Genomic DNA, 72,089 nt, shown 5'->3' with positions numbered 1-72,089 from the left:
CATGTTATATAATTATTCAGAAAGGAACCTATAATGACCTTAGTTAAAAAGCTCTTCATAAATATTACAGGCTTCTCCCATTTTCTCATCCATAAAGTATATTAAATGATCTGATATATAGTAATGGAGGAAAAGAACCCAAGTCTAATTATTTTTCTTTATTATTATGATTCTTTTTGTTCTTTCAAATACAAATTGCATTAAGCAGTTCAGAATTGTATGTTATATTTGAAGTCTGCCCTCAAATCCATTTTCAGGTCTTTTATCTGAAGCTGAGAAGTTGAGAGAGAAAGGCAGACAGAGTAAGAAATATTAGAACAGGGATAAATAGGAGAATAGGTCAAATAGAGAAGTAATATTTAAATCCCTATCAAAGAGAATCATGGGGACATCTGGAGTACAATATGTAGGTGGCCCATTTGTCCAGGAAGTCACATTACCAAAGATTTTCCAAATTCAGAAAAAAATACATTTATGGGAATTCCCTGGTGGTCCAGCAGTTAGGACTCCACTCTCCCTGCTGAGGCCACAAGTTCAAACCTTGGTAGGGGAAATAAGATCCCACAGCCGTGGGTGTAGCCCTCCAAAATACATTTCTATATTTCTTTATATTCTTACATACTATTATACTAATATTATTATATTAGTATACTTATATTACTATATGCATAGTTGCTCTTAATAATACATTTGTACTGTGTGTATGTGTTTACATGTATAATAAAGTATACATATAGTTTGAGAATAACATTCTTAGTTTAAACAACACTGTCAGTTCTGCAGTTTTATATGACTATGAAAAACAATTAGCATAAATATGTAAATGCTACATTAATGGCATCAAAAGTGCATTTATTATGCTTTCTTTAGAAATCAGAGCTCTCACACCACAGAATCAAAATGGCTTACAGACTCATTCTCTGCTTTGCAGTGTAAAGGTCACCTGAAGTACAAGTCAGATTTCCTGGGAAATTTGAATTCATTTGAGACTGATCTCCTAATTACCTTAAATACACATATTCTTATCCTGATTGCTTCTGTAAAAGCACTTGCTTCATAAACTCTCCTGTAAACTTATCAAACACAGATTTTAAAATAAGATGTAATTTTCAAAACTATGTGTAAGCTCATGCGTGCATATGTATATGTTTAATTATTCTCAAATTATTGTTTTTCTGTGAATTTGGGTGGGGGGACATCATTTTTTCCTGTGCAATATCTTTTCCAAATCTTCATCCTATTGTGCCTTATCTATGACTTCTATATGTCCAATTTGGTGCTTTAAAAACTGAAGTCTCACTCTTTCCTAGTTGGGATATTCTAATGTGTCCTTTTGAAACAGGTGATTAAGAGGGCTAGACTATCCATTAGAACTTCTGTTTAGTTTGTCAGATGCCAGTGGCAATGGTGTAAAGCCACAACTTCAAAATAAAGAATATTAACCATGTCGGTCTAGTCAAGGCAAGGGTTTTTCCCGTGGTCATGTATGGATGTGAGAGTTGGACTGTGAAGAAGGCTGATCGCCGAAGTATCGATGCTTTTGAGCTGTGGTGTTGGAGAAGACTCTTGAGAGTCCCTTATACTGCAAGGAGATCCAACCAGTCCATTCTAAAGGAGATCAATCCTGGATGTTCATTGGAGGGACTGATGCTAAAGCTGAAACTGCAATACTTTGGCCACCTCATGCGACGAGTTGACTCACTGGAAAAGACTCTGATGCTGGGAAAGGTTGGGGGCGGGAGGAGAAGGGGACGACGGAGAATGAGATGGCTGGATGGCATCACCGACTCTGTGGACATGAGTTTGAGTGTACTCCGGGAGTTGGTGATGGACAGGGAGGCCTGGCGTGCTGTGATTCATGGGGTCGCGGAGAGTCGGACACGACTGAGTGACTGAACTGAACTGAACTGAACTGAACCATGTTTCTTGCACAGACGGTCATGGAAATTGACATTTTAACATTGTAATAAGTTACCACCTGATGTGTTGCCAACTTCTGCACTTTTTTTCCAAAGTGTATGCTTCTATGTAATGGAGGGCTGTTTAAAATGTGAATAATTCAAAACTGATTAAAATTATATCGTATCCATTCACTCTTTTCTCCTAAAGTTCAACATGGATGGTCACAGGGACACCCTGTATACTGTAGGCATTGTGTTAAGTGTTGAGGAGATAAGTGAAAAACAACCCATTTATGTGGCCCATAGAACACATGGGTCCTAAATTATAATAAAACATAGAAGGTTATAAGCAATAAGAACAATTAAGTAATACATGTCAGGAAACAACATAGAGGAAGGAGTGGCCTGTTATGGCCAAGAGGGGAAGTACTATACATTTATTAAGTTAGAAAAGATTCCTTAATGTTGAATTCAATATAATTGCACATAAAATATCATTGCCCTTCCAGCAATAAGCTCTAATAGTTTGGACAAGCTTGAAACTATAATGTACCTGTCACCTCCCCCTCACCACCACCCAACACACACACGTACCATGAATTCTTCTTATCTTCTCTTTCTCTCCCTTTTCTTCTCTCTCCAAGATCTTTCAATCTAGTCTTGAAGTGAGTTTCTGCCATAGGTTACCTATTTCACACTCTAGATCTTGCTACTTCTAAATTGAACTCACAAAATTAAACAAGGCATGATCTTTAAATCCAAAGAGCTCTTGTCTAAAGAAAAAAAAAGCATACACATGGAAAGAGAAATACAGTAAATGTGAGGAAAGTATCACACACTATTTTGGAAATAGGCATAGAGCTATAGTCTAAAGGACAGATTGGGTGGCTCCATGAGGTCACTGTAGGCTGGAGGAGTAAACATTTAAGATGGGTGTTGAATTGGTAGGACAAACGGAAATTTGTTCTTCATCCATATGCTGTGTTCTAACACAATGGAATAACTTAGCACTGAACATTGTTTGATTCACAGAACAAGTCACTACATTGTACACGGCCCTACCTCCCACCCCTTATACTGGTTGGCCTCTGGGTGCAGGTTCAAACTTCCAATTCCTCAACTCCTGTCCTTTACAGTATATTAGCTGAAGTTACAACCTCATGTCAAGACTGCTAAAATTATGATTGGTACCAATCTCATTTTATTTTCCTAACCCCATCTCTCTCTAGTTAAGTATAGCTACAACATTAAAGGGAGAACAACTATTTCAGTTGAGTTCAGTCGCTCAGACGTGTCCAACTCTTTGCGACCCCATGAAACCCAGGAGCACACCAGGCCTCCCTGTCCATCACCAACTCCCCGAGTTTACCCACTCATGTCAGTGATGATTGAGTTGGTGATGCCATCTAACCATCTCATCCTCTGTCGTCCATTTCTCCTCTTGCCTTCAATCTTTACCAACATCAGGGACTTTTCAAATGAGTCAGAACTTTGCATCAGCTGGCCAAAATATTACAGTTTCAACTTCAACATCAGTCCTTCCAATGAATACTCAGGACTGATCTCCTTTAGGATGGACTGGTTGGATCTCCTTGCAGTCCAAGGGACTCTCAAGAGTCTTTTCCAACACCACAGTTCAAAAGCACCAGTTCTTCGGTGCTCAGCTTCCTTTATAGTCCAACTCTCACATCCATATGTGAATACTGGAAAAATATAGCCTTGACTAGACGAACCTTTGTTGACAAAGTAATGTCTCTACTTTTTAATAAGCTATCTAAGTTGGTCAAAGCTTTCCTTCCAAGGAGTAAGCGTCTATTAATTTCACGGCTGCAGTGATTTCGGAGCCCCCAAAAATAAAGTCAGCCACTGTTTCCACTCTTTCCCCATCAATTTCCCATGAAGTGATGGGACTGGATGCCATGATCTTAGTATTCTGAATGTTGAGCTTTAAGCCAACTTTTTCACTCTCCTCTTTCACTTTCATCAAGAGGCTTTTTAGTTCTTCACTTTCTGCCATAAGGATAGTGTCATCTGCATATCTGAGGTTAGTGATATTTCTCCCAGCTATCTTGATTCCAGCTTGTGCTTCCTCCCCAGCCCAGCATTTCTCATGATGTACTCTGCATATAAGTTGAATAAGTAGGGTGATGATATACAGCCTTGATGTACTCCTTTTCCTATTTGGAACCAATCTGGTGTTTCATGTCCAGTTCTAACTATTGCGTCCTGACCTGTATGTAGGTTTCTCAAGAGGCAGGTCAGGTGGTCTCTTTCAGAATTTTCCACAGTTTATTTTGATCCACACAATCAAAGGCTTTGGCAGAGTCAATAAAGCAGAAATAGATGTTTTTCTGGAACTCTCTTGCTTTTTCGATGAGTCAGGGGATGATGGCAATTTGATCTCTGGTTCCTCTGCCCTTTCTAACACCAGCTTGAATATCTGGGAGTTCATGGTTCAAGTATTGCTGAAGCCTGGCTTGGACATTTTAAGCATTACTGTACTAGCATGTGAGATGAGTGCAATTGTGAGGTAGTTTGAGCATTCTTTGGCATTGCCTTTCTTGGGATTGCAATGAAAACTGAACTTTTCCAGTCCTGTGGCCACTGCTGAGTTTTCCAAGTTTGCTGGCATATTGAGTGCAACACTTTCACAGCATCATCTTTTAAGATTTGAAATAGCTCCACTGGAATTCCATCACCTCTACTAGCTTTGTTCGTAGTGATGCTTCCTAAGGCCCACTTGACTTCACATTCCAGGATGTCTGGCTCTAGGTGAGTGATCACACCATCGTGATTATCTGGGTCATGAAGATCCTTTTTGTACAGTTTTTTTTCTGTGTATTCTTGCGACCTCTTAATATCTTCTGCTTCTGTTAGGTCCATACCATTTATGTCCCTTATCTCTGTTCGTTTCCAAGGCAAACCATTCAATATCATGGTCATCCAAGTCTATGCCCCAACCAGTAATGCGGAAGAAGCTGAAGTTGAACGGTTCTGTGAAGACCTTCAAGACCTTTTAGAACTAACGCCCAAAAATGATGTCTTTTTCTTTATAGGGGACTGGAATGTAAAAGTAGGAAGTCAAAAATACCTATAGTAACAGGCAAATTTGGCCTTGGAATACAGAATGAAGCAGTCAAAGGCTAATAGAGTTTTGCCAAGAGAACGCACTGGTCATAGCAAACACCCTCTTTCAACAACACAAGAGAAGACTCTACACATGGACATCTCCAGATGGTCAACACTGAAATCAGATCGATTATATTCTTTGCAGCCAAAGATGGAGAAGCTCTATACAGTCAGCAAAACCTGGAGGTGACTGTGGCTCAGATCATGAACTCCTTATTGCCAAATTCATACTTAAACTGAAGAGAGTAGGGAAAACCACTAGACCATCCAGGTATGACCTAAATGAAATCCTTTAGGTTTATACAGTGAAAATGAGAAATAGATTTAAGGGACTAGATCTTATAGACAGAATGCCTGATGAACTATGGATGGAGGTTCATGGCATAGTACAGGAGACAGGGATCAAGACCATCCCCAAGAAAAAGAAATGCAAAAAACCAAAATGGCTGTCTGAGGAGGCCTTACAAGCAGCTGTGAAAAGAAGAGAAATGAAAAACAAAGGAGAAAAGATAATATATACTCATTTGAATGCAGAGTTCCAAAGAATAGCAAGGAGAGATAAGAAAGCCTTCCTCAGTGATCAATGCAAACAAATAGAAGAAAACAATAGAATAGGAAAGACTGAAGATCTCTTCAAGAAAAATAGAGATACTAGGGGAACATTTCATGCAAAGATGGACTCAATAAAGGACAGAAATGGTATGGACCTAACGGAAGCAGAAGATATTAAGAAGAGGTGGCTAGAATACACAGAAGAATAATCATTTGGAAAGCAAATAAAAACATGTGCTCATAACTTCAGTGTAAAATAAAATCTTGACAGAACAGATTCTTTTAATGTAGCCATAAAGGTTATTTGAACTCAGAATTTATGTTTACTTTCTCTGGTGTTCTCCCCATTATCACTGTGTCTAAAAGGCCACCGTGTTTGCCAGAGTGCTTCATCTTCAGGTATTGAGATGTGATATCCATTTTCTTTTTTTCCCCCACTGAGCTCTTTTTACACACATTATGAAAGGCCAAAGGGAAACAGAAATCATCAATCTTTTTCCAGTAGTGATAAACAGCCACATGGACTTCTAAGAATCTTTTAAAGACTAGAAATTCCTTTGCAAATTATTTGTCTTGGTGCTGCAGACAACTGCATAGGTGGGATTTCTTGTAGTTCTCAATCTAAGCAGTGACAGTAAATAATATGGCAAAATTAACTTACTGGTGTCCTTAAAACTAGTGATGAGTGGCAAAACTGACAGCTCACAGCACCTTTCTTCCTCTTTTGACTTTAATTCCTCCACCTTATTTTGTAAGCATGTATTTTTCTGATCAGGTATTATCCTGTTTGAAATGCCTAGAAGGGATTTTATTTTCCTTACTGAACCTTGAGTAGATTATTATAATACTGATCTAAGAGTGAATTCCCTCTGTTTTACTTAAATATACACATTAACTCTAATAAAAATATTGATTTCAGAATTTCATTAAAGCAACTTCATAGATGTATGGAATGTAGCATATGAAATGTTTATATTTGGGATAATTGATAAATAGATAAAAATGAGTTGTATTTATTGAGTATCATATACACATTGATCCAATCATTTCTATTATATATCTATATTTTTCAATTATAATCTGGTAACTCCACTGTGATATAATAAAAACCCTGCAGACACATATGGCTTAAACTGAACACAATGATTGGTACCCTATGGACACACTTGTGTAAGCCAAAGCTCTAGGTTTGATTATCATCATTACTGAGAGCCAAGCATTTAGACTCTCAATATCTGTTTAGGATTAAAATACATACACACAATACACATACACTCAGAAACATGCGGAGTTACATATTTAAAAGAGAGTTGCCTCTTTCAAAACCATGCTTGAGATAGACAAAAATTACTGTTGTGTTTCCATCATGCATGAAAAGTAAATATATAAAATGCTAAGAAGAAAAAGATAAATGGTCATCATTGCCTTTCTTTTCTGGTTACCTCTGGAGAAGAGAACAAAAGTTCCATGATTTTTTTTTACAATGCTTAGATCTAGTCAGGAAAAAAAAAAAAAAAAAGACCTTTCACTCAGGACACAATCTCATGGATATTTGGCATAGCCTCTGAGCCATAGTGAAACTCACTGGGTCCATCGCTACTTTCAATAAACTTCGTTATTTCTTAATTCACCATCCTTATTCCTCCTTTCTTGAACTTATACTATGTTGAATGCTAATGATTTTTTAGGTTGTATCTTATTCTCTCTTATCCCTCATTCTGGAGTCTTCCCATCACTTTCTCTTAGGTTTTCTGGTAAGGGATATTGGGGTAGCTGATAAGTGTCCATGCTTTGGAGTGAAACAACTAGCTTCAAATTCCAGCTCTTTTAATTCTTGATTTTGCAGAATTTGCTTAAGCATACCATTATTCTGTTACTTCCCTTGTCAAAGGAGAATTGATAGCACCTATGCATGTAGTTCCTATAAAAACTAAGTAATATAAAGCATTATTGTTTAGTTGCTAAGCTGTGTACAACTCTTTGCAACCCTATGGACCACAGCCCACCAGCCCATGGGATTTTCCAGGCAAGAATACTGGAGTGGGTTGCCATTTCCTTCTCCAGGGGATCTTCATGACTCAGGGATCAAACCCACATCTCCTGCATTGGCAGGAAAATTCTTTATCACTGAGTCACCTGGGAAGCCCAATATAAAACACACAAAATAGTTATCTATTGTTAATACAACTGTATAACATGTAAATTTTTCTTTTCAAATGATAGCTATTTCATTTATCTATTGTTACGTAAAAATGCATGTGAATTAAAATTTTAAATTTTAAAATAGCAAATATTCTCTTATTTTCACAGATTCAGTAGGTCATGAATTAGGCAAGGTTATAACACAGATGAGATTTTTTTCCCTTGAAATATCTGCAGGCTCAACTGGGAATACTCAAAAGTTGGGATTGTCTCATTTGCTAAGAAATGGACTCATCTGGAAGGACTCATTCACTCACATGTTTGGCAGTTGATGCTGGCTGTTGACTGTCAACCAGAAAATGTTGGCTGTGACTGTCAACCAAAAAATTTGCATGTGACTGCCTGGGCTTTCTCACAAAGTAGTAACTGGCTTACAAACATGAGAACTGTGAGAAAAGAAAGCAGAAGTACATGGCATTTTAAAGTATCTTTCCTTGAAAGTGCATACCTTCTTTTAGCTGATGTTGTAGTTATAAAGCTCTGCCCATATTCAAGGGAAGACAATATAAATCCTATCAGTCAGTTGAAGGAACATCAAGGTTACACTGTAGGAAGAGTACGTAATATTGCTGCAACCATCTTTAAAAGGTAAAATCTGCCACATTTACTTTTCCCTTTTTGATTATATTATTTCTGACCTACAAACTATTGGATAATAGTGGAGATAGCAGGCATCTCTTTCTTGTATATCGCTTTTATAAGTTTATTATTTCACCTTCTTGTGATGTCAATAATTTTGTTATGGTGAAGAGTATTCAGCAATGTCAATTATAATTTCTTTCCTATGTCAATGAACACCATTAATTCCTTTTCTGTATCCGGGCACATAGAGTGGTGGACTCTTCCCTTCAATCTTATCTTCTCCTATAACTGGTCACCTAACAAAATGTGGCAGATATGGCATGAGCCCAGGCTGTATGCCAACTGGAAGCTTCCTCTCCCTTCTTCTTAAAATTATATGCAATAATGGAAATAATAATCTCCCTGGGTTTTAGCCCTGGCTGATATTATATAGAGCAGACAAACCACCAACCTGACCTCCTTTAGTCACCTGGCAGAACAATGAGATGTATAAAAATGGCTTTTGTTTTAAGCCACTAAAAATTCGAAGTTGCTGGGCTGGTAAATCTGATATTCACAGGACAGCTTAGCAGGCTGGAGATTAGGATTCAAGTTAGAGTTGATATTGGACACAGACTTGAGTCAGAAATCTGCAGGGCAGTTCAGTAGGCTAGAATTTCAGACAGGATTTATAGGCTACAACCTTTAGGAAGAATTCCTTTCCTTTAGAAAACCTCAGTCTTTTCACTTAAGACCTTCACTTGACTGGGAGAGGCCTTCCTGCATCTTAGAGGATAACATGCTTTACTCAAAATCTACTGACTTTTTTGTTAATCACATATATAAATATAAATAAATCACATATATAAAGAATACTTTATCAGCAGCATTTAGACTGGTACCCTAGTCTAGCCAACTTGACATGCTAAATTAATCATTCTGGTTCAAAAATATATACCTGATGAATTTGATACTTAAGTAATAGATTTGTAGGTCAAATAGTGAAAGAATCAACTGGTTTCATTTCTCTATGTTTGTTATAGATAGGAAAGTTGAACTAGAAAACGGACTATTCTGTTTTCAAGGAAATGTTTTCCACCAAGGATATACTAAGATGGAAAATCAAACTATTTATCATTTACAGTTTCTCCAGTCCACAAGTCTCCAAAAATAAAGTAACTAATGATATCTTTAAAGCCTGGGGCCAAAGATCAAATCCTAATCCGAGGCTTTTCCCATAAACTGTAGCCTCAGATATAAGATCAGATCAAAGATATGTCTGTAAGAACCCTTGTTAAATGTTGGAAATATTTAAGTGTTTATCTCATAGATGCTCCCAGACAGGTAGAAATACTTCTAGGAATCCTATGATTGTTGTCCTAAGGTACTTAGTATCTCAGTCAAAGGAGAGAGAGAGGGTTACTCTCTCAAATATACTTCTAATTGAGACTTTTACCTGAGTAGATTTTTTATGACTTAATATTCATGAAGATCTCAAGATTTTTTAAAGAATTATATCACCTTTTACTAAAAGGAAAATTGGTCAACTTGTAAAGAGATCACTGAATCCCAATCTTCCTACTGGACAGCAAGGAAATCTACTTATCTGCAAACAAGGGTCACTTCTAGTAGAAAATAAAAGTTGAATCAGAGGAAAGAGTCAAAATCCCAGAGGAAAAAGTCAAGAACCATTGGTAACTATTTCTAGGGAGAAGAACTGAGACCCACATAAAGAAAAGTACTGGTTTCTGGAGTGAAGGAAATAGTGCTACGTGCCCAGTTTGATTTTGAAATCTCTAGGTACTACTAGGGCTTCCCTGGAGTCTCAGATGGTAAAGAATTTGCTTGCAATGCAGGAGACCTGGGTTCAATCTCTGGCTTGGGAAGATACCCTGGAGAAGGGAACAGTTACCCACTCTAGTATTCTGGCCTGGAGAATGCCTCAGACAGAGGAGCCTGGCAGGATGGGGGTCGAAGTGTTGGGCACAACTGAGCAACGTTTACTTTCATGTACTGTTAAGTGCAATGTGTATTTGTTTTCCGTCTTTGTGACCTATCACATCTGCTGTGATTATGCTGTCTCTGTTTCACTACTATAAAGTGGATACGCTCAAGGAAAGATAACATCTCTGTAAATGAGAAAATGCACCTGAGAAGTTACTTATGTAATGCTGCATCTGAGAAGTTTCATCTCAAACCATATTGAATAATCACATGACTAATATAGTACATTTCCCATATATTACTTTTTAGAAATGACATGATGAAATAGTCAATATCAAAGTTCTCTACAAATAAAACTATTCTGATTACTGTTTTGCTTCTCTGTCCATTTCAGTAGTGTGATCATTTTGTTTCTGGTGAATGAACCTTACCACTTGGCCCCTGATACTATAAGTTTATATCATTCCCACTGCATTTAGGGATTTCACTTCAATGGTAGCAGTTACTCTAATTTCTAACTTACAAAGTACGGTCAACAGAGACCTTTGGTAATAATGATCCTCCTGTCACAAATTTATTTCTCATAGTCTTGGTTAAAAACTGTGTTCTTGAATTCCCAGGGAATGTGAGCAGGTCTTCCATGGTAAACACTCTAAGAGTTCACTATCATTAAGCTCTGGATATGTTTTTCTACAGTACGCCAATTAATTTCTGACATTTCAACATTATTTTACTGTTAAAATTGATTTGCTATGAACATTGTCCTAAAATAACTTCATAATGTGGGATGCTTTGCATCTTTTCTTCATGATCATGACTATCTGCAAAAGATATAGAATTGTGGTGTCCAATATAAAGGTTAAATAAGCATGGTGACAATATATAGCTTTGATGTACTGCTTTTCCTATTTGGAAGCACTCTGTTGTTTCATGTCCAGTTCTGTTGCTTCCTGACCTGCATATAGATTTCTCAAGAGGCAGATCAGGTGGTCTGGTATTCACGTCTCCACACAATCAAAGGCTTTGGCATAGTCAGTAAAGTATAAATAGATGTTTTTCTGGGACTCTCTTGCTTTTTCAATGATCCAGCAGATGTTGGCAAATTGATCTCTGGTTCCTCTGCCTTTTCTAAAACCAGCTTGAACATCTGGAAGTTCACAGTTCACATATTGTTGAAGCCTGGCCTGGAGAATTATGAGCATTACTTTACTAGCATGTGAGATGAGTACCATTGTGTGGTAGTTTGAGCATTCTTTGACATTGCCTTTGTTAGGGACTGGAATGAAAACTGACCTTTGCTAGTCATGTGACCACTGCCGAGTTTTCCAAATTTGCTGGCATATTGAGTGCAACACTTTCAAAGCATCATCTTTTAAGATTTGAAATAGCTTGACTGGAATTCCATCACCTCCACTAGCTTTGTGTGCAGTGATGCTTCCTAAGGCCCACTTGACTTCACATTCCAAGATGTCTGGCTCTCAGTGAGTGATCACACCATCATGATTATCTGGGTCATGAAGATCTTTTTTGTACAGTTCTTCTGTGTATTCTTGCCATCTTTTCTTAATATCATTTGCTTCTGTTAGATCCATACCATTTCTGTCCTTTATTGAGCCCATCTTTGCATGAAATATTCCCTTGGTCTCTCTAATTTTCTTGAAGAGATCTCTAGTCTTTCACATTCTATTGTTTTCCTCTATTTCTTTGCACTGATCACTGAGGAAGGCTTTCTTATTTCTCCTTGCTATTCTTTGGAACTCTGCGTTTATATGGGTATATCTTTCCTTTTCTCTTTGGCCTTTTACTTCTCTTCTTTTCACAGCTATTTGTAAGGCCTCCTCAGGCAGCCATTTTGTTTTTTTGCATTTCTTTTTCTTGGGGATGGTCTTGATCCCTGTCTCTTGTACTATGCAGTGAATCTCCGTCCATAGTTTATCAGGCACTCTATCAGATCTAGTCCCTTAAATCTATATCTCATTTCCACTGTAAAATCTTTAGTGATTTATGTCATACCTGAATGGTCTAGTGGTTTTCCCTACTTTCTTCAATTAAAATCTGAATTTGGCAATAAGGAGTTCATGATCTGAGCCACAGTCACCTCCCAGTCTTGTGTTTGCTGACTGTATAGAGCTTCTCCACCTTTGACTGCAAAGAATATAATCAATCCGATTTTGGTGTTGACAATCTGGTGATGTCCATGTGTAGAGTCTTCCATTGTGTTGTTGGAAGAGGGTGTTTGCTATGACCACTGCATTCTCTTGGCAGAATTCTATTAGCCTTTGCCCTGCTTCCTTCTGTACTCCAAGGCCAAATTTGTCTGTTACTCCAGATATTTCTTGACTTCCTACTTTTGCTTCCAGACCCCTATAATGACAAGGACATCCCTTTTGCGTTAATAATAGAAAGTCTTGTAGGTCTTCATAGAACTGTTCAAATTCAACTTCTTCAGCATTACTGATCGGGGCATCGACTTGGATTACTGAGAATCTAAATGATTTGCCTTAGAAATGAACAGAAATCATTCTGACGTTTTTGAGACTGCATCCAAGTACTGAATTTTAGACCCTTTTGTAGACTATGATGGCTACTCCATTTCTTCTAAGGGATTCTTGCCTACAGTAGTAGATATAATGGTCATCTGAGTTAAATTCACCCATTTCAGTCCATTTTAGTTTTGTGACTCCTAAAATGTTGACGTTCATGCTTGCCATCTCCTGTTTGACCACTTCCAATTTGCCTTGTTCATGGCCTAACATTCCAGGTTCCTAGCAATATTGCTCTTTACAGCATCGGACCTTGCTTCTACAAGGTCCGCACGGTTGAAGCACAAGTTGGAATCAAGATTGCTGGGAGAAGTATTAATAACCTCAGATATGCAGATGACACTATCGTTAGGGAAGAAAGTGAAGAAGAACTAAAGAGCCTCTTGATGAAAGTGAAAGAGGAGTGTGAAAAAGTTTACTTAAAGCTCAACATTCAGAAAACAAAGATCATGGCATCTGGTCCCATCACTCATGACAAATAGATGGAGAAAGAGTGGAAGACTTTATTTTCTTGGGCTCCAAAATCACTGCTGATGGTGACTGCAGGCATGAAATAAAAAGACGCTTACTCCTTGGAAGAAAAGTTATGACCAACTTAGACAGCACATTTAAAAGCAGAGACATTACTTTGCCAATAAAGATCTGTGTAGTCAAGGCTATGGTTTTTCCAGTAGTCATGTATGGATGTGAGAGTTGGACTATAAGGAAAGGTGAGTGCCGAAGAATTGATGCTTTTGAACTGTGGTGTTGGAGAAGACTCTTGAGAGTCCTTTGGCCTGCAAGGAGCTCCAACCAGTCCATCCTAAAGGAGATCAGTCCTGAATGTTCATTGGAAGGACTGATGTTGAAGCTGAAACTCCAATACTTTGGCCACCTCATGCGAAGACCTGACTCATTTGAAAAGACCCTGATGTTGGGAAAGATTGAGGGCAGGAGGACAAGGGGACGACAGAGGATGAGATGGTTGGATGGCATCACTGACTCAATGGACATGAGTTTGAGTAAAGTCTGGGAGTTGGTGATGGACAAGGAAGCCTGTCATGCTGCAGTCCATGGGGTCACAAGAGTCGGACACGACTGGGCGACTGAACTGAACTGAAATGAATATAAATGTTAAAATGAATTCAGCTATAAAACTATCTGGTTTGAAACCTTATAATTTATAATTATTAAATAATAGATATTTATATAAAATGCTTAGGTATATTATGATTATTGATCCATTTCTTCTGAAAATTTAGATTTGTGATTTAAAGACTACAATTTAATATTGACATGTTACCCAAATTAAGTTTATATTAAATAAAATATCTAGAGATAAAAGGCAATGATCTTACAGATAGAAAATAATGAACAGCTATTTAACTCTATGATGTGCTAAGCACAATTGACAATTATTTCCTTATATTTTCTCTTTTTGTCTCTATTTTGAAAAGAATCTGTGAAACAGGTTTTAATAACCCTACTGTAACATTGAAGACACAGAAAGGATGAGTAACTTGCTCTAAGTCCCAGAAGAGTGGATCAAGAATTCAAATGCACGTGACTAAAAGTCAGAATCTATGCATGATGTTAGAATGCTTAGTGCTGCTGTCTGGGAAAAAGCTGAGCTATATATATACTTGCAAAGAGCCAAGCTGAATGAGGGCTGCTTGGTTTTGCTTTGTCCTTTGGGCATTTTGCTTTGGCATTTCAGATGGAGGATTCAGTTTCTTATGTGGCCTTGGTGCTTTTTGCCTCTGTCTTCCCACATCAATTTGATACAATTTCTTTGTCAATATAATAACTAAGCTTTGTGGAGCTCTGTTACTTAAATCAGAAGACTCAACTGAAAAAGTATGCATTATTTTCAACCCAGCAGATACAGACTCTCATAAATTAAAGACTTGGCATACTCACTAAACACCAGCGAATACTCCATAAATTCGAACTGCAGTTTTTGAGGCTGGGGACTATGTGTCATCCATCTTCGTATTAGTTTCTAAAATTCTGTGCCTTATCCACAGTAGGTGTTCACTACATTTATTGAATGGTGAAATTTCTTATGTTGAACTACATAAAACTGTCTCAGTATTTAATCACTGTGTATTACTGTCTTTTCTTTTTTTTTCATTTTCCTATTGATTCTATTTATACTAGTCACATTTATCATTTCTACCAGGCTGTTTCCAAAATCTAACTCCAGTGTACATATAGATATGTTTTCTTTATGAATATTATCTATACATTTTGCATTCAGTTTTCTTCAAGTGTGCCATCTTCCATGGGCATCCTCCTATTCTCAGCCTGTTGGTACTGGTGTAATTATAATCTTCCATGATTAATGCCTTAGCTCTTTTAAGGCTTTTCTTATCTGCATACACATTTCTAAAGCTGAGTTTTTTATCCTGCCTGAGACATAGTAATGCTTATCATTTATTTCCTTTCCATTTCTATTTTTTTCTGTAATCCAAACCGATTTTGGTCTTTGGAGCACGTTATATCTTCCTTTAGATAATACTGTACATTGTCTTCTCCTGCCTAGCAAAGTCTAGCTTTCTTGTAAAAATATCCTCTTGGTTTTTAATAGGGCTCTACCTACCTCATTCTAGTTGGGTTACTTTTTCTCTAACTGCTTAGGTTTGGTTTTGCTGTTGCTATTATTGTTTTTGCTGTTGAGGAAATCATCCTTCTTAGTTTTTCATTGTGAACATTCCCCTCTTATTTTAATAATTGAAATAACAGTTTCAAGTCCATGGTGTGTTAATCACTAAGTTGCCATGGCACATGGATACATATTGTTTACCACATCTACTTTTTTTTGTTTTCATAGGGTGGTCACCTATTAGCTTTATCAGGGGGCAAAATAAGGTTGATTTTTTACACAAATATTTTATGACAGAGTATCTACGTTTAGATAGCAGCAGCAGCAGGCACCTTTATGGAGTCTCAGAAAAATTGTAAAAAAAAATAAAAAGTCTGTATTCTTTTAATTTTATTTATTGCTCTCTTATTTTCTTATTGTCCCTTAATATCTTACAAACACAGAGAGAAGAAACAAAAGAACTGTCAGTGTTATGAGTTAATATTTTGAGATAACAAATGCATGAGATAGCAGGATCAATTCTGCCTCCTGCCAACACCAAATTATACCATTTCAAGTTGGAAAAAGGGAAGGGAGAGAATGTTCAGGTTTATTGGTAACTATTGGATGTTAAGAAAATTACAAAGAGAGACTAGCTAAAATAGACCTCCAGTTACTAGTGCTCATACAAAATTAAAGTCTATAAAACAACTTTTTTTCTTAGCTTCATGTCAGTTATTTCTGTTTCTATCAGACTTTATTTTGGTTTTCTGATCCCCTGCCTACAACTTCTAACAGAAGTGCTGTGCTTAAAATTGGCTGTGAGTTTGTGATTCTAGTATTCCTTATCACACTCTATTTTCAGTATCATCTCTATCTACCTTTGGTTTCACTTTCCCTTACTTTCATTTTAAAAACACAGCTTACTTCTTGCTCTTGGCTGCCCTCTCCTTGATCATTTTTCTTTCTGACTTCCTATCTTACTCCTATCTAAACTATGAATTCAACAATAGTCATTTTTCTTCTATACAGTCCCACCTAGCAAAATGTATATATTTTCTCACAAATTGAAGTTTACATGCATAGGTGACTCACAAGTGCATAAATAGACTTCATTACTGTTTTTCTTTACTTATCACAGGAATCCACTAAAGTCTAGCCATTTATCAACTGTTACTAGTGAATATAGTGTACGGAAAGGAAATGATGCACTTTTTTATGTACAGCCAATGTGGTTCCAAAGATATTTAAGAAATCAATATTACTGATTTCATTACTGTATCTGAAGATTTTGTTGTTGAATCATTCACATTTATTCACACTTTCTGAATGTTGTTTAGATACCTACTTTAAAGAATCATGATAATAAGATATTTTTGAGTTTAAGGAGAGTAGGGTATAACCATGAAAGATGACTATGTGTTGTGTGTTATCACATAACCGAATTTATATTGTGGTTAGAGAGAAAGAAGGGACTTGTGTTGATATGAGTTTGAAGAGTGATAAACACTACTTCCTTATATACAGTTCCAAATTTCCTGCTACCAATTTGTTCCTTGGAATTGCTCAGAGAAGAATTTCTCTAAATACCAAGGCATACAATTAAAGAAATATTTATATCAGTAGCATAGTTAATATAATCAAAATACCTTAATTATTGTGATTGCTCTTCTTTGTACATCAGTCAAACAAACATCTCCAACAAACATGCCAATAAAAGTTCAGTTTACACCAAAAGAAGATAGATGTAGCCCTGGTTTAGATTGATGTTAGAAATTAAAGATGTGAATGCTTTCCAAACTCAAGAATTAATGTTTTTCTTGCAAATGATTTAGACTGTTAACATAGAGAAAAATAAAATGGTGTTTGAAAATTATAGATACCCACACTGGTTGTGTGGTCATTAGAAATAAAGTGTAATTCAGACTGCAATGTTTCAACTGTACATGACATCATTTAGCTTTAAATCATAAATGAGCTAAATGTCCATTACAAGCATATTGCAAATAAATCTAGTTTTTATTTTATTTGCACTCATACTTTTCCAGATTGTATTACTATATGATAATATGCTTTTGTCTGGATGAAAATACATAATCATTAACATTTATAGTTCTCTGTGGTAAAAAGGCAGATGACATACACTATCATTTTGTGATGTGTAATTCAATTGCTGGCACATTAGGATTTTTAACGGAAGGCTTATAATGTAAATTTCAATTCTGTATTCTGTCAGTAACTAACAAATGTTGAATTATTTCCTTCCTTAGACATACACCATTGGAATCCATTTAAAGCGCTTAATGATGTATTAATAAACCATGATTTTCCAGCAGAGTTTCTGAACTCCCCTTACTGGCACCAGCTCTGGTGCTGCCAATCAAATTAGAATCCCATGATTTCTCAGTAAATAAAGGTTAATTGGACATATAAAGGGAAATTGAACATCAGAAATATCTATACTCACATTATTCTAATATAAAACTTAATTATTAAAATTATTTTTACCATAAGTGTGGTTAAAATACTCATAATAACATATATTGAATCTTTATTTTTGTTTTGAATACAAAGAGCTATCCACTTACAATTTCAGATGTCAGTAATATCAGGCTTACTGTTTTCATCTGTGTTAAATTTTCTAACTGATTATTTCTTAGGAGAAGGTAGTTTGTGTAGGATAATTTGTGCTTTGTAAGCTTAACTGTAAATGCTTTTCTAAACCATTCTCCTTAATCCCCCAAATCTTGTCCTTTATAAAAATAAATATGTGGAAAATTATTTACACATGTGTAACATCATTTTCTCAAGTAGCATTTATTCTTTGTTTACTTCCTGATCCATTAGATAGCTTAAAACATAGTCTGCTTTTGTAGTCTGTGCAGTAGTCAATTCAGATGTGACTCATGTGCTTGAGCTGTTCTAATGGAATTGTATGGAAAAAGTTTCTAAGCCTGTATTGATACTTACCAGCTACATTATTTTAGAAATTCCCTGGTGGCTCAGCTGGTAAAGAATTCGCTGCAATGCTTGAGACCTAGTTTTGGTCCCTGGGTTAGGAAGATCCTCTGAAGAAGGGAGCAGCTACCCACTGTATTATGGCCAGGAGAATTCCATGGACTGTATAGTCCATGGGGTCGCAAAGAGTTAGATATGACTGAGCAACTTTCACTCTCAGTGAGAAAACAGAAAGCATGCTTGTATATAGGATTAAATGTTCAGAGTAACTACTCTAGATATAGTATACTTAGTAATGCTGGAAAAGATAAATATAAATGTTTAAGACATGACTGTCATAGCTGGAAATTTAAATAATTCTTTGAAAGCCAGAAATAACAACAACAACTAAAAAGTAAAATCCATAATAATAAGTAAGAAACTAGAACCAATAGTTGTTAGTCTAGAAACTGGTCAGAAGACAAAGAAGGTACGAGGTCATCAGCCTCTCAGCCCAACTTCATCATCTCCATCCTGACGTTTGACATCCATAAAGGGGAAACTTTAGTGAAAGATATGAAAAAATAAGAAAACTACTAGCAGAGTAAGAATTTGGGAATTTATCTTTTTCTCACCATTGTCTCTGCTGCTGCTGCTGCTGCTAAGTCACTTCAGTCGTGTCCGACTCTGTGTGACCCCATCAGGCTCCCCCATCCCTGGGATTCTCCAGGCAAGAACACTGGAGTGGGTTGCCATTTCCTTCTCCAATGTGTGAAAGTGAAAAGTAAAAGTGAAGTCGCTCAGTCGTGTCCGACCCCTAGCGACCCCATGGACTGCAGCCTACCAGGCTCCTCCATCCATGGGATTTTCTAGGTAAGAGTACTGGAGTGGCTTGCCATTGCCTTCTCCGCACCATTGTCTCTAAACTATCACAAATCATCAGTCATCCTACCTTCATATATTCCTTCCTCAAAACCACTAATTCAAACTTGAAAAATTGTGGATCCAAGTTATTTTGATCCTTGGAAATAACTAAGCCCCTGGGTGAAGTCCAGGTAATTTATCTCTGAAGAAAATAATGTAAAATCTAGCCCTCAAATATTTCCTATGGAAAGTGAAGTCACCATTGAAAATCACTAAAAATATGAGAAAACTTCATTACCATAGGAAAAAGACAGATAAAGCACTCAAAAATGTATAATTATATCCACAGAAAGTTCAGTTATTAAATTTAAAAGATGCAAAATTTATTGTATTTATAAAAAGTAAAAGAAAGAAATGAAACAATGGAAAAAGAGAGACTATCAGATTTAACAGCCAGATTCAAAACAGAACAAGCTAGAAATTTTCGAATTTGAAAATGTAACTGAAAAATTTTGTATTATCCAAATAACATAGCTTCAAATTAAACAAGCAAAAATACAGAATTATATGAATTTTGTCTTACTAAATTGTTATAAGTCTGGAGAAGTTATCTAAATACCTTGAACTTGTTTCTTATATTTACAAAATGTGTAGAGTCCACTAGGTTTATTTGGTCTTTCATTTATTAGCTCACTAATTGCTGTTATAAGCATTTTCTATGGTCTAACTATGATACCTTATAGTCTCATAAATATAAAGTTATGGCCTTTGCCTATGAGCAGTTGGCATTCTAGCACAGGAGTTGATGATGCCTCCCAGTTCTAATTTTATTTTCAGATAGCAGTCAGTTCAATTTATTCTTCTAGTTAAGACAAAGGAAAGAATTTGGCAGGCACTGAGAACTTGGTTCTTAGCCCTGCAGATATCCATAAAGGTGGATAAACAGAAGGAAATGACATATAGGCAGAGGGAATAAGAAGAAGAAAATTCCTGGCTTAACACTATTGACGAAGTATAAAGCAATGATCATGCTGTGGAATATAATATCATTGTATTCTAACCCTGGGTAACAACATAAAAATATTCTGAGTTCATCAATGTCATACTCAATTTCAATATATATACAAATTTCCAAAGCTTTAATAGAAAAAACAAGCCCACCTAGAATTCACAAATGTTAATTCAAGGTTAACTTGGCAGTTTATGATGTTGTCGGGAAACACAACACATGCCCAACATTCATAATGCATCTGGACTTTACAAATTCTATATTGTTTTATTAGGAAGACAAACTGCTCTGAATCTTTTAAGAGGAGCTTTAGAACTCATTCTCAAGAAATAAATCATCCTTTCCTGTACCAAATATTGAAAACAATATCAAGCTTCTTAAACTGAGTTCTCACGTTTTATGCGTTTATGATACAAGTAGAAGAAATCTCCCTGCAGAATATTAAAATAGGCATTCTAACTGAAAAATAAATCGATGTGAGTGTTGTTAAATATTTGTTTGAATATTTATATATCAACTTTTGATGAACTGATTTTAGTCATCAATTTTCAAATTCTGAAATATGCTTTACTTCAAATTTTAATTTATATAAATGCAGAAATTTTCTGATATGGTATTTACAAATATAAATTAACAACTTTGTAATCAAAACTATCTGTGTATCCCAATGGGCTTGGTCTTGGTTTGAAAGAAAGCAAACATACACTGTACACATCTATCTATGTCTAACCATGTATCTATTTATTTACAGACTTATATTGAAAAATCACTGCAGATGCTGATTGCAGCCATGAAATTAAAAGACACTTAACTCCTTGGAAGGAAAGTTATGACCAACTTAGATAGCATATTAAAAAGCAGAGACATTACTTTGCCAACCAAGGTCTGTCTGGTCAAGGCTATGGTTTTTCCAGTGGTCATGTATGGATGTGAGAGTTGGACTGTGAAGAAAGCTGAGCGCTGAAGAATTGATTCTTTTGAACTGTGGTGCTGGAGAAGACTCTTGAGAGTCCCTTGGACTGCAAGGAGATCCAACCAGTCCATTCTAAAGGAGATCAATCATGGGTGTTCATTGGAAGGACTGATGCTGATGCTGAAACTCCAGTACTTTGGCCACCTCATGTGACGAGTTGACTCACTGGAAAAGTCTCTGATGCTGGGAGGGATTGGGGGTGGGAGGACATGGGGACGACAGAGAATGAGATGGCTGGATGGCATCACCGACTCGATGGACATGAGTTTGAGTGAACTCCAGGAGTTGGTGATGGACAGGGAGGCCTAGCATGCTGTGATTCATAGGGTCGCAAAGAGTCAGACACGACTGAGCGACTGAACTGAACTGAACTGATTGATATATATATATTATTGTTAATGTTTTCAAATAATTAAGACATTAAGCTTATGTTTGACTTTTTGGTTTTTCCTTTCTACCCAATTCTGTATGTGTGCCTCCTGTTACGGAAGCTAACATAAGCTGACATATTTTCCTTTAGGTTGGCCTCATATGTGTCTACTGAGTTGGCTTATATTTGAACTAATTGACAAGAGTGGTAATGCAAATACTATGCAAATGAACTCCCTCTGGGACTCCTCTTTCTAAGTTCAATTGATCCCTATGCAAGCATAGCACTTGGTAATGTTCTTCCAAGGTATTTAATTTTGTGGTTTGTGTAGACGTTTAGTATTATTGACAGTGATACATTGGCCTTCTGTACTATCTATCTCTGACAAACATTCTCTGCTTTAAATAAGGCACTATGGCTGATAAGTTTGAAGCATGTGAAACGAGTGCTGATGTTATATTATTGATGATAAAATTAAATCATGGAAAATTTAAATATGTGCTAATATGACTTGCCCTAAATGCACAAACACACACATACACACACACACATACACTCACACATGTACACACAGATATCCAATTTTTTTTCACTGAAGGTACTGAGCGACTAACACTAGTATGATGTAATTAGCAATAGAAAACTGAAGTGTATATGACTGCTCAGTTTCAAATATTTATTTTTAAAAAGTGACTATATTTAAGGAGGTTTATTTAGTTGTGCGCATCACTCATGATTGTGTCTTTATTGCAGGAAGTGCATTATAAGATATTCAGCAGTGCCCCTGTCCTCTCCCCATGAGATGCCGGCTGCACCCTAAGTTGTGACAATCATAATTATCTCAAGACAGCCCCAAGAGAGCAAAATTGTCCCCATTTGAGAAGCACTATACTCTGAGGTCCCTACCAAATGTCTTAGTTTCAGTGAGAACCCAACTGACTGGTTGGAACTCAGATGTGTGAATTCTCAGGATATTTACCTCTCAGCTCCCCATTAATTTTTCATTCTTCTGTAGTAGATACCTGACAAACCTTGTGGTATCCTTTCCTAGAAACGTGCAGTTCAGTTCAGTTCAGTCGCTCAGTCGTGTCCGACTCTCCACGACCCCATGAATCACAGCACGCCAGGCCTCCCTGTCCATCACCAACGTGCAATTTAGTATTAACTCAAACACTGAAGCACACCCATATGCCAATTTATGGTGACCTTCTTCTACATTGTTCTCTCATCTCTTACTCTGTGCTCCAAAAATTCTAACCACTTCAGGCTCCCCACACTCTAGTTTCTTTGTGCTCAACTCAGTGGGATGGTCATACTCTTCCTGTGATCTCCTCATAAAGTTCCCTCTCTTGATTTCTTTCTCCGAGTATCTGAATCTTGTATTGCCTGTTGTCCACTTCTGAAACAGATACTTTACATAGTTTGCCCAACTTCCTACTTGTTACAGAAGGACAGCAAGTCCAATAACAGTTATCCATTCCTTCACGGACTGAAGTAGAAACAATACAGGAGTCAAGAACACTGGGTAATGTCTGGCCACTTCTATCCTCACAAGTTGTGTCCTTAACAATAACAAATGTGTTTGTTCCCAAACATGTCTGTGTTGGACATGTTTATTATTTCAATCTCAGCTTTCAAGTACACAACAGAGCATTAAAAGGAAGAATTGTTTTTTATCAACAATCAAATTAAATGTTTTGAAAGTTTAAAGACAAAAAATATTTTTGTCTCATTATACACAAGATAATTGTCAAGAAATGGGAAAACATAAAGAATCTAGATAATCTCCACTCATGTTTCCTCACAAATATCTTTAAATTCTTATCAGAATTTAAAATAACCAAAACTTGAAATTATAATTAGGGTCTGTTATTTTGATATTTATTCTATAAACACAATTGGGAACTGTAGTTAGAACTCTCAAAGAAGTTTCATTCCCACATTAAAGTCTGACAAATATATATATATATATATACAATTTAATTTATAAAATTTTTATTTTTAAGAATTCATTATTTAATGAATCTATAATTGTGTCTTTTGATTATACAACTCACTACCTACAGTTATAATGTCAAAGGATGAGTTATGTTTCACATTCATGGAAATAACTAATTAATTAACCCAACAAATATTTATTAAGCACCAACTCTTTACTAGGTGAATACTAAAACCTGAAGATTGAGTAGTGAGTGAAGGACATGAACAGAAATCCTCACCTTTTCTGGTTTGCATTCTAGTAAGACTGTTATACAATAAGGATAAATAAATGAATATACATGTATATATTTTGGTATCCCCTGGGGGCTCAGTGGTAAAGAATCTGACTGCCAATATTGGAAACACATATTCAACCCATGGGTTGGAAAGATCCCCTGAAGAAGGATGGCAACCCACTCCAGTATTCTTGCCTTGAGAATTCCATGGACAGAGGAGGCTGGTGGGCTACAGTCCATTGGGGTCACAAAAGAGTCAGACATGCCTTAGGGACTAAACAACAAAAAACAACAACATGCATATATTTGGTCAATAAGTAAGTCAGGGACTTCCTTGGCAAGGCCAATGGTTAAGACTCCCCTCTGTCAAAACCTATGCCATACAGGTGACATGGATTTTATACCTGGTCAGGGAACTAAGATCTCCCATGCTGTGCAATGAGGCCAAAATAAATAAACTCAAATAGATAAGTACATACATAAATAAGTAAGTAAATAAGTCAAAAGTGGCCTCTGTGTATTTTCCCCTAGGTTGTTTATTTCTTCACTGTAAGGTGAGACTCATTTTCTCAAAAACCCGCTGGCACCAAACTCAAATTTTTTAAAACTCTATTTAGTATTTTAAAATCCCCAAAGAACAAATTTTATCCATCTAGAGAAGGGAATGACTATTCACTCCAATATTCCTTCCTGGAGACTCCCATGGACAGCGAAGCCTAAGAGGTTACTATCCCAGTAACAAAAGAGAAATGACTGAGTGAGTAACATTTTTGTCTGTTTTTAAAACTTAACCATATCAAAAATTAATATTCTAGTATTTTTCAACACTTAAAGCATCTCCATAACCGTCACCCCCAACTGTAACAGAGATGCAGCCCAGATCTTAGCCTTAATGGAAAAAAAAAGAAAAAATTGAATACTGTAATATGATAGCATATTAAAAAGCAGAGACATTACTTTGCCAACAAAAGTCCGTCTAGTCAAGGCTATGGTTTTTCCCGTGGTCATGTATGGATGTGAGAGTTGGACTGTGAAGAAAGCTGATCACCGAAGAATTGATGCTTTTGAACTGTGGTGCTGGAGAAGACTCTTGAGAGTCCCTTGGAATGCAAGGAAATCCAACCAGTCCATTCTGAAGGAGATCAATCCTGGGTGTTCACTGGAAGGACTTATGCTAAAGCTGAAACTCCAATACTATGGCCACCTCATGCGACGAGTTGACTCACTGGAAAAGACTCTGATGCTAGGAGGGATTGGGAGTAGGAGGAGACGGGGACGACAGAGAATGAGATGGCTGGATGGCATCACCGACTTGATGGACATGAGTATGAGTGAATTCCGGGAGTTGGTGATGGACAGGGAGGCCTGGCGTGCTGTGGTTCATGGGGTTACAAAGAGTCGGACACAACTAAGTGACTGAAATGAACTGAACTGAACTGAATGTGATATGAAAACCCTTTCAAAAATTGTGGCTTTTAAAATGTAATCCCTGTGGGAACAAGGAATTTTGTGGAGTCAGAAGCTGTACAAAACTTAGTAAGCATTTTCTTCATAACACTGGTACAAAAAAATTGTGCTAGGAATTATACATATGTGAAAAAAAATAGGAAATAAATGATATGGCCAAAACCCAGAACATTGTCGAATTGTAGAATGACTTTTAACTGAGGTCAGCTTCATTACTGAAAATATAGGCAAGAGTTAGCCTACAGCCAAGGGTTTAGATGACCACCTGTTCTGAAAAGAAATCTCTGTACTGTTCCACAGTGCTGCACCAGCTTACATCCTGACCAGCAGTGTACAATGGTCTTTCTTCATATCCTTGCCAATATCTGTTATTTGTGTTCTTTTTGATAATATTTCGAATCCTGAAAGATGACGCTGTGAAAGTGCTACACTCAATATGCCAGCAAATTTGGAAAATTCAGCAGTGGCCACAGGACGGGAAAAGGTCAGTCTTCATCCCAATCCCAAGGAAAGGCAATGTCAAAGAATGCTCAAACTACCACATAATTGCACTCATCTCACATGCTAGTAAAGTCATGCTCAAAATTCTCCAAGCCAGGCTTCAGCAATATGTGAATCATGCACTTCCAGATGTTCAAGCTGGTTTTATAAAAGGTAGAGGAACCAGAGTTCAAATTGCCAACATTCACTGGATCATGGAAAAAGCAAGAGAGTTCCAGAAAAACATCTATTTCTGCTTTATTGACTATGCCAAAGCCTTTGACAGTGGGGGTCTCAAAAAACTGTGGAAAATTCTGAAAGAGATGGGCATACCAGACCACCTGACCTGCCTCTTGAAAAACCTGTATGCAGGTCAGGAAGCAACTGTTAGAACTGGAAATGGAACAACAAACTGGGAGGTAATTAGGTCATGAAGGTAGCACCTGTGTGATGGAATCAGTGCTTTCATAAGAGGAAACATCAGAGAGCTTGCTCACTTGTCCTCTGTCAACAATGTTAAAGATACAAGAAGAAGACTCCTGGATGTAAATTAGGAAAAAACCTTTCACCAGAATTTGGCCAGGCTGCCACCCTAATCTTGGACTTTCAGCCTCCAGTGCTGTGGGAAATAAGTATCTGTTGTTTAAACCACCCAATCTATGGTATCCAGGAATAGCAGCAAAAACAGAAAAAAAGACACATTTTAACCCATGCTTGCATAAATGGAAGCAATCTAACTCATGCATCCTGAATTTGTCTAAACAGATATTAATGCCCTCATTGGAGCAATAAAAGAAATGCTACCAAGGTGATAACCTCTAACAGAAAATGGCAACCCACTACAGTATTCTTGTCTGGAAAATACTATGGACAGAGGAGCCTGGCAGGCTCCAGTTCTTGGAGTCACAAAGAGTTGGATGCAGCTAAGTGACTGAGCACACACACACACACACACAGCAAGGAGATACTCTCTCTTAATACCACTCATATTTCATAAACTGACAAATTCAAGGTCGGGACTTAATTGTTACACCTAAAGTGACCACTGACTATGGGAACACTTGGTGATCTCACACTTGACAGTTGCTTTCCACAATTTTAAGTACATATTTGAGCAACTGGAGTGGAAGGAGCATATCTGGATGGTATTCATGGTCACTACTTAACCCATAAAAAATAGGCAGGAATATATTCTACATAGAGGTGACTACTCCCTCCCTTAAAGGGAATATCACTATATCCAGCCCTTCAAACAGGACTTAATACCATGATTTAGCTAACTAAAATTGGACAAAGATAAAACAAAGTGAAAAAACAAGCCAAGAAATATAGATAGAAGATGAGGTTTGGAACCTCAAATCTTATCTGTTGTGTGACCTGATGTGAGTGTCAGAGCTTCCCTAATTCACATATCAAAGGATACATAGTGAATATAAAGATCACTAGAAAAATAGCAATTATATATATATGTGTGTGTGTGTGTGTGTGTGTGTGTTGCTACTTTTACAGGCCATACCTTTTAAGCTATATTGTCAGTTTTTACAAAATTATTTACCCATTGACTTCTGTGGATCTGAATTTTGAAATAATCTGAAACAATAGAAGTATTAATATTTTCCTTTCAGGGAGATAAATATCAATTCAAAGAGAATAAGGTGACAGATGGGTCTTTTGGAGATTCATAACTCTGATTTCAGCATGTATTTTATGAGGTCTCTTATATGTGTATTTATTTGACAGAGATTTTATTTTTAACAGGTGTTATAGAGCACTACTGCACACCTCCATAGAATTCTTATTCTTATCTTCGACCACTTGCTTCTGTTTGTGTCTAACAGTAACAACCTCATCACCTTCATCTGGAAGAGACAGTTTCACAAGTTCATCAACAAGGTCAGCAGCAATAGCCATCTCTAAAAGATCCAATCAGGCCTGCAATAGGATCAGGGTGACTGTTTGTTTATCCATTTAATCTTTAATATATTTTTCAAACTGTTGTTCTGAGTTTATCACCTATCTCATAGTTGTATAATAAGGTTCAAAAACCTGATTTTTCATACTGAATTGTTGAAACATAATAGTATTGTGGAATCTGTGCAGTCTACCACTGTTTGAAATAAGAGGGCAGACGGTTTTTCCAGAGTTAAGAGGAACATATACATTTGGGTTGTTTTCTGTTGCACTGATTTTTATATTACACCAATAAAATGTGGAGCTTGCACAGAGATCCACCTATACACCAGTGTTAATAGTTGTTCAAATGCATGTCTTGAACTTGGGTTGGATGGTCAAATATCTTGAAAATAATTAGCCAAGGGTTCAGGACATGAATACTTTCTTTATCCTGCATAATGTATCTAAGCATACTTCTTAGATATTCTGTTAACCTATCCTCTCTCATCTAACAATATCAAGAGTGAGAATGAACATATAGTGTTTTTATATATGTGGTATTATATCTATATATATATATATATAGATAGATATAATATGATCTCTTCATATAAACATTTGTACCTGGAGAAAAATGAGTGAAAAACATTAAAATCAAAATCAAAGTTTATATTCTATGCTATCTGTTTAGATAGATATCTTTCTATATATTGATATACATATATATATGTTATATATATATCCTTTATCTGCCTATCTATATCTATCAATGTATGCATATATATAGAGAGAGTATATGCTTTGCTTTTTACTTTTAATGTTTGTTTTTGAATTATGCTAAGAAAACTGACTTGATTTTTCCCAATGAAGTGATGAAATAAAAGGATTTTTGAGTTATATTTTGTTTTACTCCACGGAAATTTTCATTTTACAATAGAATGGGAAAGACTAGAGATTGCTTCAAGAAAATTAGAGATACCAAGGGAACATTACATTCAAAGAAGGGCTCAATCAAGGACAGAAATGGACCTAGCAGAACTAAAGATATTAAGAAGAGGTGGCAAGAATACAAAAAAAAAAGTATACAAAAAAGATCTTAATGACCCAGAAAACCACGATGGTGTGATCTACTCATTATCTAGACATCTTGGATTACAAAGTCATTAGGCCTGAGGAAGCATCACTACAAACAAAGCTAGTGGCGGTGACAGAATTCCAGCTGAGCTAAACAATGATGCTATGAAAGTGCTGCACTCAATATGCCAGCAAATTTGGGAAACTCAGCAGTGGCCACAGGACTGGAAAAGGTCAGCTTTCATTCCAGTCCCAAGGAAGGGCAGTGCCTGCTGCTGCTGCTAAGTCGCTTCAGTCGTGTCCGACTCTGTGCGACCCCATAGATGGCAGCCCACCAGTCTCCCCCGTCCCTGGGATTCTCCAGGCAAGAATACTGGAGTGGGTTGCTGTTTCCTTCTCCAATACATGAAACTGAAAAGTGAAAGTGAAGTCGCTCAGTCGTGTCCGACTCTTAGCGACCCCATGGACTGCAGCCTACCAGGCTCCTCCATCCATGGGATTTTCCAGGCAAGAATACTGGAGTGGGTTGCATTGCCTTCTCCTAGGGCAGTGTCTAAGAATGTTCAAATTACCACACAAATGCACTTATTTCAGTTGAGAGCAAAGAAATACTCAAAATACTCCAAGCTAGGCTTCAACACTACTTGAACTGAGAAATTCCAGATATTCAAGTTGGATTTAGAAAAGGCAGAGGAACCAGAGGTCATATTTCCAACACCCATTGGATCATAGAAAAAGCAAAAGAGTTCCAGAAAAACAACTATTTCTGCTTCATTGACTATGCAAAAGCCTTTGACTATGTGAATCTCAGCAAACTATGGAAAATTTTTTAACAGATGGGAATATCAGAACATCTCAGCTGCCTCCTGAGAAATCTGTATGAAAGTCAAGAAGCAACAGTTAGAACCAGACATGGAACATGGACTGGTTCCAAATTGGGAAAGGAGTGTGTCAAGGCTATATATTGTCATCTCGTTTATTTAACTTATATGCAGAGTATATCATGTGAAATGCCAGGATAGATAATGCACAAACTGGAATCAAGATTTCCAGGAGAAATATTAGTAACCTCAGATATGCAAATGACATCACCTTTATGGCAAAAAGTGAAGAAGAACTGAATAAGAACCTCTTGATGAAGGTAAGTTCAGTTCAGTTCAGTCGCTCAGTCGTGTCCAACTCTTTGCGACCCCATGAACCACAGCACGCCAGGCCTCCCTGTCCATCACCAACTCCCGGAGTTCACTCAAACTCATGTCCATCGAGTCGGTGATGCCATCCAGCCATCTCATTCTCTGTCATCCCCGTCTCCCCTACCCCCAATCCATCCTAGAATCAGACTCTTTTCCAGTGAGTCAACTCGTCACATGAGGTGGCCAAAGTATTGGAGTTTCAGCTTTAGCATAAGTCCTTCCAATGAACACCCAGGATTGATCTCCTTCAGAATGGACTGGTTGGATTTCCTTGCATTCCAAGGGACTCTCAAGAGTCTTCCCCAGCACCACAGTTCAAAAGCATCAATTCTTCGGTGCTCAGCTTCACAGTCCAACTCTCACATCCATACATGACCACGGGAAAAACCATTGCCTTGACTAGACGGACCTTGGTTGGCAAAGTAATGTCTCTGCTTTTTAATATGCTATCTAGGCTGGTCATAACTTTCCTTCCAATGAGCAAGCGTCTTTTAATTTCATGGCTGCAATCAGCATCCGAAGTGATTTTGGAGCCCCCCAAAAGTAAAGTCTGACACTGTTTCCACTGTTTTCCCATCTATTTCCCATGAAGTGATGGGACCAGATGCCATGATCTTCGTTTTCTGAATGTTGAGCTTCAAGCCAACCTTTTCACTCTCTTCTTTCATCAAGAGGCTTTTGAGTTCCTCTTCACTTTCTGCCATAAGGGTGGTGTCATCTGCATATCTGAGGTTATTGATATTTCTCCTGGCAATCTTGATTCCAGCTTGTGCTTCTTCCAGCCCAGCGTTCCTCATGATGTACTCTGCATATAAGTTAAATAAACAGGGTGACAATAGACAGCCTTGACTTACTCCTTTTCCTATTTGGAACCAGTCTGTTCCATGTCCAGTTCTAACTGTTGCTTCCTGACCTGCATACAGGTTTCTCAAGAGGCAGGTCAGGTGGTCTGGGATTCCCATCTCTTTCAGAATGTTCCACAGTTTATTGTGATCCACACAGTCAAAGGCTTTGGCATAGTCAATGAAGCAGAAATAGATGCTTTTCTGGAACTCTCTTGCTTTCTCCATGATCCAGTGGATGTTGGCAATTTGATCTCTGGTGCCTCCGCCTTTTCTGAAAGTAAAGGTGATGAAGGTAAAAAGGAGAGTGAAAAGCTGGTTTAAAATAGCATTCAAAAAACTAAGATCCTGGCATCTGGTCACATCACTTCATGGCAAATATATGGGGAAACAATGGAAACAGTGACAGACTTTATTTTCTTGGGCTCCATAATCACTGCAGATGGTGACTACAGCCATGAAATTAAAAGACGCCTGCTCCTTGGGAGATAAGCTATGACAAAACTAGTCAGCATATTCAAAAACAGATACATTACTTTGCCAACAAAGGTACATCTATTCAAAGCTATGTTTTTTCCAGTAGTCATGCATGGATATAAGAGTTGGACCATAAAGAAAGCTGAGTGCCAAAGAATTGATGCTTTTGAACTGTAGTGTTGCAGAAGGCTCTTGAGAGTCCTTTGGACTGTGAAGAGATCCAGCCAGTCCATCCTAAAGGAAATCAGTCCTGAGTATTCATTGGAAAGAGTGATACTGAAGCTGAAACTCAAATACTTTGGTCACCTGATGTGAAGAAATGACTCATTTGGAAAACCCCTGATGCTGGGAAAGATTGAAGGTGGGAGGTGAAGGGGATGACAGAGGATGAGATGGTTGGATGGCATCACCAACTCGATGGACATGAGTTTGAGGAAGCTCTGGGAGCTGGTGATGGACAGGGAAGTCTGGCGTGCTGCAGTCCATAGAGTTGTAAAACATCAGACACAACTGTGTGGCTGAACTGAACTGAACCATTGAATTACAGAAGCTCAGATCTGGAATGAAATACATTGGATATCTGACCAAACGTCCTTGTTTTAAAGCTGACTGTGTATACACAGAGAAGTCACTGTCATTGCTCTTGTTTGTCACTAAGTCATTTCTGACTCTTTGTGACCCCATAGACTGTTGCATGCCAGGCTTCCCTTTCACTCACTGTCTCCCAGAATTAGCTCACATTCATGTTCGTTGAGTCAGTGATTTTCTGGTGTTATACTTTTGCCTTTTCATACTGTTCATGGGGTTCTCAAGGAAAGAATACTGGAGTATTTTGCCATTCCCTTCTTCAGTGGACCATATTTTTTCAGAACTGTCCACCATGACCTGTCCATCTTGAGTTGCCCTGCACGGTATGGCTTATAGCTTCATTGAGTTATGCAAGCTCCTTCGCCATGACAAGGCTGTGATCCATGTCATGAAGACATGACTTTCCCCAAATCTCTCAAGCTATTCGTGTTCATACCACAGACTACACTGCTGTAATGTCATTGTTATAATAAAAGTCTGCTGTTGTTGTTTGTTTTTTATTTTTGCAATTATTTATTAGGTTGAAAAATACAGAACACAGAGCTACTTTCACACAAGTATACTAGCATTTGGTGTTCTTGGCAGTGGTGGTGGCTTTGTTGTTTTATTCTGATTGTCATTTTCTGGTGCTTCCCTGGTGGCTCAGTCTGTAAAAAATCTGCCTGCAATGCAGGAGACTGCCTATAATACTGGAGATTCCAGTTCAATCCCTGGGTCAGGAAGATCTCCAGGAAAAAAAAATGGCAACCCACTTCAGTATTTATGACTAGGAAATCCCATGGACAGAGTCATTCTATAATTTTTATCATCATATTTTTATTTTGTGAATCCATATACTTAGATGACACTAGACATTTGAGGAGGATTAAGGTTAAAATATCCAGTTTCAAGTTAAAATATCAAATTTTACACTAAAAAGTTATGTGACCCAGGCAAATACTCGACCTTCAGGACATCTTTTTTTATCAAAATATTTCATAATGCAAAGTTTATAATCTTCTCATTCTCTTGCACTCTGGGCTCCTATGATTCTATATATATATATGTATATATAATACACTTTAAAGTTTTATTATTAAAATAATTTGTAACCTAAATATAATGTTATCTCTTCTAAACCTTTGCAATTTTCATGTAGAAAAATAGAGAAATACCCACAATTCACCAACTATATAATGAATAGAAAAAATCAGCTTAACAATAGATACTTGCACAAATAATCTTAATCAAAATGTACTACATTAGACCAAAATTGTAGGAACTTCAGCACTGTGAAGTATAAAACTCATGGGCTTATGTATTTCATCTGTTCTGAATAAGATCTGTCCATGGGAAAAGCACATTTTATGTTTTGGAGAATCAAATTAGCTACTTAAGGTGCACCAAGTGGCATTTGGTCAGGAATGAGTTGTGGAATCAGAGATATTGCTCCATCTTCCAACTTTCTATCTCCCCACAGAGATATAGCAGCGAGAGCCTGTCAAGATGGTTCTTTCCATTCAACGATCATAGTTCCTCAAAGGCAAATAAAATAGATCCTGACCTGTAACGTGTTTCAATGGTCTCAAAAGCACCTGATTCTCAAAGGGCACAGTAGGATTCATAGGACCAGACAATAAAATTACCTATAAAGAGAGTACTGAAGATAATGGTAGATAACCAACAAAAGACAAGAATAAAGATTTAGAAAAAGGCTAGTGGAGGGAAATAACCTTTTAATCAGAGTCTGATGGAGTCTTGGATAAGCTTCTTTTTGTCTGTTGCTGACTGAAGAAAAGAAAAGAACTTACATTCGGGTAAGGCTTATAGACTGCTCATTGTTTGAGTTTCAGAAAACAGAGCACCAAGTTCTGATAAGCTTTTCTACCATTTATTAGTTATTTTGGAAAGGAAGGAAAACCAAATATCTACAAGTTTGAATACTGGCCACAGAGAATCAGCCCTAATCAGAAAACAAAACAGTTTTGTTTTGTGTACAAAACAGTGTGCATGCTCTACAGGAAATTAAACATTCAATTTTCCCATCACTGACTTTAGCATCTGAATTTTTAATTTTATTTATTTTATTTTTTTTTAGGGCTGTCAAGATTGTGACTTTTATTTTTTTTTAAGTAATTAATTTATTTTTTATTGGAGGCAAATTATTTTACAATATTATATTGGTTGGTTTTACCATATATTGACATGAATTTTTAAAATGAATGAATGCATTTTTCTAAAAAAATTTTAAAAAGTCATCTCTAAGATGAAATATAATATACTGAAAATATATTCTCAGAAAGAATAGGCCAGCTCAACCATAAGAATAAAAATAAAAGTGTCAAATAAACAGAAGCGGCATTCTGAGAATAAATAAAATTTGAAAACCTTCATGGACCAAATATGTAGTTAGAGATGAGCATAATGATAAAATATCATATAAAATGATTGTATTTATGAATAATTAGTGCCATCAAGTAACTAGATAAAAGACTAGAGATCAAAGTCAGCTAAAAATTACAGACTATATTGAAGCAGAACTTGTATTTAAGTTCTAAATATCTATTAATTGTATAACAGATCCTTTCTTTCATCTTAGAAAGTGTCTGAGCCAATACTCTAGGGACATCTCCAAATTCTACTGGAGAAAACAGTAGATAAAAGACAGTGCATTCAGCCTCTTTGCTCTTTTTAAATCAGTAAGTAGCCAGCTGTTCCTTTGCAACCAACTCTGTACTTTAAGTATACTCATGACATCTATCAAATCAGTGTTTACATTTTCTTAATAATATTAACTTAAGCATTTTATTACCATGCTCTGCAAATTGCCTGAGTGCACTAAAGAAATCTGTTCATAGAAAGGTGGTTAAGCAATAGGCAGACTACATAAAAAGCCCAGCATCTCTAGAGGGTAGCTGCGTGACACCTGGAATGACACAAAGCCTCTGTTGCTTTTGTCCAGAGCCAACTGGAAATCCCCTGTGGTCAGGAAAATGTTGGTGAAAGCAAATGCCCTTCCCTACAAACATCTGGAGCCCAGCAGTCTGTGCTGCTTTAAACAGAGGACGGCTGCAGAATTGCTTAGAATCCCAATAAAGTGATGAGATGCAGATTGCTGTTGTTTCCACATTGTGTTTTAAATGCACATTATGAAACAAGGCATCCTGACTTCCTTTTCAGGACTTTGAACAGCAAATGTCAGAAATCAGAAGTTTTGTAATGAATCCATTCTTAAGTTATCCAACCACAAAATTATATTTGAGCAATTGCCTTGACAGCTAAAATACAGAGCTTATTTTTCTCCTTGCACAAATAACTCAGAGGCAAAAGCTCAGATTTTTTTTTTAAATCTACCATTCCCTCTTTCTCATGCTTAATAATAATAGAAATATTAATTTAAGCTCCAGCTAAGATCTTTTAATACTGTCTACTTGATCTCTTAAGAGTAAAAAAAATATAAAGAGATTGACTATCAACCTTATGTCATCTGCATGAAATTTGGAAATACGGTTGTTTGGGGGATTGAAATTTCTCAGCTTTACACTAAGATCATTTTCATACTTTGCATGTGTGCGTGTTAAGTCGCTCCAGTTGTGTCTGACTCCATGCTGGACTGTAGCTCATCAGGCTGCTCTGTCCCGAGGATTCTCCAGGCAAGAGTATGGAGTGCGTTGCCATGCCCTCCTCCAGGGCAACTTTCTGACACAAAGATCAAACCGGTGTCTCTTAAGTCTCCTGCATTGCCAGGCAGGTTCCTTTACCACTATGCCACCTGGGAAGCCCTTTCTTCCCTTAAGTTAATGGTATTCCATAGGCAGTCTCTCACTTTAGTGACATGAATATCATTATATGTTCTTAACAAGAATTAGATATTTGGGGGAAAAATAGTATAGTATCTATCTGGATAAAAATGAGACTTTACTTCTAGTTGTCGTAAAATAAATGTGAAAAAGAAATAGCAAAAAGCATGAAGTAAAAGATATGGTATATAATAGTGTAGTGCATACCAAAGAAAATTTAAAACTCACTTATTTATAATATTTATATATAAATATAAATATTTATATTGGGTTTTTTTTTCTTTTTGCAGCTTGAGGCAGTTGTAAAATAATGTAGCTTTTTACAACTGTGTATTCTATAGTATTTTTTTCATTTGGTGATATTTTAACTGTTGATGTTTATGGCATTATGCTTTGTACCATTTATTAAATTTTATATTAAAAAAAATGTATATTGAGCTGTTTTAGCTAGTGGGCTTATCTAAAATGGTGTGTGGTTTTCTGAACAGTTAACTGATAATTCATCAATTTTGTTGATAAAATTTCAATAAATTTCAGTACTTATAATTGGATACTTTGATCCAGACTTCATTTAAGTGAAAAAATCCACTTAAAATGCAACCACAAAGGGTCAAATGTAGTATATTTAACATAGTAAAGAGATACAGAAAGTCACTGAGTACTTGGATAAGTGAGATTTCAGATGCCATTAAATGGAATCAAACAAGTTTAATGTTCTTTCGAAACACAGTGGATTAATATCAGTTCAGGATTGTATAGTTCTATTCCTCTTTTGCCATATTTATCTAAAACAAAATAATATAAGCTTTATAACATTAATTTAAAGAGGCATCTCTCTTCCAAACCTGTTCTTTGGTGGCTCAGAAGGTAAAGCGTCTGCCTGCAATGCGGGAGACCTGGGTTCAATCTCTGGGTCAGGAAGATCCCCTGGAAAAAGAAATGGCAACCCACTCCAGTACTCTTGCCTGGAAAGTTCCACGGATGGGGGAGCCTGGTAGGCTACAGTCCATGGGGTCACAAAGAGTCAGACACTACTGAGTGACTTTCTTCCACCAAAGAATTTTATTTCCACTTTAATACCAACTGACAATGTTAAACTGAACTGGTCATATAGCCTTATTTAGTCTCCTTTTGGGAGAAAGCAATGGCAACCCACTCCAGTACTCTTGCCTGGAAAATCCCATGGGTGGAGGAGCCTGGTAGGCTGTAGTCCATGGGGTCGTGAAGAGTCGGACACGACTGAGCGACTTCACCTTAACTTTTCACTTTCATGCATTGGAGAAGGAAATGGCAGCCCACTCCAGTGTTCTTGCCTGGAGAATTCCCAGAGATGGTGGAGCCTGGTGGGCTGCCATCTATGGGGTCGCACAGAGTCAGACACGACTGAAGTGACTTAGCAGTAGCAGCAGTCTCCTTTTAATTTTTCACACTAAAAATTCTGATTACTGAATACTAATGTATGTATACATGTATGTGTGTTTGTAGGCATAGTAATGCAGTAAACAGTATAATTTAGAGCCAGCATATGTTTCTATAATTTTGGTGATCATTCAAAATAGTTTGGAGGCTTCAGAGAGACCATATTGATCAAAATACTCAAGCTTTGCTTTCCTTTTAATGTGAATGAAGTGCAACCGAATATCTATTGAGTTCTTATTTTTTGGGTCACCAGTAAACCTGCTATGTCTTACAATATAATTACTAGCAATACATTTTTGGAGAATCCATTTCCACTCCGCAGACTCCACATCTGTTCTAAATACCATTGTCACTATCACCACCATCATCAGCTCCATTTACCACCACCATCACCTCCCTTTACCACCACTACAAATGCAACTTTGCAATGATCTCGTTATTGAGCCTACTGTCCCATCAATCAGTTATATTTCCTCTGCATCCAAGACTAAGAAATCTGCATGTCACTATCTTGGAGTAGAGTTTTTCTAGGCTCTCCATTGTCTGTTTAGTAGCTTTGTTTTCCTGAAAGAAAATAAGAAAAAATATTGCCTGGTTCTTCCCAGACTGTCTTAATGAAAATACCAAGTGAGTCTATCATCTAACTGAAAGCTTCTTGAAATCCTCTCCCAAATGTATTATGAAATTATATCTCATATTTTAGAACTGTGTCCATTTGGAGGTTAGTGAAGGATGCTAAAGCTGAAACTGCAATACTTTGGCCACCTCATGCGATGAGTTGACTCACTGGAAAAGACTGATGCTGGGAAATGTTGGGGGCGGGAGGAGAAGGGAACGACGGAGAATGAGATGGCTGGATGGCATCACCAACTCTGTGGACATGAGTCTGAGTGAACTCCGGGAGTTGGTGATGGACAGGGAGGCCTGGCGTGCTGTGATTCATGGGGTCGCAGAAAGTTGGACATGACTGAGTGACTGAACTGAACTGAACTGAACTGAAGGATGATATATTTTTTAAAATTATCTTTCTAAATAGTTAGTCAACTGAAGTGCTCTGAAAAGAGAGATTGTTGTTGGTGTTCAATCACTGTTACGTCTGACTATGACCCCATGAATTGCAGCATGCCAACTTCTTTGTCCTTCACTACCTCCCAGAGTTTGCTAGACGTCATGTCCGTTGAGTCGGTGATGCCATCCAATCATCTCATCCTTTATCGTCCACTTCTCCTCTCCCTTCAGTCTTTTCAGCATCAGAGTCTTTTCCAATGAGTTGGCTCCTCACATCAGGTGGCCAAAGTATTGGAGTTTCAGCTTCAGGATCAGTCCTCCCAATGAATATTAAGGACTAATTTCCTTTAGGATTGACTGGTTTGATCTCCTTGCTGATCAAAGGTTTCCTCTCCAGCACCACAATTCAAAAGCATCAGTTGTTTGGTACTCAGTCTTCTTTATGGTCCAACTCTCATACCCATACATGACTACTAGAAAAAGAATAGCTTTGACTATATGGACCTTTGTCAGCAAAGTGATGCCTCTGCTTTTTAACATGCTATCCAGCTTTGTAATAGATTTTCTTTCAAGGAGCAAGCGTCTTTTAATTTCATGGCTGCACTCACCATCTGAAGTGATTTTGTGACTCAAGAAAATATGTCACTGTTTCCACACCCACCTCCATTTGTCATGAAGTGATGGGACCAGAGGCCGTGATAATAGTTTTCTGAATGTTGAGTTTTAAGCCAGCTTTTTCTCTCACCTTTTTCACCCTCATCAAGAGGCTCTTTAGTTCCTCTTCACTTTTTGTAATTAGAGTGGTATTATCTGCATACCTGAGGTTGTTGATATTTCCCCCAGCAATCTTGATTCCAGAGTGTGATTAATCCAGCCTGGCATTTTGAATGATGTACTCTGCATATAAGTTAAATAAATAGAATATCCTGACCATCTTTCATTCTTGAGCATTTTCATGGAAAGGGGATCTGGGTTGTCTGAATGATAGCCTAATATTCTACCCTGACCTCTCATGTATTTCAGCAGTCCATGACCATGCTGTTTGAAGTTGGAAACAGACAGGGAAGCCTGACGTGCTGCAATCCATGGGGGTCGCAAAGAGTTGGACATGACTAGCCGACTGAACTAAACTGAACAGAGGTTTTAGGAGATCCAACTTCAAAGGAATGGAGACAGACTTGTGAGCACAGCAGGGGAAAGAGAGTGGGAACAATGGAAAAAAGAGCACTGTCACACCATCATGTGTAAAATATATAGCTGAAGGGAAGTTGCTGTATAGCACAGGAATCCCAGCCTGTAGCTCTGTGATGGCCTAGAGGGCGGGATGAGGGGAGAGGAGGGAGGCCCTAGAAGGAGGAGATAAATATATAATTATGTCTAATTCGCATTGTTGCACAGCAGAAACCAACACAACATTGTAAAACAATTTTCCTCCCATTAAAAAATAAATTTAAAAAATGCCTGTGATGCCCACATCAAAATCAATAGCCTGCTCAAACCAAGGAAAATTATGTTTTCTTATTCTGAACACAAGCCAAACTGCATCAATCTTTATTTTTGTCTCTAAAAAAAAAACTTAAATGGACATAAAAATATACTTATGGTAATTTTACCCTTGCAAAGATTTTTTTGTTTGTTTGTTTATATCATATTTTGACTTCTCTTTAATCAAAGTAGGTTCTGCCAGTCACATTGCAATATAATCTGTTGTCTCCATGTTTCTTTATTTCAATCATAATCCTTAGTTTGTATTCACATTTTAAAGCGTTGCTTTAGAACTTCCAATTATATATCTGTATGTTCTTCCTTGATGATGTGTAAATGATAGGTATCAAATGAACAATTAATAAAAATTTCTACCATTACGCATAATAATGAACATATTACTGGCCCAACTAGAATTCATTTATAATTATTAATGAATATTATATTCCCACTATTGCTTTAATTCACTATGCCCCTGCTACTGGTGCCATGAAACATGACAATAGGATAACAAATGGTGGAGTTCTGGACTCCCTAAAAGAAATCACAGTTTGTTCTAGAGGACCAAGGACCAGTACAAGAAATATACCAGCTGGGAAGGAGAGAGATGGGGAATTATATTGTCTTGTCTATTTTAGAATTTACAGGGTCAATAATAATCGGAGTCTTTCAACTGTAAGCTATCCAACTAAAATTTCAATTTTCCTACATTTGTGTATCACATTTATCTTTGAATGTAATTATGTGGATACAGAAAAATCAGATTGACAGAACAATCATTATCTAGTCTGCTTTAGGAAGTAGAGCACTACTGGACGCAGTTTTAAAAAATAAATTAGGCCAAAGTGGCTTAGGGTCTTCTTTCCATTTTCAGATAAATAACAGAGAAAAGTACATGGAAGGTTATGATAACTTTGTTATACATTAATTTTGAAAGCAGGAACTTTATCATATATTATAAATATTTCAAGAAAAATTAACAAAATAAAAAACTTGCATCTTTTAGAAACTTCAGCTTAATCACTTAGAAATGCAGTTTTTAATGAGATATTTAGAATGATCAATTAATTTCCTGACAATGCTTTATAAATATGGAATTATAAATGCTTGCTATTGAATGAACCGTAGGACGTTATAGCAAAACTTTCTTAAAGCAGTTTTTAAAGGTTTACTACATAGTTTAAGAATTTTCCTTTAACATTTTTTTAATTGAACACACAAGGTGTCTACAAAATCTATATACCATTTATAGTCTGTTGATTTAAGTATTCTGTGTAAATGAATTAAACTAAGCAGTGATTTGAGTTTGATGCTTGAATGTGAATATGTAATAATAATTATATTGTTCTTAAAGAGACTAAATTGTTTCTAAGGAAAGTTTCATATTTAACATGTTACACATTTTATCCTATTTGCTTGCAGTATAATATCCACTTTCATTAAGGTTAATTTTTAACTTCTTGTGATTTGCATTTTAAGAAGTATGCAGGTTCTAGTACATTAAATAAAAGAGAGAAAATAATTCTTTGCCTACAATGTTCTCACAAATTCAGGACTCATTTGTATGTAACTTTATATACATGAGTTAATATCCATATGCTTATACATATGTGTTTATCTATAGATAGATAAATAGATGTACATATATCAAATAATTTTCTAAGTTCTTATTTATACTATCTATAAACCTTCAGTTAAAGGTAGGCTATGAAATAGTCCAGAGAAGATAGATTTTGAAATACAGCATATTCAATGAGTGGGGTTAGTGTGGAGTTAGACTATATTAACTCATGACAACTCATTAAGACAATATGAACATATATAATCCAGTAAATATGGCAACATAAAAGGTAACAGGCTAATGAAATAGTTGTCCTAAGAAACACTCAGCAGTAAACTAAAGTGATAGTACATAGATAAAGGACGAAAATGGGAAATTGCTGCTATTAATTGTTCTAGTGTTAGTCTCTCAATTGTGTCCAACTCTTTGTGACCTATGGATTGTAGCCCACCAGGCTCCTCTGCCCATGGAATTCTCCAGGTAGAGTGGGTTGCCATTCTGTTCTCCAGGGCATCTTCTCCAAGGGGTCAAACCTGGGTCTCCTGCATTGCAGGCAGATTCCTTGCCGTCCGAGCCATCAGGGAAGCCTACTAACTGCTAGTATTAACAATTGGTAATTAATTGTTATTACTATAACAATGCCTTATTATACCAAGTATTGCACTAATCACAATAGAAATATCATCTTCTTTAAAAAATGAGGCAAAAAAATAGTTACTTTTATTTTACAGATAAGAAGACTGATACACACAGTGTTCAAATGTCTAATACCTAATCTATCTCATTCTGAATTCCGTGCTTTATATCACTATGCTAGGGGAAGCCAGAAGATTTGGCTTCAGGCAACACAATCCTGCATAGAAGTCTGGGGTTTAGTCCTTTAAGAATTCAGGCAAAAAAATGTTATACCATGGTGTTAGGCAAGTCAGAAAGCTGAACTGGTTGAGCTGGAATTTGATAAGTAGAAAAGAGATGTCCCATAATAGAGATAAGATAGATATGGAGCAGGGTAGACACTGGGTTATCCCAAGACCCTGTAGTACTGGTTGTGAGCTTCAATTCCTTAAACTGCAACTGCTGATTAGAGGACAGAATTATTTCAGGGTACAGATAAGAACGATGTGCTTCCATATTTGAACTAAAGCAGGTCTTAAAGCAAGAAAAATATTCCAACTATGAAATACTGTTATTGTGAGAGTCCATTGTGATAATACATATTAGAATAATGAGTAATCAGAAGCTGTTTTATTGTTGCTATTAAACTTACTGAAGTGATCAAGACGATCCCTAAGAAAAGGAAATGGAAAAAAGCAAAATGGTTGTCTGACGAGGCCTTACAAAATGAGAAAACTGAGGAAAGAAGAGAAGCTAAAGGAAAAGGAGAAAAGGATAGATATACCCATTTGAATGCAGAGTTCCAAAGAATAACAAGGAGAGATAAGAAGACCTTCCTCAGCAATCAATGCAAAGGAATAGACGAAAACAATAAAATGGGAAAGACTAGAGATCTCTTCAAGAAAATTAGAGATACCAAGGGAACATTTTATGCAAAAATGGGCACTATAAAGGACAGAAACGGTATGGACCTAACAGAAGCAGAAGATATTAAGAAGAGGTGGCAAGAATACACAGATGAACTATACAGAAAAGATCTTCATGATCCAGATAAACACAATCATGTGATCACTCACCTAGAGCAGGACATCCTGGAATTCGAAGTGAAGTGGGCCTTAGGAAGCATCACTAAGAACAAAGCTAGTGGAGGGGATGGAATTCCAGTTGAGCTATTTCAAATCCTAGATGATGATGTTGTAAAAGTGCTGCACTCAATATGCCAGCAAATCTGGAAAACTCAGCAGTGGCCACAGGACTAGAAAAGGTCAGTTTTCATTCCAATCCCAAAGAAAGGCAATGCCAAATAATATTCAAACTATCGCACAATTGCACTCATCTCACATTGTGGCTGGCAACCCACTCCAGTGTTCTTGCCTGGAGAATCCCAGGGATTGTGGAACCTCGTGGGCTGCCATCTATGGGGTCGCACAGAGTCAGACATGACTGAAGTGACTTAGCAGCAGCAGCAGCAGCACACTCTGGCAAAGCAATGCTCAAAATTCTCCAAGACAGGATTCAACAGTACATGAACTATGAACTTCCAGATGTTCAAAGTGGATGTAGAAAAGGAAAAGGAACCAGAAATCTAATTGCCAACATCCCCTGGATCATCTAAAAAATAATAGAGTTCCAGAAAAATATCTACTTCTGCTTTATTGACGATGCCAAAGGCTTTGACTGTGTAGATCACAACAAACTATAGAAAATACTTAAAGAGATGGGAATACCAGACCACCTGACCTTCCTCCTGAGAAATCTGTATGCAGGTCAAGAAGCGACAGTTAGAACTGGACATGGAACAATAGACTGGTTCCAAATCGGGAAAGGAGTATGTCAAGGCTGTATATTGTCACCCTGCTTATTTAACTTATATGCAGAGTACATCAGGCAAAATGCCAGGCTGGATGAAGCACAAACTGGAATCAAGATTGCTGGGAGAAATATATCAGTAACCTTAGATACGCAGATGACACCACCCTTATGGCAGAAAGCAAAGAAGAACTAAAGAGCCTCTTGATGAAAGTGAAAGAGAATGAAAAAGTTGGCTTAAAGCTAAACATTCAGAAAACTAAGACCATGGCATCTGGTCCCATCACTTCATGGTAAATAGATGGGTAAACAATGGAAACAATGAGAGACTTTATTGTTTTGGGCTCCACAATCACTGCAGATGGTTACTGCAGCCATGAAATAAAAGATGTTTACTCCTTCTAAGAAAAGTTATGACCAAAGTAGACAGCATATTAAAAAGCAGAGATATTACTTTAGCAACAAAGGTCCATATAGTCAAAGCCATGGTTTTTCCAGTAGTCATGTATGGATGTGAGAATTGGACTAATAAGAAAGCTGAGTACCGAAGAAGTGATGCTTTTGGACTGTTGTGCTGGAGAAGACTCTTGCTAGTCCTTTGGCCTGCAAAGAGATCCAACCAGTCCATCCTAAAGGAGATCAGTCTTGGTTGTTCATTGGAAGGACTGATGCTAAAGCTGAAATTGTAATATTTTAGTCACCTGGTGGAAAGAACTGACTCATTTGAAAAGACCCTGATGCTAGGAAAGATTGAAGGTGGGATGAGAAGGGGACAACAGAGGATGAGTTTGTAGGATGGCATCATCAACTTGATTGACATGAGTTTGAGTAAGCTCCGGGAGTTGGTGATGGACAGGGAAGCCTGGCATGCTGTAGTCCAGGGGGTCACAAAGAGTCGGACATGACTGAGCGACTGAACTTAACTGAAAGTTATAGCTGTTATAGTGATCAGTAGTCTATAACTTGCCTTTTTCAATTTGTGTATAATAATCTTTCACATGGTTTTTCTGGCATAATGCTGTGCTTTCTAAGTTTTATTTCTTAACGATTGGCAAATGCTGACCTATTGTTTTCTGAATCATCAGACACAGTTGGTGTATTATGCTTTAATTCACAAACTCTGCAGGTAACAGTGGTTTCTATTCTATTACATTTGAGTTCCTGTAGACTAGTCACAACATAATCAACAGTTTCCTCAATTCTATTTAAGAGGACACGGAAAGTGTGTGCTGCCCAAGAACAGGTAGATATTAAGTATTTTAAAATGAAAATTCAAATTAATTTTGTTAAGTTGCTCTTTGTTACAAAGACTAATATCTTATGTAGTAAAGAGAATTATTGTCAAAGTTTTTGAATGGGAATTCTCTGGTAATCTCATGCATGCAAAGATTCAAATGGTAGATCTCATGATCTTAATACCACAGATATTGTAGGCATTCAATGAGAATATTTTACTATTAAATATAGATACAAGACAGGCACTTACAACAGTGTCTGAGATTTTATCTTACCTGATGACTCAGATGGTAAAGAATTTGTCTGCAATACAGGAGACCCACATTCTATCGCTGGGTTGGGAAGATCCTCTAGAGAAAGAAATGTCTACCCATTCCAGTGTTCCTTCCTGAAGAATTCCATGGATGAAGAAGCCTGGTGGGCTACAGTCCATGGAGTTACAAAGAGTCGGACTTGACTGAGGGACTAACACTTCACAGACAAAATATTACCCCAGGTTTCTGACTGATAGCTCTGCCATGACTTTATTAAGACAGAAATAGCTAGATTAAATCAGTGCTATATTTAAGGCTCTTTGATGATAATTGGGGCTTCCCAAGTGGCACTAGGGGTAAAGAACCTTCCTGCCAATGCAGGAGACATGAGATGCAGGTTTGATCCCTGGGTTGGGAAAATCCCTTGGAAGAGGGCATGGTAACCCACTCTAGCATTCTTACCTGGAGAATCCCCATGGACAGAGGAATCTGGCAGGCTATAATCCATAGGTCGCAGAGTCAGACATAACTGAAGTAACTTAACATATATGCATGATTGTAAGTGACAGAAATCCAACTCTAACAAGTATATGCGAAAAAAGGATTTTGGTTTATATAATATTTGTCAGAATGGCCTGTTTACACCACATCATAAACAGTCATAATAGTTCAGTGGCTTAAATTACAGTTAGATCTATCAGCTTAAACAATATTATCAGGAAACTTTCTCTTTACTTATCTATAGACCTTGCTGGATTGACTTCATCCTGAAGTGGGTAGGAAAGATTAATCTTAGATTTTACAAGTTTTAAAACTTAAGAATTCATAAGGAGAAATCCTGAAAAGATCTTGGTATTCACACTAGTTCTCAAGGAAGCATTGTTCTTGGTTCTACTTCAGTTATATGTACTCTTGGTCTAATTTACAAGGGGATAAAGGAGTTGTGGTCTGATGACGGTTAATGGTGAGAGTTAATTTTATATGTAAATTTGTCTGGGCCACAGTACCCAAATATTTGGTCAAACATTATTCTGGATGTTTTGTGAGGGTGTTGTTTTTTTTTTCAGATGAGATTAATCCTTAAATCAGTGGACTTTGAATAAAGCAGAGTGCCCTCCATAATGTGAGTGGGCTTTATCCAATAAGCTGAAGTCTTAATAGAACAAAGACTGACCTTCCCTGAGCAAAAGTAATTCTGCCAGTAGACAGCCTTCAGGCTTGAACTGTTTAACCCTGGCTCCTTCTTGGATCTCCAGACTGCTGGCTTACCCTGAAGATTTGGACTTGCCAGCCTTCATAATCATGTGAAATACGTTCCTTAAAATAATGTTAAATATTAACATTAAATATTAAATAATGTTAAAATAAAAATTTTAAAATATTCCTTAAAATAAATCTCTCTCTACACACACACACACATGCACATTTTATTTGTTCTATTTCTTTGGAGAGTCTGACTAATAAATTGCCTATTTTCATAGAAAAATATTATGCTTGATTGTTGCACAAAATGATTTAAAGTAGATAAGGGACAGTTACTGAATTAATATGCAAAGAGCACACAATATAAAATAGATGTCTACTACATAATTCTAATTCAGCAAGCCACTACAGTGCCAAGATGATTAAAAGAATAACATATTTAAAAAAAAAAAAAACACTACATTTTTCTAATAGGAAGGATGTTATAATCATTAAATAAAGTTTGGAAAATTAAGAACTGAAACAATAAGAGGAAAACAACCCTACAATTTTCCAACCTAACAATTACCAATGATACCATCTGGTGAATTTTCATCTATTATTGTCTTTAGGTCTTTTGTATACAGTTATATTTGCACTTAATGAATACCTTTAGACAAGGTATTTGTCACAGAGAAGCTAAGTTTTCTGCAATGATTTTACTTTAGGAATCAATTAATGAAGTAGCCACTATCTGTAATATTGCCAGTTGAAGTGACAGAAGGAAAAAAAGATCTCAGGAGGGTCTTATACTCATATTCAAATGCTCTGGCCAAATATTACTTGAGTATTTCCATCCACAATTCTTGGGCCCAAACTGGTCATATAGTTCCAGTCAAAGAGAAAGTTGTAGGAAGCATTTTTGAATAACAGTAAACCAGTAGGAAATGGCAACCCACTCCAATGTTCTTGCCTGGAGAATCCCAGGGACGGGGGAGCCTGCTAGGCTGCCGTCTATGGGGTTGCACAGAGTTGGACACAACTGAAGTGACTTAGCAGCAGCAGCAGCAAACAAGAAATTCTTATTAAATAACACCAACAGCTTCCACAGTTCTTAACTGATTGGAGAATTATGATTATTAATTACAAGATTGACTGAAATATACAAGTTTCAGGAACCTAAAAGGGTGTTTCTTAGTACTCTTTACCTCTTAGTAACTCAGAACTTGTGACTTATTCATGATCCAACTAGTATCTTAGCCTCCCCAGACAGGTTGTAGCCACATATTCAGATACTTGTTTGAAATAGTCTAACACTGGTGTCACTTTGTAAATTTATATCTTTCTTGTTAGGACTGGACTTTGGACACAATTTATATGGTTTTTAGTACTAGCTCTATAAACTATCTGATAAGCCATAGTTACATGTTTTTTCAGAGTTAGAATTGGTGAAATGAAAGAAGGAGAGGGAAAGGAACATTACAGAAAGAAAAAAACAAAATCAAACAAATAAAAGGGATTGGATGGAAACAAGAACACATAAATTCTGCTTTGAAATATATGTAAAGCTGTTTGGAAAGAAACTGGTGAGATGAAGAAAAGAAAACTTGAGGATTCTCTTTTTTTTTTTTATTTTTTTTTTTTATTGGAGGCTAATTATTTCACAATATTATATTGGTTGGTTTTGCCATACATTGACATGAATTCGCTCAGGGTGTACATGAGTTCCCCTTCCTGAACCCCCCTCCCACCTCCCTCCTCCCCTTATCCTCCCTCTGGGTCATCTGATTCTCTTATTTTCTACTCTAAAGTAAGAATTGAGCTTATATGTTGCATGTTATTTCTTAGGTCTCTAATAAGAAATATTCTCCTTCCTATCATGTGGGTAAAAAAAAATAAAGTTATAAAACTACCAGTATTCCCTGAATCTTTATTGTTCCAGAACAATAGCCTTTCAGACATGTTAATTTCTTAATTTCATTTCAACCCATAATGTGTGGCTTAAAATTCTCACAGGTCCACAGGGAAGGCTTACAGTCCTAACATTTTCCAGGCATATGGGTTTCAGAGCCAGACATTGCGTACATTATAGATGCTATAGGTTTAGCAGAATTAGAAAGATAATTATGATTATTACCTGGAATTATAAGCCATTAATAATGAGAACAGTTCAGTCTCCCAATATTTAATACGAGTTCCAGGTGGCACTACTAGCAAAGAACCCACCTGCCAATGCAAGGCATATAAGAGATTCAGGTTTGATCCCTGGTTCATGAAGATCCCTTGGGGGAGAGCGTGGCAGCCCATCCCAGTATTCTTGTCTGAAAATTCCCATGGACAGTGGAGCCTGGCAGGCTATAGTAGTCCATAGGGTTGCCAAGAGTTTGACATGACTAAAACACCTTAGCACACCATGATGGAAACCAGAATAATTTCACTGTTTAGATTCCACCATTCATAATACTACCAGAGCTATAGTTTGTGACTTAACTGCTTAAAGATTTTCAGTAACTTCTTGGTACTTCAAGTATTAATATAAACTCAAAAGAGGTGCCATTTTGAAACTGTAATTATTTGACCTTAATTTCTTTTCCACTATTTTATTTTACACAGAAAGTTCTCAGATAAATATACTAATATACATCAAAATGGCCCAGAATTTTTCTACTTGAAATTTCAAGAATATCCTTCCTACATTCTTGAGTAACCCCAATGTCTGGCCTCAAGTACCACCTTCTTGAGGAAGTAGTCATTAAATGTCCATCAGACCCTGTATGAGGTGGTTATTCTTTTCTCCATGCTCAGAAATATTTGATGTGCTATCCTCCCTCTCACATTTAATGTTCTACTAAAGCTGTTATCTGAGTTTCTACATCTACATGTAGCTATCCATTTATTGTTTCTGTACTGACACTGAATATCTTGCTTGCTCTTCCTCCATCCGTTAATTTATAGATTTGTAGATGAGGTAAGCTGATTACAGTAATATTCAGTGACCTCACCTAACTGGAGTGTAGAGAAAGTGTACTTGATTAGGTGATATCAAAGAACCAGAGTGAAGTAACTGATGATTATGATGATTTTTTAAAAGTGATTTATCTGTAATTGTACAGGATGTTAGAATAGAAGGCTACTTGAACTCAGGTTTCTTACTTTCAGACACACACACACACACACACACACACACACACACACACATATCTAAGAAACTTTGCCTTTCTTCAGTAAATACTAAGATACATAATGCTAATATACTGCCATGCTGGTTTAAATATTTGACTTAATGTGACATTATAAAATATTAACCTGCTAATTCTATCTATGAGTGCACAAACTTTGTCCTAGAAAACATAAATATTTCTTTCATTGCTCTTGTATTAGCTCAAATCTCTAAGTTACTGGGGTTTCTTCTTTATAATGTAAGTAATATATTGCAAAGACCATGCATATGTGCTCCGTCAGTCATGTCGACTCTTTGCCGTCCCATGGACTGTAGCCCTCCAGGCTCCTCTGTTCATGGGATTTCCCAGGCACAAATACTGGAGAGGATTACCATTTCCTTCTCCAGGGGACTTTCCCAACCCAGGGATGGAACCTGTCCACATGCAAATACCATACTTTTTCCTTAATAATCTAACCCAAAGACTGCTTTCAGAGATCCTCATTCTCAGAGTGTCTCTGAACTTATTGAATTTTCTAAAAACACAGAAGTCGAAGCTCCTTTTGAGATATACTGAATTATAGTATTCACTTCAGGCTTTGAATATGTATTTATTATAAGCTCTATAGGAGATTTTAAATCATTGCTGGGATGGAGAATGTTTGCCTTCAAAATAGGGTATTCTCTAAGGAGCTGTTGAAAATCCTTTTGCATTATATATATTTCTCCTTTATTATTATTTTTTTTAACACTAAGACTGGCAGTATTGTAGTGATCCTCTGGAAAGAGTCCTGAGGTCTCCATGTGAATATTTGTCTTTGCACCTGTCCTTTTGAAGAACAAACTAAATCTGTCTCAACTTTAGATGGCTGATACTAACCTGGAAAGCCTCCAACATTGCCTTTGTCTACTCTCTATGATGCTGAATATGACAAAATAAGATATTGAATGAGAACAGAGTAGAAGTAAGGATGAGAGCACAGTGAGCAATAGGAAAATTGAAAGGAAAGAGTAGGTCATATGAATGAATTCTTTCTATGCTGGATCATGTCCAAAGATGATAACACGGTACATTGTTATGTTTCTAACCCAAGCAGAGGTAGTCAAAAGTAGCATTTTTTAGACAACTGTCTGAATTCAAGGTACAAGAAGAAATTTTAGGTATCAAGATTATTCATGTACACCCATGACTGATTCATGTCAATGTATGGCAAAAACTACTACAATAGTGTAAAGTAATTGTTGGTGATGGACAGGGAGGCCTGGCGTGCTGTGATTCATGGGGTCGCGGAGAGTCGGACACGACTGAGCGACTGAACTGAACTGAACTGAATTAGCCTCTAATTAAAATAAATAAATTAATTTTAAAAACTATTATACAGTTAAGGTACATCAGTTATATGTTTATTCAATATGTGTTTGCTGCTAAGTTGCTTCAGTCATGTCCGACTCTGTGCGACCCCATAGATGGAAACCCACCAGGCTCCCCCTTCCCTGGGATTCTCCAGGCAAGAACACTGGAGTGGGTTGCCATATATTGAGGGTGTCCAATAGTTGGATAACTACACTGAAAAGTTTATTATCCAAATATATAAATGTTGTAATTTTAAATTTGTCCTAAATTATCTATGTCAAATTTCAAAACAGGTTGTTTTTAAGTTTTGCTACTTTAGAATTTGGTCAGACTGTTTCCTTGGTTTCTGAGAAGCTTAGATTAAATTAATCACTACCTTATGACCAACCTAGATAGTATATTAAAAAGCAGAGACATTACTTTGCAAACAAAGGTCCGTCTAGTCAAGGCTATGGTTTTTCCAGTGGTCATGTATGTATATGAGAGTCGGACTGTGAAGAAAGCTCATCGCTGAAGAATTGATGCTTTTGAACTGTGGTGCTGGAGAAGACTCTTGAGAGTCCCTTGGACTGCAAGGAGATCCAACCAGTCCATTCTAAAGGAGATCGATCCTGGGTGTTCATTGAAAGGACTGATACTAAAGCTGAAACTCCAATACTTTGGCCACCTCATGCGAAGAGGTGACTTCTCCAATGACTCACTGGAGAAGACTCTGATGCTGGGAAAGATTGGGGGCGGGAGGAGAAGGGGATGACAGAGAATGAGTTGGCTGGATGGCATCACTGACTCGATGGACATGAGTTTGAGTGAACTCCGGGAGTTGGTGATGGACAGGGAGGCCTGGCGTGCTGTGATTCACGGGGTCGCAAAGGGTCGGTCACGACTGAGTGACTGAACTGAACTGAACTGAATCACTACCTATTTGATATGATTTCTATCCCTGTCAATTTTGAATGACCATCTCAAAATCTCTTTAAAGAAATCAATATCCATCTCCATTACTAAACTAAGAGCAGAGACCATAGCTTGTTTTTCTTTATCTTTTCAGAATCTAAGTGTTATACATTAAATCAATACATTTAATTAAATGAGTGAATTCTTTTAATTCTTAAAGTAATCTCAGGAGGTAATTAATAATATTATTTCCATGTTACTTGTGGGGAAACTGATTTCTACAGGACTTGTTTTGTTCATAACCTTCATTTTCTGATAATTGCTTATCTTTTCATATGCTAAATGAAGAAATTGGCACTTAGATGTGTAAAGTAATAAAACTGAGAATGCATGTTGTATCATCTCTATTTTCTGTTCTTGTCTCAAATTGGTAATTATCATTAAAAAAAAGAGAATAATAATTAGGACCTCTCAAATCCCAGTGAACACTGCAAACCAAAGTTCAATTGTTTTCTTCAGTTAAAATGTTTAAGTTCCAAAGTCATCCTTTAAGAAAATTAATATGACAATAATTGTCACATTTCTTTAATAGCATAAATGAAAGTAGAAAATATTTAAACCATTTTAGTCTTACAGGTTTTAAAAGTAATGTGGTTATAAAATATTGACTATGTATCTTATGGTATTGGTACCACATATTATATAAAGACAATTAAAGAGACGTACTGATGCTAAAGCTGAAACTTCAATACTTTGACCACCTCATGCGATGAGTTGACTCACTGGAAAAGACTCTGATGCTGGGAGGGATTGGGGGCGGGAGGAGATGGGGACGACAGAGAATGAGATGGCTGGATGGCATTACCAACTAGATGGACATGAGTTTGAGTGAACTCCGGGAGCTGGTGATGGACAGGGAGGCCTGGCATGCTGTGATTCATGAGGTCGCAAAGAGTCGGACATGACTGAGAGACTGAACTGAACTGAAAGAGATGTAAAAAAATCACAATCTTTGAGCTCACAGTATAACAATAATTAAATAACAATATTATATATATATATATATATATCTACAGTGTCTGTAAGTTTTCAAGGAATATTATTCACATTATAAAATATTTACAATGCTCTTTGAAATATCTAAATTTTTGGATGATGATGATTATGTGAAGAATTGGAAGTGGGGTTGGGGGGTAGAATTTTCATCCTAAGAAAAATAAATAACAAAAGTAAGCAAAGTATGTAAATATCCAAATAGCTCCTATTCACCCATTTATTTATTTATTCACTCAACTCATAATTATTGAATGTCAACTAAATGTGCTAGGCATTCTTCTAGACACTGAGAATTCAATAAAAAATAAAGAAATCTTTGCTCTCATGGAAACTATATTTTTAAATAAAGGTACAGATAATGAGTAAATAAAGGTAATAAGAATGCTATGCGACTATTATAGTTGGGTAATGTCATAATGCATAACTAAATGGATACTCGGAACTGATGGTGTGTGAGTTTCACTGAGACAATATTTGAGGAGAGAGTGCTGAGTAACACAAGATGGTAAATAATGTTAACATTATAAAAAACATTTCAGGGTGAGCATTCAAGAGACACATGAATTGGAAATTCTGGAAAGTCCAAAGATAGGCAATAGAGGTGAAGTGTAGGAGCCTGGGGTACAAGATAAAGACATTGAAGAAGACAAAGATAAAGACAGAAGGCATATCTTACAAGAAAGGGGGAGGAAATTCTCTGATTCTGATTTTTTAAAATCACTGGCTATTGATGAATGATGGATGTGGGTTTGGCAAAGCTAGACACAGGGCTATCAGGTAAAAGATTATTGAAGATGACAATGTGGGAATCATGCAACAAAAGTGCAATGGAAAGAAGTTGATCATTTAAGAGAGACTGTGGAGTTAGAATTTACCAATGAATTGAATTTAGTGGGTGAATTAAAGATAAATCAATGATTATTTATTTTATTTTTTTCCTGAAAAGTGGGTAGTTCACTCATATATGGAAGCCCAGGAAAGTAACAACTATGGATAGAGTAAAAATAAGGAACTCAGTGCTAATTGAAAACGTCAATATTAGATAGATGATAGATAGGGAAAATTTTAAAAAAGACAATAAGATATACCTATCTAGAATGTAAGAAAGGATTTATAGTTAGAAGTTTATGTTTGGAAATTGTTTGGGGATTAAAAGATAATTAATCATAAAGAGCTGGATTTAGTCACCCAAATACATATTCAGAAAAGAAAACCAACTCTAGACTAGGTACTAAAAACTTAATATATGAACAAAAGTAAAGGAACTAGAAAGATTAAAGATAACTTGGTTGGATTGTAATGGAGCAGGATCCTATGGGGTCTTCCTAGAATAGACCCTTCATGTCTTCAGCCTGTCTCTTGTCTGTAGAAAAACTTAAATTTAATCATAGAAGTGAGAAAATGCAGAAACGAAGGAAAGCACTCAAACAAGACAAAATAATAATAGCTCTTTAGCAAAGTCAAGGGCCTTTAGTTCCTCCTCAAGGACAATAGATAATATTCTGAGTCATATTCTTTGAGTTGTTTTGCAGGTACTGAAAATTAACTACAGTATGAACAGACTGTTGCCATAACATAAGCTGCTCCATGACAATTTTGGAACTTGTCTCAAGGAAATGGGAACAAACTGATCCTGGAACTGCAAAATAACTGTATTAAAACAATCAAGATGATGCTGATCAGACTATCACATGGTCAATTTCAAGATGATTTTCAGAGCTGACTGTGCTGCTTTGCATATAGCCCCCTCTTTCCACACATGCAACCCTGAAAATCCTCCTTTGGAAAGCTCTTGCTCCCTGATCAGCAACAGGGAGTCGTTTTTGGACATGAGTCCAACTTCTCTTAGGTTTTTGGCTTCCTGAATAAAGGAAGCTTTCTTTTCACACCAACATTTGTCTCTCAAGCATTGGCTTTTGAACAGAGAGCAGCCAAACCTAAACTTGGTAATAGGATAAGTAGTTAACAAAATAACATGGGACTTTTGAGGTAACTTTTACTTTGATTGATTGCTTGATTGAACGTCAATTGAAAAAAATGGGCTTCAAGTTTTTTTTTCATTTTGTCTTCACCACATATGTCTACCCAAACATGAAATGTAAATGTCATATCCAGGGCCTTTGGCAATTTAAACTCTGTTTTCTGTTTTAGATTATCAAAATACAGAACTCTTTTTGCAGGATGTTTCTGACCCTATTAATGCATCAGTCTACATCTGTATATTCAAATTTCCTTGAAACATTTGCATAAGTAATATAAAAAATATTCTTGTAAGTCTTATATGACTCTTTTGTGACCCTGTGGACTGTAGACCTCCAGGTTTCTCTTTCCATGGGATTTTTCAGGCAAGAACATTGGAGTGGGTTGCCATTTCCTTCTCCAGAGGATCTTCCCAACCCAGGGATCAAACCCACATTTCCAACAGTGGCAGGTAAATTCTTTACAACTAAGCCACCAGGGAAGCCCTATTTGACCTGCTATTTTAACTTACATGCAGAGTACATCAAGCGAGATGCTGGGCTAGGTGAATTATAAGCTGGAATCAAGATTGCAGGGAGAACTATTAACAACCCCAGATACGCAGATGATACCATTCTAACAGCAGAAAGTGAAGCAGAACTAAAGTGCCTCTTGATGCAGGTGAAAAATGAGAGTGAAAAAGCTGGCTTGAAACTCAACATGCAAAAAGCTAAGGTCATAGCATCTAGTCAATCACTTCATGGCAAGTAGAATGGGGAAAAGTGGAAACAGTGGTAGATTTCATTTTCTTGTGCTCCAAAATTACCATGAACAGCAACTGCAGCCATGAAATTAAAAGATACTTGCTCCTTGAAGGAAAGCTATGACAAACCTACATGCATGCCTGCTAAGTAGCTTCAGTTGTGTCAGATTCTTTGTGACCCTATGGATTGTAGCTCACCAGGCTCCTCTGTCCATAGGATTCTCCAGGCAAGAATACTGGAGTGGGTGGCCATGCTCTCCTGCAAGGAATCTTCCTGAACCTGGGGTCGAACCCACGTCTCTTGTGGTTCCTGCATTGGCAGGCAGATTTTTTACCTCTGAGTTACTGAGGAAGCCCATCACAAACCTAGTGACTTCCCTGGTGGCTCAGACAAACCTAGAAAGCATATTAAAAAGCAGAGACATTACTACCTTGCCAATATAGTCAAACCTTTGGTTTTTCTGGTAGTCATGTATGGATGTGAGAACTGGTCTATAAGGAAGTCTGAGGACTAAAGAACTGATGCTTTGGATTGTGATGCTGCAGAAGACTGTTGAGAGTCCCTTGGACTGCAAGGAGATCAAACCAGGAAATTAACTCTGAATATTCATTGGAAGGACTGATGCTGAAACTGAAGCTCCAATATTTTGGCCACCTGATTGGAAGAGTTGACTCATTGGAAAAGACACTGATTTGGGGAAAGATTGAAGGTGAAAGGAGAAGGGGGTGGCAGAGGATGAGACAGTTGGATATAATCACCAACTCAATGGACATGAGTTTGAGAAAACTCCAGAAAATAGTGGAGGACCGAGAAGCCTGGCATGTTGCAGTCCATGGGTTTGCAAAAAGTCGCACATGACTTAGCGACAGGACAACAACAACATAAAAAATTGTTTTGTGGACATTTTTAATTGGAAATTTCTTTGTTAGAAACATTGATGTGGTTATTTGACCATGGTAAATACAGGTTAAATTGCCAAAACCTAGAGAAGAAACAGTAATTTAGATTGTGAAGCCATGGAATTTGGTTGAGTACCTATTGCTTCAGCAGGATATGGCAGTACCAACAGAAGACAGACATTGTACCAAACACATCTTTGTATAAGGTTCCGGTGAAGTAAAAAGCCAGTTAAGACAGTTGGTGTAAGACCCCTTTGATCATTTAAGAGTAAAAATGTTTGTGATAATCCCTGAGATTTGGGGATTCTTCTCGTATCATTTCATTAAAAGGAGAAACTTTGGAAAAAGAGAAAAAAAGGTGAGGTCAGAAAAGTATGGTATCATGATCTCTGTAATCAATTAATACAATTATTGTGTTTTTTATTTTAAGAAAAACTTTTTTTTTACCAACAGTTGAAAGTTTATCATTTAGATATTTTAGAGTTTCAGAGTTTTATGGAGAGAATATTTAATTTACAAATAGATTATTCTCTTTAAAACTCATTTGGCTTATTTCCTTTTTCAATAACACTTATTTTGACATTAGAAATTTGGTTTATTTTGTAAGAGGGTATTATTTAGGATCAGTATAGCTACTCCAAATGGTAGGTACACGTTCAGTGTTGAAGATAAAAAGGTGTAGATGTCAGTAGAAAATAGAAAACTCTATGAAATAATACTTTGTACGTAATATCAATAGAGAAACTATAATTTATACATCTTAATAGTATAATGTCTTAGATAAGTTAGTATCATACTATTATTTTACATATACACTATGCCAATTTCTAAGAAAAAAAGGTTATTTTTATATTTAGGTTTAAAAATATGAACAAATCAGAAAACAACAAATATTAGGAAGCAAATAAATGTACTAGGCTAAGGAAAGGTTTTATATTTGAGAGCAAAACTACGTTCAGTGTTTCCTGGAAGCCAAGTCTAGAAGAGAAACTGAAAGGACTATAAATTCAGCTTCCCTTGTGGCTCAGATGGTAAAGCGTCTGTGTACAATGCAGGAGAGCCGGATTCGATCACCGGGTCTGGAAGACCACTTGGAGAAAGAAATGGCAACCCACTCCAGGACTCTTGCCTGGAAAATCCCATGGATGGAGAAGCCTGATAGGCTACAGTCTATGGAGTCTCCAAAGAGTTGGACACGACTGAGAAACTTCACTTTACTTCACTTTAACTTACAAAGGGAGATATAATATTTTCTTATCTCTGAACTCTAATAAGGATATATGGAAAAAAAGTCTTTGTAAAAATAAAGACCTTTCATGTAAGTGGTAAATATAATAGTTTTTCTTCAGAACTTTAAAGAAGTGATATGTTCAATGCCTTTGTCAACCAGAGATAAAGTCAAGGGTGTGGTGTGACATAATGATTGCTATAGTATTTCTGAGGTGACTCTATAATGTTATAGCATTTCAAAAACATTATAGCATTTCTGAAGGGACTTCCTAACAGAAGCAGAAGATATTAAGAAGAGGTGGAAGGAAGACACAGAAAAACTGTACAAAAAAGATCTTTATGACCCAAATAATCACAATGGTGTGATCACTCACCTAGAGCCAGACATCCTGGAATGTGAAATCAAGTGGGCCTTAGGAGCATCAGTACGAACAAAGCTAGTGGAGGTGATAGAATTCCAATTGAGCTATTTCAAATCCTAAAAGATGATGCTGTGAAAGTGCTGCACTCAATATGCCAGCAAATTTGGAAAACTCAGCAGTGGCCACAGGACAGGACAATGTCAGTTTTCATTCCAATCCCAAAGAAAGGCAATGCCAAAGAATGCTCAAACTACCACACAATTGCACTCATCTCACACACTATTAAAGTAGTGGTCCAAAACCTTCAAGCCATGTTTTAACAATACGTGAACCATGAAATTCCAGATGTTCAAGCTGCTTTTAGAAAAGGCAGAAGAACCAGAGATCAAATTGCCAACATCCGCTGGATCATTGAAAACGCAAGAGAGTTCCAAAAAAAAAAACCAAAAAACCATCTATTTCTGTTTTATTGACTATGCCAAAGACTTTGACTGTGTGGATCACAATAAACTGTGGAAAATTCTGAAAGAGATGGGAATACTAGACCACCTGAACTGCCTCTTGAGAAATCTGTATGCTGGTCAGGAAGCAAGAGTTAGAATTGGACATGGAGCAACAAACTTGTTCCAAACAGGAAAAGGAATACGTCAATCCTGTATATTGTCACCATGCTTATTTAACTTATATGCAGAGTACATTATGAGAAATGCTGGACTGGATGAAGCACAAGCTGGAATGAAGATTGCTGGGAGAAATATCAATAACCTCAGATACGCAGATGACAATTTGATGTTGTCATCTGCATATCTGCAGATGCTGGCAGATAAAATGCATAAAAATGCAGATATTGGCAGTTTGATCTCTGGTTTCTCTGCCTTTTCTAAAATCAGCTTGAACATCTGGAAGTTCATGGTTCACGTATTGTTGAAGCCTGGCTTGAAGATTTTTGAGCATTACTTTACATCGTGTGAGATGAGTACAAGTGTGTGGTAGTTTGAGCATTTTTGGCATTGTCTTTCTTTGGGATTGGAATGAAAACTGACCTTTTCCAGTCCTGTGGCCACTGCTGAGTTTTCCAAATTTGCTGGCATATTGAATGCAGCACTTTTAGGATTTGAAATAGCTCAACTGGAATTCCATCACCTTCACGATCTTTGTTCATAGTAATGTTTCCTAAGGGCCACTTGACTTCAAATTCCAGGATGTCTGACTCTAGGTGAGTGATCATACCATCAAACATTTTTTAAATTAAGTTTGGCAAAGTTCCCTTATAGGTGAATGCAAATTAAATTCTCATAGCACCATGATCCAGAAGTCAGTAAAAATTCTTAAAATCTTTATAAAAATAAATTTTACATTTTAGAAATGTTTAGCTTTAGAGAAAATTGTGAAGTTAGTACAGTTTCCATAATCTCCAGACTCTATTTTCTTTATTATTAACCACATTAATTTTACATTAGCATGATGTAATTCTTAAAGTTAATTAACAGATATTAATATATTGACTGAGGCCGATGCTTTATTTGTATTTGCACTCATCTCACACGCTAGTAAAGTCATGCTCAAAATTCTCCAAGCTGGGCTTAAGCAGTATGTAAACCGTGAACTCCCAGATGTTCAAGCAGGTTTTAGAAAAGGCAGAGGCACCAGAGATCAAATTGAAAACATCTGCTGGATCATGGAGAAAGCAAGAGAGTTTCAGAAAAACATCTATTTCTGCTTCATTGACTATGCCAAAGCCTTTGACTATGTGGATCACAATAAACTGTGGAACATTCTGAAAGAGATGGGAATCCCAGACCACCTGACCTGCCTCTTGAGAAACCTGTATGCAGGTCAGGAAGAAACAGTTAGAACTGAACATGGAACAACAGACTGGTTCCAAATAGGAAAAGGTGTACGTCAAGGTTGTATATTGTCACCTTGCTTATTTAACTTATATGCAGAGTACATCATGAGGAATGCTGGGCTGGAAGAAGCACAAGCTGGCATCAAGATTGCCGGTAGAAATATCAATAACCTCAGATATGCAGATGACACCACCCTTATGGCAGAAAGTGAAGAGGAACTCAGAAGCCTCTTGATGAAAGTGAAAGACGAGAGTGAAAAGGTTGGCTTGAAGCTCAACATTCAGAAAACAAAGATCATGGCATCTGGTCCCATCACTTCATGGGAAATAGATGGAAAAACAGTGGAAACAGTGTCAGACTTTATTTTTTTGGGATCCAAAATCACTGTAGATGCTGATTGCAGCCATGAAATTAAAAGACGCTTACTCCTTGGAAGGAAAGTTATGACCAACCTAGATAGTATATTAAAAAGCAGAGACATTACTTTGCCAACCAAGATCCGTCTAGTCAAGGCTATGGTTTTTCCCGTGGTCATGTATGGATGTGAGAGTTGGACTGTGAAGAAACCTGATCGCTGAAGAATCGATGCTTTTGAACTGTGGTGTTGGGACTCTTGAGAGTCCCTTATACTGCAAGGAGATCCAACCAGTCCATTCTAGAGGAGATCAATCCTGGATGTTCATTGGAGGGACTGATGCTAAAGCTGAAACTGTAATACTTTGGCCACCTCATGCAACGAGTTGACTCACTGGAAAAGACTCTGATGCTGGGAAAGGTTGGGGGCGGGAGGAGAAGGGGACGACAGAGAATGAGATGGCTGGATGGCATCACCGACTCTGTGAACATGAGTTTGAGTGAACTCCGGGAGTTGGTGATGGACAGGGAGGCCTGGCATGCTGTTATTCATGGGGTCACGGAGAGTCGGACACGACTGAGAGACTGAACTGAACTGAACTGAACTGAAGTTATTTCCTAAAGGCTCTTTTCTATTCCATGATCCACTTGAGGACACCATGTTAATTTAGTCATTGTGTCTTTTTGGTTTTCTGCAGTCTGTGATAATATCTTAGATTTTCCTTATTTTTTGTGATCTTGAAAGTTTTTCTGGGCCTTTGAGTTGCATACAATATTATATTGTCATAAAATGAGGAATTTAATTTTCTTTTATTTCTTCTCACCTCTCTCCAAAATGGCATATTTTTGTTACTATATTTTGTTGTATTTATATAAAGATAATTATTAGTTTTCATCATATAATTTTTAGAAAAACTATTTCTAGCATATCTAGAAAACATTAAAATTTGGGAGACATCAGGAAAAAATTATAGGTGGTATATTTCCTGAGCTTCACAGATACGGTAATATTATTTTATTGTCTTTAGATGAGAAAGGTAAATTGATTTGATATAGAAATTTGAAGTTACAACATTTTCTTTCAAATATCTTCAAATGTTGTTTCATAGGCTTAATGTTGTACAGCAGAAATATGAGCCCATACAAAGAAAATAAATCTTTAAAGGAACCTCTTTTTTATTTACTGGACATGTGAAAATGTTTTCTTAAAATTCAGATATTCTATACACATACATTTCAACAATTTGACATTTGCTGTGCTATTTCAATGTGCAAGCCAATTATTATTTTTTTTGTATAGAAAGTTTCCCCCCCTTTTTTTTTCACTGTTATTGAAAATGCCATATTGAAAATACCCATATTGTATTTTCTTTTGTATTGGTGACATAAGTCATCAGAATATTGTTCCCATTTTCTATTCTATGTATTATCTTATGCAGTTTCCATTTCTTTTTTAATTTATTTTTAATAAGAGGATAATTGTTTAACAGTATTATGTTGGTTTCTGCCATACATCAATACGAATCACCCATGAGCATGTATATGTCCCCTCCTTTTTGACTTTCCCTCCCTCCTCCCATCTCATCCTACCTCTCTAGGTAGACCCAGAGCATCAGATTTGAGCTCCCTGTATCATACAGCAAATTTCCACTGTCAATCTATCTTACTTATGGTAATATATATGATTCAGTGCTATTTTCCCCCCACTGTGTCCCCTGCTGTGTCTGTTCTCTATGTCTGTGTTTCCACTGAAGTGAAGTGAAGTTACCCAGTCGTGTCTGACTCTTTGAGACCCTGTGGACTGTAGCCTACCAGGCTCCTCCATCCATGGGATTTTCCAGGCAAGAATAATGGAGTGGGTTGCCATTTCCTTCTCCAGGAGATCTTCCCTTATCCAGGGATTGAACCCAGGTCTCCTACATTGTAGCCAGATGCTTTACCATATGAGCCACTAGGGAAGTCCCAAAGTGCAAGTGTTTGCATTCAGTTCAGTTCAGTTCAGTCGCTCAGTCGTGTCCGACTCTTTGTGACCCCATGAATCACTGCATGCCAGGCCTCCCTGTCCATCACCAACTCCTGGAGTTCACTCAAACTCACATCCATCGAGTTGGTGATGCCATCCAGCCATCTCATTCTCTGTTGTCCCTTTCTCCTCTTGCCCCCAATCCTTCCCAGCATCAGAGTCTTTTCCAGTGAGTCAACTCTTCACATGAGGTGGCCAAAGTATTGGAGTTTCAGCTTTATTTAGCATCAGTCCTTCCAATGAACACCCAGGACTGATCTCCTTTAGAATGGACTGGTTGGATCTCCTTGCAGTCCAAGGGACTCTCAAGAGTCTTCTCCAACACCACAGTTGCTACCTTGCAAATAAGCTCATCAGTATAATTTTTCTAGATTCCATATATATGCTTTAATATACAAAATTTGATTTTATCTTTCTGAATTAATTTACTCTGTATAATAAGCTCTAGGTTCATTCACCTCATTAGAACTGATTCCAATGTGTTCTTTTTTTTATGGCTGAGTGATATTTCATTCTAAATATACAGCACAATTTCTTTATCTATTCATCTGTTGATGGATATCTAGGTTGTTTCTGTGTCCTAACTATTGTAAATAGTGTTGCAATGAATATTGTGGTACATGTGTCTTTTTCAACTATGGTTTCCTCAAGATATATGCCCAGTAGTGGGATTGCTGGGTTTCTCTGGTAGCTGGAACTGTTCAGTCATACAGTAGTTTTATTCTTAGCTTTTTAAGGAATCTACATACTGTTTTCCACAGAAGTTATATCAGTATATATTCTCACCAACAATGCAGGAGGGTTCCATTGTCTCCACACCCTCTCCAGATTTATTGTTTATACATTTTTGTTGATGACCATTCTGACTGGTGTGAAGTGATAAGTCATTGTAGTTTTGATTTGCATTTCTCTAATAATGAGCGATGTTGAGCATCATTTCTTGTGTTTATTAGTTATCTGTATGTCTTCTTTGGAGAAATATTTGTTCATGTCTTCTGCCCAGTTGTTGATTGGGTTGTTTGTTTTGCTGATATTGAGCTGCATGGGCTGCTTTGTATATTTTGGAAGGTAATTTTCTGTCCACTTCATCTTATTTATACTTTCTTCTATATTTGAGAATGGTTTCTCAAGATAGATCTCAATATTGTAGATTTGATACTCTGCATTGCCAATTACATTCATCAGTGTGTCTAATCCATATTAAATTCTTGATGTTGAAGATTATCTCTTCAAGTCCCATTTCACTTCTGCATGTTTCATAATTTCCTTTCCACTGATTTCAGCATCTTGTATTTTTATCACCATTTACCCAATTTTAGAGTGTTTAATGCTATAATATTATAACTCAGAAAGATATTTCTAGAATGTATGCTAAATATTTTTGCCAAAATATATTTTTCTTTTCATACAAGAAATGACACAAAGCTTGTCACTATTTACATGTTTCAGTGATTCTCAAATTAAACACATATCAGTATAACATGGGAGGACTGCTAAAATGTAATTTATGTGCCCCACTATACCTACCCAGAAATTATTTTCTGTGATCTTGTAGAATTTTTCACAACTGTTTTCTTCCTTCCTTGTAAAGAGACATATATGTATCCTCACCTACTGCTACATGGTTTAGAGTACTTCCTATTTGTATCTTTGGACAAAATAATAAAAGTTTATGTAACACATACTACATCCAAACATGCATTCCAAACAAAATTATGCAGATTCAATCCATCTCTTGATGTTCACCTCTGTCAGGAGAACAATATGTGCCAGGAAGCAACTTTCTTCCAGGCTAAGTCCAAGAATGAGAAAACATGAAAAAATGTACTTCAAATCACCAGCAGTTCTGAGCCATAAACAGAAGCTTGTTGCAAGTACCTGAAGTTGTGGAACTGTTATATTACAACATAGCTGACAAATGTGGCTAAGGGGAAGGCTGGGGGATTTATACATTTAACAAGCTTCCAAAGTAAGGCTGATGGAGCACATGCAGGGAAGCATCAGCTGAGTGCATGCTAAAAGCATCATTTATGTCACTGATATTTTGTTTGTTTCTTGCTTTAAACCAAATTCACACTTGCAGAATCTGGCAGTCATTCATCTAGCATGGCTTTGCCTGCTCACCATTCCTGATCTTCAGTTTCTGAGAAGGGGATTTTTTCCAGACAGTTTGAAGCAGTCTGGAACTCTTTTCCTGCCTGAAAACAATCCAATAAAACTGTTCCCCCAGAAGGCTCTTGTTCCACCCATTTTCTATTGCTGATTTCACATCCCAGGATGTAGTGCACTACCAATTTCCCCCTGCTCCTTCCAGGAACACTGCTGAGAAATTTATTTGATAAGTGAGGCAGACAAAAAGAAACACCAATGAGGGGAATAGGAAGATGAAGGCTTTTTCATTGCCTGCCTGCCTCATAGAGCAGATCCAATGTGATATGAGGCCTGGATTTCTCCCCTTAGGTCAGCAAATAACCCATACCTCTGACACAGAGAACACACTAGGTATAATTTCTAGTTCTAATTTACTGATTTCCTGCATTGTTCTGACATTTCATATCAGCATCTTTGGTCATTAGAAACTCTCTTAAGGCCTGAGAGAATTTAACCAATTTTCTGAATTGCTATTTCTACTGATAATTTTCCTTCTCTCTGCATTTCAGTGGAAGTCTAGGGAAAGCAGTGACTGGCTGGTTACCATCCTGACCTGAATCTCCCAAATGACCTTGTTCAGAAGATTTTTAAAAGCTAAATAACCCCTAATATCTGGGGGAAAGAGATGAATAATCTTGAGTTGAGAATATGTAGTGGGTTGCAAGCAGTTCTGTTATAATGTTGGTCATGTGTAGCTCATCAGGGTATCCTAGACCCTGAAGGAAGCTGTAGTCAAGATCACTTTATGTGCTGCAAGTAGAAACAAGTCTATTGTGACTAAAACTTGTATTAGAAGATTCAAAGTCATTTTTTAAAAGAAGGCACAAGTAATTCATTGTATTCATGATGCTTATCAAGCTAATCGAAGGAAATAAAAAAGTTTTGACATAAGTAATCATCTTATACCTAAAAGAGTACAAATTTCCAAAATGCAGCCTGTCTTGAAGACTGTCTTATAATTCTTATGACTATCATCCTAGCAACTTTTATATAATGAGGAAAAATAATTCTGAAATTAATTTCTCACAATGCCCCTGGTCAAAAGGTGAGATAAATTTACCCACTTATTTTTGAATATAGAGAAGTTGAGGCATTTGAAGCATGTGGAATAGACACATTGTTAGCATTTTTATTATCATAATTTTAGGGGTGAAACCATATGGTATTTCACAGGTTTTCTAGGAGCATACATTTTAAGCTTTCTAAATTGACATTAGTAATATTCTCTTCCTGATGTAAATTCATTCACTCTTCTCCTAGGAAACAGCAAATAAATAAGTATCTCTTTGTTAGAAATACCTCCAGGGTCAAAAATGAGAATATACCTGTCCCTGAATAAGTTCAACCTAGAAAGAAAAGGTTTTGAATGCAACTTAATGTTTCACTTCTAGAGTGGTACATTAACTAAGGCAATAGTGATATATCTGAGATGTTTTGTAAAGGGAAATCATAAGAATTTGATTCACATTTAAGATTATTATTCTCATTATCTGACCTAGTAAAAGAAATTTAGAGGAAATAATTCAGTATGAAGGTCTTCTCCAACATTTTTAACAGCTAGTGGATTTAAGTTCAACCTTTGCTATAGGTCAGGGGTGGTGGCCAAGAAGACCTACCCCACGCCCAAGGTCAAGGGCAGCAGACAAGAGGAGCAAACCCACCTCCAAGGAGCAGCAGGGCTGAGAGAAGCTACTCCACATTCACGGTTCGAAGGGGCGACCACGTCCAACGTAAGGAACAGCGGCTGTGCTTTGCTGGAGAAACGGTGAAGAGACACCGCACATCCAAGGTAAGAGAAACCCAAGTGAGATGGTAGGTGTTGCGAGAGGGCATCAGATGTCAGACACACAGAAAACATAATCACAGAAAACTAGCCAATCTGATCACACTGACCATAGCCTTGTCTAACTCATTGAAATTAAGTCAGGCCGTGTGGGGCCACCCAAGACGGGCGAATCATGGTGGAGAGGTCTGACAGAATGTGGTCCACTGGATAAGGGAATGGCAAAGTACTTCAGTATTCTTTCCTTGAGAACCCCACGAACAGTATTGAAAGGCAAAATGATAGGATACTAAAAGATGAACTCTTCAGGTCAGTAGATGCAAAATATGCTACAGGAGATCAGTGGAGAAATAACTCCAGAAAGAATGAAGGGATGGAGCCAAAGCAAAAACAATACACAGCTGTGGATGTGACTGCTGATAGAAGCAAGGTCCAAAGCAGTAAAGAGCAATATTGCTTAGGAACCTGGAATGTTAGGTCCACGAATCAAAACAAATTGGAAGTGGTCAAACAGGAGATGGCAAGAGTGAAAGTCGACGTTCTAGGAATCAGCGAACTAAAATGGACTGGAATGAGTGAATTTAACTCACATGACTATTATATCTACTACTGTGGACAGGAATCCCTTAGAAGAAATGGAGTAGCCATCATGGTCAACAAAGGAGTCCAAAATGCAGTATTTAGATGCAATCTCAAAAACGACAGAATGATCTCTGTTCGTTTCCAAGGCAAACCATTCAATATCAAGTCTAAACCCCAACCAGTAACGCTGAAGAAGCTGAAGTTGAATGGCTCTGTGAAGACCTACATGACCTTTTAGAACTAACACCCCAAAAAGATGTCCGTTTCATTATAGGGGACTGAAATGCAAAAGTAGGAAGTCAAGAAACACCTGGAGGAACAGGCAAATTTGGCCTTGGAGCACAGAATGAAGCAGGGCAAAGGCTAATAGAGTTTTGCCAAGAGAATGAATAGCAAACACCCTCTTTCAACAACACAAGAGAAGACTCTACACATGGACATCACCAGATGGTCAACACCAAAATCAGATTGATTATATTCTTTGCAGCCAAAGATGGAGAAGCTCTATACAGTCAGCAAAAACAAGACTGGGAGCTGACTGTGGCTCCGATCATGAACTACTTATTACCACAGTCAGACTTAAATTGAAGACAGTAAGGAAAACCACTAGACATTCAGGTATAACCTAAATCAAATCCCTTATGATTATACAGTGGAAGTGAGAAATACATATAAGGGACTAGATCTGAGAGACAGACTACCTGATGAACTATGGACAGAGGTTCATGACATTGTACGGAGACAGGGATCGAGACCATCCCCACGGAAAAGAAATGCAGAAAAGCAAAATGGCTGACTGAGGATGCCTTACAAATAGCTGTGAAAAGAACAGAAGTGAAAAGCAAAAGAGAAAAGGAAAGATATTCCCATTTGCTTGCAGAGTTCCAAAGAATAACAAGGAGAGATAAGAAACACTTCCTCAGTGATCAATGCAAAGAAATAGAGGAAAACAACAGAATGGGAAAGACTAGTGTCCTTACTTGGAGAATCCCAGGGATGGGGGAGCCTGGTGGGCTGCCATCTATGGTGTCACACAGAGTTGGACACAACTGAAGAGACTTAGCAGCAGCAACAGCAGCAGGATCTCTCCAAGAAAATAAGAGATACCAAGGAAATATTTCATGCGAAGATGGGCTCAATAAAGGACAGAAATGGTATGGACCTAACAGAAGGAGAGGATATTAAGAAGAGGTGGCAAAAATACACAGAAGAACTGTACAAAAAAGATCTTCACGACCCAGATAATCACGAGGGTGTGATCACTCACCTAGAGCCAGACATCTTGGAATGTGAAGTCAAATGGGCCTTAGGAAGCATCACTACGAACAAAGCTAGTGGAGGGGATGGAATTCCAGTTGAGCTATTTCAAATCCTAAAAGATGATGCTGTGAAAGTGCTGCACTCAATATGTCAGCAAATTTGGAAACTCAGCAGTGGCTACAGGACTGGAAAAAGTCAGTTTTCATTGCAATCCCAAAGAAAGGCAATACCAAATAACGCTCAAACTACCACACAATTGGACTCATCTCACACTTTAGTAAAGTCATGCTCAAATTTCTCCAAGCCAGGCTACAGAAATACATGAACCTTGAACTTCCAGATGTCCAAGCTGGTTTTAGGAAAGGCAGAGGAACCAGAGATCAAATTGCCAGCATTCACTGGATCATGGAAAAAGTGAGAGTTCCAGAAAAACATCTATTTCTGCTTCATTGACTTTGCCAAAGCTTTTGACTGTGTGGATCACAATAAACTGTGGAACATTCTGAAAGAGATAGGAATACCAGACCATCTGACCTGCCTCTTGAGACACCTATATGGAGGTAAGGAAGCAACAGTTAGAACATGACATGGAACAACATACTGGTTCCAAATAGGAAAAGGAGTACGTCAAGGCTGTATATTGTTACCCTGCTTATTTAACTTATATGCATCATGAGAAACACTGGGCTGGAAGAAGCACGAGCTGGAATCAAGATTGCCAGGAGAAATATCAATAACCTCAGATATGCAGAGGACTCCACCCTTATGGCAGAAAGTGAAGAGGAACTAAAGAACCTCTTGATGAAAATGAAAGAGGAGAGTAAAAACGTTGACTTAAAGCTCAACATTCAGAAAATTAAGATCATGGCATCTGGTCTCATCTCTTCATGGGAAATAGATGGGGAAACAGTAGAAACACTGTGTCAGACTTTATTTTCTGGGGCTCCAAAATCACTGCAGATGGTGATTGCAGCCATGAAATTGAAAGACGCTTACTCCTTGGAAGGAAGTTATGACCAACCTAGATAGCATATTAAAAAGCAGAGAAATTACTTTGTCAACAAATGTCCGTCTAGTCAAGGCTATGGTTTTTCCAGTGGTCATGTATGGATTTGAGAGTTGGACTGTGAGGCAAGCTGAGCACTGAATAATTGATGCCATTGAACTGTGGTGTTGGAGAAGACTCTTGTGAGTCCCTTGGACTGCAAGGAGATCCAACCATTCCATTCTAAAGGAGATCAATCCTGGGTGTTCATTGGAAGGACTGATGCTGAGGCTGAAACTCCAATACTTTGGCCACCTCACGCGAAGTGCTGACTCATTGGAAAAGACCCTGATTCTGGCAGGGATTGGGGGCCGGAGGAGAAGGGGACGACAGAGAATGAGATGCCTGGATGGCATCACTGAATCGATGGACATGAATTTGGGTGAACTCCAGGAGTTGGTGATGGACAGGGAGGCCTGGCGGGCTGCGATTCATGGGGTCGCAAAGAGTCTGACACAACTGAGTGACTGAACTGAGCTGAACTGCTGCTCTAAAAGGTGTTGATATATTATTCCCCTTGAAATGTTTGGGAGAAAAGCTTGTTACACCCTTACAGATCAATAAGAAGTAGAATTCAAGTCTTCTGGTTTCCCTTGTAAGTAAAGCAAGCAGCTGAGTATCAGCCCATGACACATTTTTTGCCTTATGAACTGTGTTGAACCATCTTCAGCTGTGTAAACTTTACATTTATGTTTCTTGAGAACATTTAAATGATTCTAATGAACCCTTGAATATATTTAGTGGATCATTAAGTGATATTAAATTGCTTTTTTTAAACTGTAAGAGTTGTTAATCATAATAGTGATTTCTTAACTCAAATTGCTAAACTCATAAAATATATGGATAATTTTATTATTTCCAATTTTAAAAACCAAAGATTAAATTTCCTATACTAACATCAAGTTCACAATTCCTAAGAGTGGTGTCCTGCCATAACCACTGATAATAAAATATGGATAAAAATTAACTAGATTATAATTACAGATGGGAAATCACAACAAACCAATACAGGGACATAGTTGATTTAGGAATCAATAACTGTACTTAATAGAACTTTGTCTCAATGCTGGGAAACATAAAACTTTAGCTGATATTTGAGAAAATGGTATAATTTTAGTTATTGAAAGCAAATTCATGAAATAAGCCAAACAGCTCATTTATTGATAAGACCTAATTTTCACCAAACTAGGAAATCTGGTAGGCCAAGGTTAAGTGACATGTGTTTTGTTTGCTTCCAACATTCTTAAAGAAAGAATAGTGGGTCTATGGGACTGATTGATGCAATCTCAATTCACTAGGTTTATGGTTCTTAACAAAAAAAAGCTATATCATGCATGACCCACATTATGAAGAAAAAGTGTGAAAAGAAAGGAGGACGTGTACCTCATCTCAGGACAATGATAGAAAATCAATTAAAAGTGCTAGGGTTACTTCATTGTTAGATGATTAATGTAAACAAATACCAAAAAGTTCAATTTTGAAAAACTGAGATAATTTAATGGAATTTTGTGGTGTAATGATGAGAAAAAAAATAAATTGGAAAGGAGTAATCTCTCTTCGTTATACACATTTCCAAAAAATATATTGGAAATTAAATCAAAAGAGTTAGTGAAATTAAATACCTAATATCACATTTATCTGATTATACAGTGAAAGTGACAAAAAGATCCAAGGGATTAGATCTGATATGCAGAGTGCCTGCACGACCATGGCTGGAGCTTCATAACATTGTACAGGAGGTAGTGATCAAAACCATCCCGAGGAAATGAAATGCAAAAAGGCAAAATGGTTATCTGAGGAGCCCTTACAAATAGTTGAGAAAACAAAAGAAGCCAGAGGCAGAGGAGAAAAAGAAAGATATATCCATCTAATTCAGAGTTCCAAAGAATACCAAGAAGAGATTTAAAAAGAGAAAAATTCTTCCTAAGCAATTAAAGCAAAAAAATAGAGGAAAATAATAGAATGGGAAAGACTAAGATCTCTTCAAGAAAATTAGAGATACAAAGGGAACATTTCATGCAACGATGGGCACAATAAAGGACAGAAATGGTGTGGACCTAGCAGAAGCAGAAGATATTAAGAAGAGGTGGCAAAAATACATAGAAGAGCTATACAAAAAAGACTTTAATGGCCCAGATAACCACCACGGTGTGATCACTCACGTAGAGCCAGATATTCTGGAGTGTGAAGTCAAGTGGGCCTTAGGAAACATCACTATGGACAAAGCTAGTGGAGATGATGGAATTCCAGCTGTTATTTCAAATCATAGAAGATAATGCTATGAATGTGCTTCACTCAATATGCCAGCAGTTTTGGAAAACTCAACAGTGGCCATGGGACTGGAAAATATTAGTTTTCATTCCAATCCTAAAGAACGGCAATGGCAAAGTATGTTCATACTACCACACAGCTGCATTCATTTCACATGCTAGCAAAGTAATGCTCAAAATTCTCCAAGCTAGGTTTCAACAGTAGGTGAACCAGGAACTTATGGATGTTCAAACTGAATTTAGAAAAGGAAGAGAAACCACAGATCAAATTGCCAACATCTGTTGGATCATAGAAAATGCAAGAGAATTCAAGAAAAACATCTATTTCTTCTTTATTGATTACACTAAAGCCTCTGACTGTGGGGATCACAGCAAACTGTGGAAAATACTTAAAGAGAAGGGAATACCAGACCACCTGACCTGCCTCCTGAGGAATCTGTATGCGGGTAAAGAAGCAACAGTTAGAAACAGACATGGAACAACAAACCTGGTTCCAAATTGGAAAAGGAGTACACAAGGCTGTACATTGTCATCATGCATATTTAACATATACGCAGGGAACATCATGCAAAATGCTGGGCTTGATGAAGCACAAGCTAGAATCACGATTGCTAGGAGAAATCAATAACCTCAAATATGCAGATGGCATCACCCTTATGGCATAAAGCTAAGAGAAACTGAAGAGCCTTTTCATGAAGGTGAAAGAGGAGAGTGAAAAAGTTGGCTTAAAACTCAACGTTCAAAAACCAAAGGTCATGGCATCTAGTCCCATCACTTCATGGCAAATAGATGGGGTAACAATAGAAACAGTGACAGACTTTATTTTGGGTGGGCTCCAAAATCACTGCAGATGGTGACTGGTAGCCATGAAATTAAAAGACGCTTGCTTCTTGGAAGAAAAGCTGTGACCAACCTGGACAGAATGTTAAAAAGCAGAGATATTACTTTGTTGACAAAGACCGGTTTA

Source organism: Moschus berezovskii, chromosome 4 (genome assembly GCF_049115385.1).
Source record: "Moschus berezovskii isolate FMDL1 chromosome 4, NW_MosBer_1.0, whole genome shotgun sequence".
NCBI classification, from domain to species: Eukaryota; Metazoa; Chordata; class Mammalia; order Artiodactyla; family Moschidae; genus Moschus; species Moschus berezovskii.
Note: the sequence above shows the minus strand (reverse complement) of the source record.